This window comes from Parambassis ranga, chromosome 17 (assembly GCF_900634625.1).
Source record: "Parambassis ranga chromosome 17, fParRan2.1, whole genome shotgun sequence".
NCBI classification, from domain to species: domain Eukaryota; kingdom Metazoa; phylum Chordata; class Actinopteri; family Ambassidae; genus Parambassis; species Parambassis ranga.
This window is the reverse complement of record NC_041037.1, coordinates 22,486,540-22,558,628: the sequence shown is the minus strand read 5'-3', so window position 1 is coordinate 22,558,628 and position 72,089 is coordinate 22,486,540. Positions and strand designations below refer to the sequence as shown.

General features: G+C 45.2%; 1 protein-coding gene and 3 gene segments (V, D, J or C); all 4 read left to right on the top strand.

Moving 5' to 3' along the window:
- Positions 1–11,690: 11,690 nt before the first annotated feature.
- On the top strand, positions 11,691–12,458 carry LOC114450390 (T cell receptor alpha variable 18-like; the record flags this gene model as incomplete). The annotated part of the segment is given in 2 exon segments: positions 11,691–11,866; positions 12,151–12,458. Coding segments are annotated over 2 exon segments (351 nt in total), but the record flags the coding sequence as incomplete, so codon positions are not given.
- A 4,310-nt stretch (positions 12,459–16,768) lies between these two features.
- On the top strand, positions 16,769–35,106 carry LOC114449790 (uncharacterized). The gene is made up of 7 exons (XM_028427618.1): positions 16,769–16,903; positions 21,250–21,575; positions 22,507–22,549; positions 22,828–23,074; positions 28,603–28,619; positions 28,706–28,987; positions 35,096–35,106. Exons 1-7 carry the CDS (start codon positions 16,849–16,851, stop codon positions 35,104–35,106), a joined length of 981 nt encoding a protein of 326 aa, XP_028283419.1. The 5' UTR covers positions 16,769–16,848.
- A 9,598-nt stretch (positions 35,107–44,704) lies between these two features.
- On the top strand, positions 44,705–45,240 carry LOC114450383 (T cell receptor alpha variable 18-like; the record flags this gene model as incomplete). The annotated part of the segment is given in 2 exon segments: positions 44,705–44,835; positions 44,918–45,240. Coding segments are annotated over 2 exon segments (369 nt in total), but the record flags the coding sequence as incomplete, so codon positions are not given.
- A 10,770-nt stretch (positions 45,241–56,010) lies between these two features.
- Positions 56,011–56,775, top strand: LOC114450393 (T cell receptor alpha variable 18-like; the record flags this gene model as incomplete). The annotated part of the segment is given in 2 exon segments: positions 56,011–56,186; positions 56,471–56,775. Coding segments are annotated over 2 exon segments (348 nt in total), but the record flags the coding sequence as incomplete, so codon positions are not given.
- Positions 56,776–72,089: the final 15,314 nt, after the last annotated feature.

Below are 72,089 nucleotides of genomic sequence, written 5' to 3'. Positions count from 1 at the left end.
GAGTGAAGAGCTGCTGTGTTCTCTCTGTTGTTCATTCAGCACAGCTGGAAATAATGCTCCTGCTTTTCATCTGGATGATGATGGTCTCCTTTCAAACTGGTAAGTCATCCAAAGATGGATCCAGATGGAAAAGGAGCCGATAGACATGACAACATTCTGATGTTGTTTGAACTGATGAACTCTGAAACTCCTGAACTAAGTTAAAGATCCAGAATCCAATCCAAATGTCATGCTGAATATATCTTTGTTGTTTTCAGGCTCCTCTGAGGATTTACTGACACCATTTAAAGATGAAGTGACGGCTTTGGAAGGAGACACTCTGACTCTCTCCTGCAAATATTCAGGATCTGTTCAGAACCTCTACTGGTACCAACAGAAGTCCAGTTCATCTCCACAGTTTCTCATTATGGAATATTCAGAGCAAACAGGAAGGCTGTCTGTGAGACATGACACAAACACAAAGGACTTTCATCTGCAGATGTCCTCTGCTGCAGTGACAGCAGAGCCTGGCCCTTCATAGAGCCAGGCTGCACAATCATTTCCAGAGATTGTGCACAAGTGAATCCTCTCTTCATTTTGCTTTCTGCTCTTCTCACCATCAAAATGGCCACAAGGTCACATGTAAGACCACTTGCCTTTTTGTTTTGTTTAGTCTGCACTTGTAGACATCAAAGGGCCACACATGCATAGCAACACTTTCTTTTTGTTTACTATGAAGACTCTGTGGTTGTGTGTACTCACAGACAACAAGATCAGTGTGCAAATGGCTCTCTTCCTCCCTAACATACACACACAGTGTGTAGACACACAATTATGTGCTAAAATACTCCCTATAACTCCATATACAAGCCAGAAACTACACTACATCAGCACAGGCCTGCAGGTAAAGGGTTAATATGGTCATTAAGTTGTTAACTGTAAAAATCACAAATGTTACCTCCTACCAACAGGGTAAACCACCAACAATCAAGAATGCATGATTATGTAGTGCCATGGCTGTGCAGTCAAAAAAAGGGTGTTTATAATGTAAGTCTATGGGACAAAATGGGAGAAAAAAAGAAAATCCAGTGCTGTGCAAAAACTAATAATGCAATAAAGTCAATTTTTTTACTGATGTTTGACATGACCAAGACTGTAATAAAGGTTAAAAAGAATCCAGTCCACATTCACATTTTCTATTAAAAATGAGCCATATTGTGTGTTTTTTTTTTCAATTTTCAGCACCACCCCTTATAAAATTGGTGATTAAAGGGTTAAAATCTTGGGGGAAAATGATTTTTTCACTACTGTTGATTAGAACTGAAGTTAATTAAAAGGTCTATGCAAAAAAAATTCAAAAAAATATTTATCTAATATATTTTTAAAACCGTTAAAGTTAGTGGACGTTTTTGTCCCCGAACAACACATTAGGGTAGTGTTTGCGAACAATCCATGAGGGTCCATGAGTGACTGCAGACAGTGTTGTTAGATTTGTTTATGTTTTACGAGTGTTCACAAAGTGAGAGAAACATGTAATAGCATGTTGCTAACAGACGCTAATTCCATGTTGTCTGTGTTACCTTAAAGCTAGACTCATAACCAGAGAGTACATACGCTTCTATCAAGTTATGAGGTTAAGTTGGTTATATGTGTGACTGTAAAATGGAAATGCATTTGTTTATTTCTGAATGGAATGTTATTTTATATTATATTAGTGCAGCATTTTCAGCTAAACCTTTATTTTACTGATTTGAACACATTATTTTGAAGACTAACCTGTTTAGGACAGATGAAGATGAAGCCGAACGTGTGTATATGTACATATTATGTACTTCCAGCACTTGTACCTCTGTACATAATTATTTTTGCTGAATTCTGCATAAAGCTGCCAGACAGGAAGAATCGCGTGTCAGTGTTATTATTGACAGCTCTTCCCTTTTCAGGCATAACATAGACAGCATTGATTTAACCAGTTGTAACTTTGTAACATTTGTGAGTTTGGCAGCTACCTCAGTTTTTAAAGACCTGTGTACATACAAAACTGTGTCATCAGCATACATCTGAATATTAACATCCTGACATATTAATGGCAGGTCATTAACATACATGCAAATAAAGACCGGGGCTAATATGGAGCCCTGCGGCAGGCCAGTCCAGCGGGTCAGACTGACTATTAGCATGTGTGGACCGTTTGTGAGCGCTGGGAAAGATAAGAGTGAATCCATGTTATTGTCTGAGAGATTAACGGTGGATCATTTGGCCAGTAGGATCTGGTGGTTTACTGCATCAAATGCCTTTCTAAGATCAAGAAAGACTGCCCCCACAGTGTTAATGTCATCAAGTAGTGACTGGATTTTGTCAATTAGCTGACTCAGTTGAGTGGTTGGATCAGAATCCATATTGAAGTGGATGAAGGTGAAAGGAGCGATTGGTTAAGTGGTCTTTGATTTGTTCACATCTCAAGAAGCTTAGACATTAGAGGCAGAACAGGTCTGTAATTACAGATAGATTGTGGGTTTCCTGATTTAAAATAGGTGATACAATGGCTGTTTTCCATGTGGTTGGTGTCGTGACCTTCCCTGGTCACCCCGGATTGTCAGATTCCGTCTCCTGTATTCAGAACATTGAGTGAAAGAAAATACCCTGGGTTTTGTAGTTTCGCCTTTTGCAAAAGGGAGAACACAGTGAACGCAGGCCTTTCAGTCTGCTTCACTCCCGTCCATACGTGTTCTGCCCCTCCCCTGGACACAGGCTTGTTTTATTGAAAGTTGAGGTACATTTGCATAACAGATAAACAATTTGTCAAGACCCTCGTAGGTATTCGCATATTGGGACATGTTGCCCTTTTATCTCCACCTACTAATTATCATAATTGGTCTAACATATTTATGACTGTGAAACACTTTGTCCCTTCTATGTTGGATGATTTATCTTACGTCCATGCCTCCTAGTGCTTCGGCCTTCACCGCATCAAAGAGTTCCTCCCTAACTCTCTGTAAGAGTTATAGATGTGTTTTTCTCTAAGTGTAAGCTTATATAATCAAATACATATGTGGTCTATATCATGTCATTGCGTAAATAACCTTGTATACTTCACATTGGGCACTCTGCTTGGCATATGGATTGGTTCATGATTGTTGTGATGGGACCGATTAGTGCTGAACTGACATTTTTGAGCATAGTTGTGTCCGTCCCATACACATCTCTACTTTTGGACGGTTTAAGTTTTCTTATAATTGATTCAGTGTTTGTTTTGGTTGCATGATTAAAAATAAGACTAGGTTCTATTGATGTAACTTTACAATTCTCAATCATTACTGGAGGGAAGCCCTCGGCAATGGCTGCAACCGAGTCAACATAATACTGGATAAATGTTGCAGCTACTGCAGCTGGATCCCTGATGGGATTTCCATCCACAGTTAGTTCAAGATTTTTTTGGTTTATCCTCAATTATATGACTTTCTGGTCAAAATTGCAGTTTGTCAGCATAGTTTGTACATTTTCATAGAAATCAATATTGGAGTTCTGAGGGCGATTACAATAAGGCTAAATGACATTTGAGGTGATAAAATCAGTTTTAGAGCAATATATTCTAAATCACAGTTTGCAGAGGTTATCAAGGTTGAGAGGAATGGCTCATATGCAGACGACACAGTCCTTCATGTCAGTGTCCTCCTGTGATCTGAGTCCAGTCTGACAGAAGCCACGTGCCAAATGTTGGTGTCATCATGGACTCAACGTCAGCCCAAGACCTGCAGAGACTGGTCCACACACCAACTTCCAGCAGGTTAGATTACTGCAATCTTCTACTCCTGTTTTCATGTGATGTTCCACAGGTTTCAGCCTCAGGGGTTCTTAAATGATGCAGCTCAGTGTGGCAGCTTCACTCTCCAGCTACAGCTTCAAAGTGCACTGATGGAGCCTTCAGGCATGAACATACTGCAGGCTCTCTGCTCCTTTGAAGGACCAACATCACCACATCATCCACACAGTGTGCTCGACAGACTGGAGAAGTGGGTGGGATTTACTGGCACTGCTAAACTGGTTAAAATCTTACTTACATGATAGGGACTACTTTGTGTCAATTGGTAACTATGAGTCTGACCGAACAGATCACATGCAGGGTTCCTAGAGGGTCCATTCTTGGACCACTTCTGTTCAACATCTACATGCTGCCCCTAGCTCAGATCATAGAACATCAGAACATCTCTTATCACACATATACAGACGTCACACAGCTTTATATTTCAGTGTCATCACATGACTACAGTCCCTTACACTCACTAAGTAAGTGTACTCAACAAATCAATGAGTGGATGAGCCAGAACTTTCTCCAGCTCAATGCTGACAAAACAGAGATGATTGTTTATGGTCCCAAAAAATGAAAGAGCTAAGATCAGTGCCTACCTCGACTCCATGTCACTGAAGGTCACAAACCAAGCCAGAAATCTCTCAGACCTGAACTTTAACAGCCATGTAAAATACATTACTAAGTCTGCCTATTACCACTTGAAAAAACATTGCTAGGATCAAGATCTGTCCAAACAAGACACAGAGAATCTTCTTCATCCATTCATTTTCAGTAGGCTAGATTACTGCAACAGCATCCTCACAGGTCTGAGCAAAACATCAGTCAGGCAGCTGCAGCTGGTCCAAAATGCTGCTGCTAGAGTTCTGAGTAACATCAGGAAACTGGACCACATCACACCGGTCCTCAAATCCCTGCACTGGCTTCTTGTGAGTCAAAGGATACATTTCAAAACTTTACTCTTGGTCTACAAAGCGCTGAATGATCTTGTTGGTTCTCTATGAACCATCCAGACCCCTGAGATCATCAGGGACAGGCCTGCTGTGTGTACCCAGGGTCAGGACCACACATAGTGAAGCAGGATTCAGTTATTCTGCCCCTCGCCTGTGGAACAGCCTTCCTGAACACCTGAGGTCACTTTATGTAAGTCAGGCCTGAAAACACTGTTTACTGCAGCATTCTCCTAAATTCTCTAACTGCACTCTGCTCAGTTAATGGTCCTGATTTTATTTGATGTTTTTTATGATTTTATTCTATTTATGATTGTAATTTCCTTCTTAATTGAATGTTTATTTAAATGTTTTTATTCTGTGATTTCATCCTATGTAAAGCCCTCTGAATTTCCTTGTGTATGAATGGTGCTGTATAAATAAAGCTTGCCTTGCCTCCTCTGACCTGACTGGACACTGTGGACTTTGTCCAAAGTTCAACCAGGAAGACCTTCTCTATTCTCTGTCATTACTGAGGCATGTGAGACACCAAGTGGAATGGAGCTATGAATGAAAGGAGTGGACAGCTGGGAGGCAGAGAAACATCACTGTGTAACATCCAGGTCCTCATAGGAGGACAGGAAATAAACCACAGAAGCAGCTGACACAATACAGACTCACACTGACCACCATACAGTAATGAACCGGCTCCAAGAGCAAAGGATTGTGGGGGTTTAAGCTGAGTCAAGAACATGGAGAAACAATACAAGTCGAAGGAACAAGCAGAGCTCCACAACTCAACACAGCAAACAAAGAAGACACCTGGGCTGACACCTGTACACGGGTTCAGGGACTTTAGGCTCAGGCTCAGTTCAGATGTGTTCCTCGTTGTCGTCGTCCTCCTGTCTCTGTGAAGTCTAACCTGGAATCCACGTGAAATCCTTCCAGCTGTGGGGGGCTTCCAGCAGCACTACTGGCGGCGACCTCCTGTCTGCTGGAAGCAGTTCAAGTTGTAGTGGTCTTCTACCAGGACTCGGCCATAAGAACCTCCTACAGAGAGCAAAGGTCAACATCATTCAAGGTGCAGTCTTTGTGTTCACACTGTGCAGGGTTAATAAGATGGTAACATGTGTTCTGCCTTCACATCAACTCACTGTTCTCTAATATGCTCAGTGACCTGAACATAAACAGCCTTTGACTAAAGACGGCTTCCACAAGCTGATGTTTATATCAGCAGCCATCTTTCACAGGTCAGCCTCAACAAGAAGTTCTTTCAGACCACCTCCCCCTTCTCTGACGTCTTTGTACAAACACAACCATGGATTTAGCCTGAGCTAACATGGTTTGAAGCTAGCTCAGAAGCAGTGTGAGTGGAGAACAGTGGTTAAATGCTCTGAATAAATGTCTTTCTTGGTCCTCTGGATCAACACCCTCCTCTGGAACAGGTCTCAGGTCTTAAATGTCAGGCCAAGCCCTCATCTCCAGCCCCATCCTTCACCACCACCACCACCAGGTCTAGAGCCCAGGAGATGTTTGTTCCCTCTCCTCACCTCCTCCCTCAAACCTCACATCACCTGTCATCACATCAGGGTCTAAACACCAAAAACACATTTTCACCTTTGTATTGATCAGTTTTTGTGGGCAGCAGTGGCACAGTGGTATAGCAGGGTTGTCCCGTAACCGAAAGGTTGGTGATCCCAACTCCTCCCTAGTCACTGTTGTGTGTACTTGGGCAAGACACTTTACCCGCATAGCCTCCAGTGTACTCACTGGTGTATGGTGCTCTTTGCTGGGCTGCCTTAAGCAATTTCCCCATTGTGGGACTAATAAAGGTTTCAATTATTATTTTTTTTGCTTCGTGGAGTAGTGCGGACAAAACCACCTGCAGCTGAATGTCACAAAGACAAAAGAGCTGGTGGTGGACTTCAGGAAGCACCAGACGCTCCCAAACCCGGTCAGCATCAAAGGTACCAACGTGGACATTGTGGACAGCTACAAATACCTGGGTGTCCACATTGACCACAAACTGGACTGGTCCACAAATGCAGAGGCAATATACAGGAAGGGACAGAGTCGCCTGTATCTACTGAGGAGACTCAGGTCCTTTAACGTCTGCCAGACCATGCTGCAGATGTTGTACCACTCGGTGATCTCCAGCGTCATCTTCTACACTGTAGTGTGCTGGATGGATGAAGGATGAAGACGGCCGACACCAACAGACTAAACAAGCTCATTAGGAAGGCTGACTCTGTCCTGGGAGTGGAGCTGGAGTCTGTGGTGGAGGTGACAGAGAGGAGGACACTGAGGAAACTCCTCAGTATTCGTAACAACACGTCTCACCCCCTGCACGACACACTGCTGTCCTACAGGAGCACATTCAGCGGTAGACTGAGACTACGAGGAGCAGCACAGAACGCCACAGGAGGTCCTTCCTGCCAGTGGCCATCAGACTGTATAACTCCTCCCCTTTCTGTAGGGAGAGGAGCTAGATAATCATGTCATGCATCACTGTCATTCCCTCCACTGGTCTATATTATGTTTACTTAGCACCTTATATCTCCATATTGTATCCATGTATCATATATGTATCATATATACTGAAGCCCTCTACAAGAAGGGCCAGAGCCGCCTCTATTTTCTGAGGAGGCTCTGGTCCTTTAACATCTGTCAGACTATGCTGAGGATTTTTTATGAGTCTGTGGTTGCCAGTGCCATTTTGTTTGCTGTTGTGTGCTGGGGCAGCAGACTGAAAGCAGCAGACACAAACAGACTCAACAAACTGATCAGAAGGGCCGGGGATGTGGTGGGGGTGGAACTGGACTCCCTGACAGCAGTGTCAGACAGAAGTATGCTGTCTAAGCTGCAGGGGATCCTGGAGAACAGCTTCCATCCTCTACACCACGTGCTGCTGAAGTGCAGGAGTACGTTCAGTGCCAGACTGATCCCTCCTAAATGCACCACTGAGCGCCACAGGAGGTCCTTTCTTCCTGTGGCCATCAAACTGTACAACACCTCCCTCTGAGACCAGAACACACTGTCTTGTAATCTTATCCATATTGGATTTATTCAGACAAGATTTTACTGCACACGGTACAAGTTGTATTATATATGACTTTAGTCTTCACTTGCCAGGATTTGACTTGAATGTTTATTATTGTTTAGAATTTATTAGGTTTTATTCTTATTTTACACTTAGTATTTTACCTTATTTGTATTTCTGTCTTTTTTGAGCATACATGGAGCACCTGGAATGAAAGCAATTTCCCCTGGGATCAATAAAGTATTTCTGATTCTGATTCTGATATTGTGCCCATACTGCGTACTGTACTCTGATTTGGATTATAGTGACACTTATACTCTGTACTTAACTGCATTTAATGTAACTTGATACCTCTGGCACAAGAATTTCCTTCAGGATTATTAAAGTTTTATCTTATCTTATCTTATCTTATCTTATCTTATCTTATCTTATCTTATCTTATCTTATCTTATCTTATCTTATCTTATCTTATCTTATCTTATCTTATCTTATCTTAACAAACAATGTGCACTCACTCCTGAGTTTGTCCTGATTGAACTGCAGGACTTCACTGTTCAAGCTGCCAACATCAACTCTTCCTACTTAAACCAGTTTTACTGCAGCACGGCTGCAGCTTGGTGAACCCCTGTAGGACTCAGGGCCTGTACTGAACAGCTGGCAGAGGTGCACAGACGTCTTTAACAGCTCCCTCACACAGCAAACAGTCCCACACAGCTCTAAGTCTTCTGCTATAGAGCCGCTCCCCAAAGACCCCAAACAGCAGCACAATGAATGAGTTCAGAGCTGCAGCGTCCACAGACAGTCCCTCTGGACTCACACTGCAGTGTACCTGTGTAAATGATAGTTAATACTTAGTCTGAGCTCCCTGGATGATGATGCTGCAGCATCACTGTCATCTCTACAGCTTCCATCAGCCTGAATGGAAACAGAGCACAGCAAGGCGGAGCTACACAGCTGAATATGAAAGGCTGCATGTTGGAGTGAAGAGCTGCTGTGTTCTCTCTGTTGTTCATTCAGCACAGCTGGAAATAATGTTCCTGCTTTTCATCTGGATGATGATGGTCTCCTTTCAAACTGGTAAGTCATCCAAAGATGGATCCAGATGGAAAAGGAGCCGATAGACATGAAAACATTCTGATGTTGTTTGAACTGATGAACTCTGAAACTCCTGAACTAAGTTAAAGATCCAGAATCCAATCCAAATGTCATGCTGAATATATCTTTGTTGTTTTCAGGCTCCTCTGAGGATTTACTGACACCATTTAAAGATAAAGTGACGGCTTTGGAAGGAGACACTCTGACTCTGACCTACACTCTGAACAGAGATGCTGCATTGGATGATTACTTCTTCTGGTATCGACAATATGCAGGAAAACCTCCAGAGTTCCTGATCGTTCATTATGGAACAAAAGAAGAAAATAAGTCCAGATTCTCAGTTAAAGTGAGCAACAAACGCCAAATCCACATGCAGATGTCCTCTGCTGCAGTGACAGACTCTGCTGTGTACTACTGTGCTGTGAGGCCCACAGTGACAGGAAACAGCTCAACTCTGTACAAAAACCTTTGGAGCAAAGACAACACAATACTCCACAACATCCACTAGAGGGACTCACACACTGTTCAACCACTGATGTTTCAGTCATTGGACTGAGGACAAAGACAACAAAGACATGAAGCAGTAAAGATCAGAGACAGAGACAGAGCTGCTGTGGAAGCACTAAAGAATTTCATTGGCTGAGCTGAACTGAAACAATAACAGCAAGAGGTGATTGGCCCCGCCCACTGAACTTCAGCTCATCCAATGACATTCTTTGTGCCTCATTGTAGTGCAGTGGAAGAACATTGTTGATGTGCTGTGTGTCTGCTTTAATAACTCCAAAGACATGTTGCTTCACCTCTTTTTGTTTTCATCTCACTTCATAGGTGAGTTTATGAGCAGCTGGATCAAAGATGTCTGCCTGCTGTTCTACAACTGGACATTTGTCTTTGGCACTTACAAATGTCCATGTTGGACACATGCAATCATCTGTCTTTGTCATCAAGCTGAGCTCTTTGTGTCCACACAGTAACCCAGGAGACATTTTCCACTGTCTTCTCCTTTCAGCATCATGGACAATGTTAGTCTAATGGCTTCATGTTCTCTACTTTTTCCAGGACTGACAGCTGGAGACACAATCTCTGCTGGACAAAGACAAGTCAGCGGGACAGAGGGACAAAACGTCACACTCTCATGTACATATCAGACATCGAGCAGCTGTCCAGACCTTTACTGGTACAGACATCATTCTGACCTTCAGGCTCCTCAGTTCATAGTCTGGAAAGAAGCAAAGGATTGTTCTAGAGAGCAAATTCCAGATAGTCGCCATGAATCCAAAACAACGTCCACATCATCTGAACTGACCATCAGAGGTGTGAGGCTGGCAGACACAGCTCTCTACTACTGTGCTCTAGAAACACAGTGATACAAAGTGTAGAAGAGGCTGTACAAAAACCTGAACACAGATATCTGACTCCTCTTCAAAGAGGAGGGAAGTGGGATTCAAACCACAGACCTTCATATCAGATGGATTCTGATGGTTCCTGTTTGATCAGAGTCACTGTGGTTACAGCTGCTCCTCTTCTTCAGAGCACTTTGTCTGATCACAGCTCTAAGTACACACTGAGTTCATCACACCAACAAGGAGGCTGAAAGAACAGGGGTCAAAGGTCACCTCTCAGCTGTCTTCAGTATGTCCTCAGAACTAATCCAACATGATGTCTTCAATGAACCCCCCCCCCCCCCCCCCCCCCACACACACACACACACACACACACAAAGCTTTTCCACCAACATGGTCAGCACTGATCAATTAAGTGCAAGTTACCAGTGACTGCTAGAGTTGACACCAACAGGGCAGAGGAGTTAACACCCGGCCTCCACCGAGCTCTGAACCACCTTGAACTCACAGACATCTATGTGTGGATGCTGTTTGTAGACTGGAGTTCAGCATGTAACACCATCATCCGGACATGTGCAAAAACTGGACAGATCTGGACTTTCAACCATCATACCTGCATGGATCAAGGACTTTCTCACAAACTGTGACATTAGGCCAACACTGATCTTCCACCCACATCCAGTTAGAACTGATGAAGCTGCTTGGATGAGCAGCGAAACATCTTCAAGAAAACTCTACAAGTCCAGACACCTTGCTTCAATCTTCTCTACATATGATGACCTGGATGACTGAGAATCTTCATCAACATGTTGAACCCGTCAGTGTGCCTGTTGTCCATGGGGTGGTAAGTTGTATTCCTACACTTTTTCACCCCGTCATCTTCTTCTGAGAGGGTGTAACACCATCCTCCATCACAAGGTCAGCCTCCATGAAGGAAGCAATGGTATAGACCTCATCTGGGTCAGTTGACACCCCATTCTCATCAATCACTTGACCCAGAAATCAGACACTCCTACTAAGAAGGAAACATTTCTTGGGGCCAACTTTAACCCATGTGCTCAAAGCCTACTGAAGACACAATCCGACAACAGGTGGGCATCCTTGACCGTGCGTGCATTCAACCAGCAGTAATCCACACAAATTCTGAGTTCCCCACTCTTTGTCCACACAAACACAAGCAGAGAGGTCCACTCATGGAGCACACCGACGACAAACCATAAGGTCTTTCTTATAGATGATAGCTTTGGGCGGCTCCACCAAAACAACACTGCCTTTTGAAATGGGCGAACCTGTGGGCAACTGACCCCAGACCAAGAGTCACCGCTTGTTTAAGCTTGGCAGTACCAATGACATCAGGCATAGTTTCACCTCTGCATCTGGTAGGAGGTGTGTGTCTGCACAAACACACAGAAGGACACAGTGAGCAGCTGCTGGAAGCCTTTTCTCCACACTGTTGAAGTGCACTTTGTAGCTCCACTAGAGGGCCACATGATCCAGGAGGCGGTGCACTCCTTGTGCGCTGTGTTGCAGCATTCTGTCAGTAAGAAGTGCTGCTGTGAAGAGAACAGCTGTCAGACTGAATGTGGAACATCAGCTGCTCCTCCTGTTGATTGAAACCTTGTTGTACAGATGGAACATTGGCTGTGGATTCTTCTTGCTGCTCTTTTCTTTGGTAAGATAGAAAGCTGCACATGTTTCCTCTTCAAACACTTGAAGACATTACTGAGCTCTACATGAAGAGCTCTGAATGTTCATTCTACGATCACTCACAGCACATCATCTCTGCTGCCATCTGTTACCTTGGAAAACACCTTATATGCTTCAAAGTGACAATGATCCCTGAAAATGACATCTGTTCTACATGTGAGAGAACTCTTTAAAGCTGCTGATTGTTCTGCTTTCATCAATCATCTTTATTGATCCATCTCTTCCTCTGCATCTTCTCTTCTTCCCCAGAGTCTAAAGGACAAGACTCAGTGACCCAGCAAGAGGGAGATGTCACTGCTGCTGAAGGAGACACCGTCACACTTGGATGCTCCTTTAAGACCACCAGTGCAGGTCGCACTTTGTTCTGGTACAAACAAGAAGTGAACGACTTTCCAAAGTCTATAGTGATGCGAGTGGCTGGAGTCAAAGATCCAGGAGACTCCAAGGAATCAAGATTTGATGCTGAACTCAAAGACACATCAGTTCCTCTGAAGATCCAGAAGCTTCAGCTGTCTGACTCTGCTGTGTACTACTGTGCTCTGCAGCCCACAGTGACAGGAAACAGCTCAACTCAGTACAAAAACCTTTGGAGCAAAGACAACACAATACTCCACAACATCCACTAGAGGGACTCACACACTGTCACAGCTGTATAGACTGTCAGGATTCAGTCTGCTGTGGACTCTTCAGATTGTTTGTAGAGGAGATGAAACATCATCATCAGTTATGATCCTGTTAGCTGACCTGCTCCATGTCTGTCACATTAAAAGACAAAGACAGGAAACAGTGGGACCACATGACAGGACTGAACCACCTCAACATGCTCCTCTCAGTGTGGAGGAGCAGCAGGTCTACACTGAGACTCTCCTGGGTGGATGACCTCCTGACATGGTCTTAGAGCTAGAGAACTACAGAGAAACCTGCTTTTCCTTGTCCTTGACCCACTGGTCACCACATATGACCTCCCCACCACGGGCACACCTCACCATCCATGGAAGTCATGAACAAGACCAGAGACAAGGTGCAGCCCTGGTGGAGCTCCACATCCACCTTAAACAGGTCTGACTTCATACCAAGCACGAGCAGACTGGGGGTCTGCTAGAGTCACATCAAATTAATTAAGAAACCTTTATTAGTCCCACAATGGGAAAATTGCTTAAGGCAGCCCAGGAAAGAGCGCCATACACCAGTGAGTACACTGGAGGCTATGCAGGTAAAGTGCCTTGCCCAAGGACACACAACAATGAGGAGTTGGGATTGAACCACCAACCTTCCGGTTATTGGACAACCCTGCTATACCACTGAGCCACTGCTCAGAGAACTCCACAGAACATTTAACTGACTGAACATCAGAGGTCAGATTGTACAGCAGGATTAAACAAACATGTCAGGGCCCCAGAAGCGGCACACAATGTCAGAAAACAGGCTAGCTGGGTCGGTACACAGGAAAGCAATCCACGAGGCACCAGAACAGTTCAGGCTTGACCAAAGCAACAACATAGTCCATGCTAGAAGTCCAGTAGCCGTGAGACAGTCCGTGAGGCAAGGGTAACAAAAGGGGGCAGGCAGGAGAAATCACCAGTCCAAAACAAGGCCAGAAAAACCAGAAGGTAGTCCACAGGCAGAGGTACCGACAGGGAGCGACCAAAGGGAACAGAGTCTGAGACAAAGGTGAAACACACCATAGGCAGTCCGAGAGAAACAAGGCTGGAACGCAAGGCATAACCACAACACGATCTGGCAACGAAAACCAGGAAGAGGGCAGGCTAAGTAGGCCACGGGTCCCAGGGGATCAGGGGAGAAGTGGAACATGGCCAGGCCCTGACCTGAAGCAGATGTTCCTGCAGCTCCCGGTTGGTCAGTGGGTGGAGTCCTAACACCATGATGTCAACCTGCTGCACTTTGTCTTGTTTATCCTCTGATGTGTCTGTGATCATCTTCAGATGTTCTATCGGCTCTTTGAAGGAATTTCATCCACTGATTGAAGTTTTCACTAAATATGTTGAACTACATCATTACTGTGTGTGTGTCAGCTGGTTTATGACATGTAAGGTCCTCACAGAGAGTCAGAGTGCTGCTAGCAGTCTGTTAACCAGGAGGAAGAGGAACTAGACAAGAGACAGAACAAAGAGGAGACGGAGACACTGAGGGAGGAGCTGAGCTGGGACTGATCTATAGAAGAGAGAGAAACTTCCAGATTCAGCAGAGTTCAATCCACAAAGCAGAAACATTCTCTTTCTTCAACATGCTGTCATTGGACTGTTTTCTACTTTCTCTGCTGTTGCTGTCTGTTCTCAGAGGTACGTAAGATTCAGCAGAAACACTTCAGTTCTAATGTTCTCTGAAGGGGCTTCTGATTTTGACAACATATTATCTCTTCCTTTAGGTGTCAGCTGTCAACAACTCACTGCAGTCCAGACTCAGCAGTCCACTTTAGAAGGCAGCACTCTGACTCTGACCTACACTTATGACAGAGATGCTGGTAGTGATGAGTTTTACTGGTATCGACAATATGCAGGAAAACCTCCAGAGTTCCTGATCTCTCATTTGGGATCTGGTGAAAAGTTAAAGGATCCAGTTCCTGGACTGTCAATTACAGTGAGCAACAAACGCCAAATCCACATGCAGATGTCCTCTGCTGCAGTGACAGACTCTGCTGTGTACTACTGTGCTGTGAGGCCCACAGTGACAGGAAACAGCTCAACTCTGTACAAAAACCTTTGGAGCAAAGACAACACAATACAACCACAACATCCACTAGAGGGACTCACACACTCTGTCAGTTCTCTGGGTTCTCTGTTATAGTTCCATCACTGTCAGACCTTGTACCTGCTCAGAGAGCTAGCTGTTGTGAGTCTGTCTACAGTCCACCTGATGCTAACATTAGCTCAGCCTTTCAGCACCTATACAGCACTGTAAACACACATCAAACATGCTTAAAGACTGTTTTACCAAGCTTTACTCAGCATGTGAACTGTCCCAGCAGAGGGCGTAACACCCCTGATCATGTGGATTCTAACATAAAGCAGGACTACGGGGCTGTGCCCCCTCAGCATCTTGGCTTCTCAGACCACCTCTTCCTGCTAGTAGTCCCAGCATTCACCCCTCTCAGGAGAAACGGTCTGGCCTGTGGCAGAGCTACGTCCCGATGCTCTTTGTGGATTACAGTTCTGCCTTCAACACAATAATCCCAGACAGACTATGCTCTAAACTGAACACTTGGTCTCCCTCCCCTCACATGTGCCTGGATAAAGGACTTTCTCACAAACCGACCCCAGACTGTGATACTTGGCCCCCACCTCTCCTCCACCCACACACCGTGTGCTGAGCCCCCTCCTGTACTGTCTCTACACCCACGATTACAGCCCGGCACACAATGACAACCTCATTGTCAAGTTTGCTGACGACACCACAGTGGTCGGACTCATCTCCAGAGGTGACGAGGCTGCCTACAGGGAGGAGATCCTGAAGCTGGCAGCCTGGTGTTCTGAGAATAACCTCGCTCTCAACACCAAGAAAACCAGAGAGATTATCATCGACTTCAGGAAGCACAGCACCGATCCAGCCCCCCTTTACATCAACGGAGAGTGTGTGGAGAGGGTCCACACCATCAGGTTTCTTGGCGTCCTCATCTCAGCGGACATCTCCTGGTCAGAGAACATCACCTCAATCATCAAGGAGGCTCAGCAGCAGCTACACTTCCTGAGAGTCCTCAGGAAACACAACCTAAACCCGCCCTGCTGCTGACCTTCTACCGCTCATCCATTGCGAGCCTGCTGACATACTGCATCACAGTTTCGTGCGGCAGCTGCACTGTAGCAGACAGGGAGAGGTTAGAGAGAGTTGTTAAGACAGCACAGAAGATCATCAGCTGCCCTGTCCCCTCCCTGATGGACATTTACACCTCCCGCTGCCGCAGCAGAGCCAAAAACATCATCAAGGACACCTCCCGCCCCGGTTCTGATCTGTGTGCCCTGCTACCCTCTGGGAGGCGCTACAGGTGCATCAGGACCAAAACAAACAGATTCACAAACAGCTTCTTTCCAAAAGCTGCAACCACCCTGAACTCCCACATGCACGGATTTTAATGTACTATATTACATATGCAGATGGACAACACACAACATTTGCAATATTTCTATAAGTTCACAACATATAACATGTGCAATATCCTCATACTGAATACTGTATATAGATCATATCTTATATATTCAGGACTGTGCACCGACTTCTATGTTTTTACATTGTAAATGTCTTTTCTCTTTTTACACTGCAATGGGTGACGGCTTTAATCTCATTGTACATGTGTATAAAAGGCATTTGATTTTATTCTAACAGCCACATCCAGGTCCACCCTGACCACAAACCTGATCACTGAAGTCCTCTTAATGCTCACATCACATGACATTTCCTTCAGGTCAGGAGACAGCTTCCTGAACAGCACTGCAAGAGCTGTCCTAACACGAGACATGACAGATGTCCAACAGGTCTACAAGAGAAGAATCAAGGACCACTTCATGGACAACAGCACTGAACACACGCAGGCTGTCAGACTCTGGCTGTTCATGAGGTGACACCAGTGTTTAGATCAGGGACCTCAAGGAGGCTGCTGGTCCTGACAGAGGACCAGGAAGAGACCTCAAGGATCTGCAAGCACCCAAAGCACCTCCCTTTACCTCCCATCTTTAGTTTGTCAAATAACAGAATACAGTCAACAAGCTGTTTGTGTGTCAGCTGCTTTATGACATGTAAAGTCCAGTGAGAGAGTCAGAGTGCTGCTAGCAGTCTGTTAACCAGGAGGAAGACGAACTGAGAGAAGAGACAGAACAAAGAGGAGACGGAGACACTGAGGGAGGAGCTGAGCTGGGACTGAACTATAGAAGAGAGAGAAACTTCCAGATTCAGCAGAGTTCAATCCACAAAGCAGAAACATTCTCTTTCTTCAACATGCTGTCATTGGACTGTTTTCTACTTTCTCTGCTGTTGCTGTCTGTTCTCAGAGGTACGTAAGATTCAGCAGAAACACTTCAGTTCTAATGTTCTCTGAAGGGGCTTCTGATTCTGACAACATGTTATCTCTTCCTTTAGGTGTCAGCTGTCAACAACTCACTGCAGTCCAGACTCAACAGTCCACTTTAGAAGGCAGCACTCTGACTCTGACCTACACTTATGACAGAGATGCTGCTGGCACTGATTACTTCTTCTGGTATCGACAATATGCAGGAAAACCTCCAGAATTCCTGATCTCTCATTTGGGATCTGGTGAAAAGTTAAAGGATCCAGTTCCTGGACTGTCAATTACAGTGAGCAACAAACGCCAAATCCTCATGCAGATGTCCTCTGCTGCAGTGACAGACTCTGCTGTGTACTACTGTGCTCTGCAGCCCACAGTGACAGGAAACAGCTCAACTCTGTACAAAAACCTTTGGAGCAAAGACAACACAATACTCCACAACATCCACTAGAGGGACTCACACACTGTCACAGCTCCAGCTGCTTCCTCCTTTGTTCAGTGTGACCTTCACCTTCTCTCCTCTGTTATCTGCAGTCAGTGGAGAACTAAAAACAGACAGTTTTAACAAGGTGTGCATTCAAGAAATGAGTTTTAGATACATTCTAGGATCAGTATTTGGAGCAGTAAAACCAACATCATGTCACCAAAACATCTATCCAGATCTTTGAGTCAGAGCTGATCTACACAAAGTGTCCTTGTGTTTCAGAGCAGCCACAGTTGGTCACATCTTTCTTTAAAATCTGATCGGCCTCTGTGGGACTGGACCAGTCTGGTTTCTCTTATATCTGAATCTAAGGGTGTTTTCACACATTCTAAGGCCAGACATCTACTTGAATATCTGGCCTTTCATAGCTGGTCATGGATCAAAGGACGTCTTTGTCCTGACAATGAAGGACACATCATGTGTACTCAGGTTGTCATGTCCTCTGATTCATGGTGTGCTGCTCAGATGTGGATCATTCTTACAGCATCATCCACTAACTGACCCCTAAAAGCCAAAGAGTGCAGTTTGTGAGGTTAAATATCAACTTGAAGTTGTAGCTGACAGCAGCAGCACATCATGATCACCAAGGAGTCTTCTACAAATGAGACTAACTGTTTAAGATGTTGTGACCTCTGACACCAGTAATCATGAAGTGCTTTGAGAGGATCGTCTTAAGCCACATCAAGGACGGCATTCCTGCTACTCTGGACAGACATCAGTTCACCTACAGGGAGAACTGGTCGACAAGCTGACAGTGAAACACATCCCTCATTCATGGGGAGGAGGTGGAGCGGGTGGACAACATCACATTCCTGAGCATCCATCACATCTGACCTGTCTTGGTCCATGCACACGTTCACCCAAAGACTGAGCAATAAACCTCTGCACACAGACAGACTGTACTTTTGAACATTAATACACTGCAGTTTGTACAATATATTCATACTGGTCCCGTTACAAATTTAATTTGCACTGTTTTACTCTTTCTGTTCTTATTGTACTTTATATTTATTTAGGTATATTTTAAGCATGTCTCTTTTTTATTCCATGTCCAATTGTGTGCCTAAGCCAAGAGCTGCTGAAGAAACTTTCATTGTGCCTTCATAGTGACAACAAAGATTCTTGATTCTTCAACATCTCACTGAGCCAGGCTGTTGTCCCCACCTGCTTCAAGGCCACTCACGATCATCCCTGTGCCAAACAAGTCCACACCAGCCTGCTTCAATGACCACGGTCCAGTAGCCCTCACACCCATCATCATGAAGTGCTTTGAACGGTTAGTCATGACACACAAGACGGCCCCCTTCACTTCTCTACCCCCTACAAAAGAACCCTGACAACCCCCAACCCCCCCCAAAAAAAAAAAAAACTAAAAAACTAAAAACACTCTGTGCACCAGCCACTTTACCCCATGCATTCTCTCAGCAGCACAGACACTGTGTCTGTCAGAGATGTGACAGGAAGCAGGAGAGGACTGAGGGAGGAGCTAAACTCTGACTCAAGTCCAGAAAAGAGCCACTTTGACAGAGTTGGATCCAAACAACAGACAGACTGTCTTTAAGATGCTGTCAGTGAGCTTCAGGCTGTCTGTGGCTTTGTTTCTGCTCACAATAAGAGGTAGGTGACATATTGAACATGACAGAGACTCACTGACAACAACTGTTAGACCATCAACTGACAGACTTCTCTCTGCATGTAGCTGGCAGCTGTCATCAACTCACTGACAGTGAAGAGAGCAGCTGCTGATTGTTCTGCTTTCATCAATCATCTTTATTGATCCATCTCTTCCTCTGCATCTTCTCTTCTTCCCCAGAGTGTAAAGGACAAGACTCAGTGACCCAGCAAGAGGGAGATGTCACTGCTGCTGAAGGAGACACTGTCACACTTGGATGCTCCTTTCAGACCAGTTACACAAGTCCCACTTTGTTCTGGTACAAACAAGAAGTGAACAGTTACCCAAAGTACATGCTGAAGAAATATGGAACTGAATCAGCAGATAAAGCTCCAGACTTCCAGGACAACAGATTTCATACAGACATCCAGAATAAGTCAGCTCCTCTGAAGATCCAGAAGCTTCAGCTGTCTGACTCTGCTGTGTACTACTGTGCTCTGCAGCCCACAGTGACAGGAAACAGCTCAACTCTGTACAAAAACCTTAGGAGCAAAGACAACACAATACTCCACAACATCCACTAGAGGGACTCACACACTGTTCAACCACTGATGTTTCAGTCATTGGACTGAGGACAAAGACAACAGAGACATGAAGCAGTAAAGATCAGAGACAGAGACAGAGCTGCTGTGGAAGCACTAAAGAATTTCATTGGCTGAGCTGAACTGAAACAATAACAGCAAGAGGTGATTGGCCCCGCCCACTGAACTTCAGCTCATCCAATTACATTCTTTGTGCCTCATTGTAGTGCAGTGGAAGAACATTGTTGATGTGCTGTGTGTCTGCTTTAATAACTCCAAAGACATGTTGCTTCACCTCTTTTTGTTTTCACCTCACTTCATAGGTGAGTTTATGAGCAGCTGGATCAAAGATGTCTGCCTGCTGTTCTACAACTGGACATTTGTCTTTGGCACTTACAAATGTCCATGTTGGACACATGCAATCATCTGTCTTTGTCATCAAGCTGAGCTCTTTGTGTCCACACAGTAACACAGGAGACATTTTCCACTGTCTTCTCCTCTCAGCCTCATGGACAATGTTAGTCTAATGGCTTCATGTTCTCTACTTTTTCCAGGACTGACAGCTGGAGACACAATCTCTGCTGGACAAAGACAAGTCAGTGGGACAGAGGGACAAAACGTCACACTCTCATGTACATATCAGACAGATGCATCAAGTGCATACCTTTACTGGTACAGACATCATTCTGACCTTCAGGCTCCTCAGTTTATACTCTGGAAAAAAGGCAAAGGCGGCACAGCTGAGCATATTCCAGGTCAAAGATATGGATCCAAAACAACGTCCACATCAACTGAACTGACCATCAGAGGTGTGAGGCTGGCAGACACAGCTCTCTACTACTGTGCTCTAGAAACACAGTGATACAAAGTGTAGAAGAGGCTATACAAAAACCTGAACACAGATATCTGACTCCTCTTCAAAGAGGAGGGAAGTGGGATTCAAACCACAGACCTTCATATCAGATGGATTCTGATGGTTCCTGTTTGATCAGAGTCACTGTGGTTACAGCTGATCAACACTCTGTGGAGGAGTTCAGCTGTGCAGCAAATGATTCAGTGAGTGATAATGTTACATGGTCAAGTAGTGAAAGTTGCTGGTGGATGGGTCAATGTGGGGCGTTACATCTTGTCCATAAGTCCAGTAGCAGAGGGGAATCTGTTCTGCTCACCTCAAAGACAAAGCTCCTTAGTGCCCTTTTTCTATAAGAGTAATGTGAATCAGTCGTAGTCCTAGGAGGAGTTTGCTTTGGGAGACTCAGCCATAGGTACATCTGTATAAGTATATATATATGTATAAAAGTTCTGAAAATATAAGATTCCCTTTAAACGGAGTGAGAATGAGAGAGTCTGATGTGTTTGAGCTGGAAGCAGTGAAACTTAGTGAGGTGTGGTTGATATGAGAGGAGGAGGAGGCTGAAGGAGGAGCAACACTCACAGAGCAGAACAGAAAAGGACTCCCACAGTCAGACCCATTCACATGTAAACCCTCCAGAACAGACAGTGTGTGAAGATGCTGTCACTGCACCACTGTGTCATGTTTCCTCTGCTTCTGATCACACTGACAGGTGGGTTAAAGAAAGGCCTTTAAAGGATGTTTGTAGAACTCAGGCGCTCTGAGGGTCATCTGCTCGTTAACAACATTTATCTCTTCCTCCAGGTGTCAGCTGTCAACAACTCACTGCAGCCAAGTATGAAGAGTCCGGTGTAGAAGGCAGCACTCTGACTCTGACCTACAGTTACTCCAACACTATAACAGCTTCAGATGATTTCTTCTGGTATCGACAATATCCAGGAAAACCTCCAGAGTTCCTCCTGTACATCTCAGGACTCAACCAGTCCAGAGCCGCAGACTCTCTGAAATCAGACACAAGGTTCTCCACTAAACTGTCTGGAGAAAAACATCTGGATCTGCAGATGTCCTCTGCTGCAGTGACAGACTCTGCTGTGTACTACTGTGCTGTGAGGCCCACAGTGACAGGAAACAGCTCAACTCTGTACAAAAACCTTTGGAGCAAAGACCACACAATACTCCACAACATCCACTAGAGGGACTCACACACTGTCACCGAGAGTAACTCATTGAATGAGTTGAATGTGGATTCAGTTTCATTTCCTTCATTTTCAGAGTCCTTGCTTCGTGCTTGTGCTAAAAGGAATGTTATAAAGTCTGGTGATATTGAAATGATACTGGATCAGCTTCTTCGTGAGCATTAAATGTGAATGAATGTGTGCTCACACTATCATTCATGTCTGGCCTTACTACATAATTTATCTCCAGCCGTGGCAGACATGAAGGACAGAACTCCCTTTATTATTAAGGACATGCCACATGCATCGTCCTCTCCCTTTAATTGTGTCAATCACTGTCAATAAGATCATTAATCAATGGTAGAGAGCGATAGCCTCTTGAAGGACTGAATTCTCAAATCAATTACATTAAATGTGAATTGTATTTCAGAGATGCAAACATTTGGTCAAACAGTTTTTCAGTGTCCCTGTACATGGGAGCAGATGCCCAGCTTGAAAGAACATTTAGTTTTACACTCATGTCCACTTTCATGGAACTGAATTTTTTTCATGGCGCCAACGCTTTGATCAGACACCTTCTCCAACCCAGCGACCTAACACAAGGTGGAGGACTTCGAAGTACTAGAGTACTAAGAAGAAAAGCCACAACAGCTTGAAGATGCAGCTGACAGCTGACTGACAGGAAACAATTCAGCTCAGACTCCAGCCCACACACTTTGTTCAGTTGCCTGCAGTGGCCTTACAAGGTTCAAAGTGATAATGAAAACAGCCGATCACGTTAAGACTCAGAATCATTTATTTCAAACATATGATAGAAATTTCAGCAACAAAACAGGGAGACATACAAAGAACTGAACTATTCTCATTTTGACCTCTGCTTTATCAGTCTGTGTGTCACTGTGACGCCGCCCTGCTGGTGGAGTCACATGGTGAGGAGGAGGAGGGCCTTCCTGTAGAGACGGGGGGCCTGGCTGTCAGCACTAGCAGCTCTTTAGGGTGAGTTCAGAGTGAGGATCACTGAACACGATGGTTCTGGTACGAGTTCTGCTCCTCTGGGTGTTCACTGGTAAGTCCTGTTTATATTCATCTCTTTGAGTTCAGTTCAAAGGCTGATCAGTCACATCTGCCAGTTTAATGGCAGCTGCTTCACAGCTGCAGCTACATGGACATGTCTGCACTGACTCATTATTTAACTGCTTTCCTGTAGATGTCAGCTGTGAAGGCCTCCACCCAGTCAACAATGAGCAGTACAGTGTGGTCGGCAGCACAGTTTCTCTGACCTACAATTACCCAGAACTCTCAACGGGAGATTACTTCTTCTGGTATCGACAAAACCCAGGAGAACCACCACAGATCCTCACCTCACACTCATCCTCAGGATCAGGTGGAAATGATCCAGAATCTAGACTGAAGGCCAAAGTCCAGCAGAAACAAATCCAGCTGATCATCTCACAGTCAGTACTGACAGACTCTGCTGTGTACTACTGTGCTGTGAGGCCCACAGTGACAGGAAACAGCTCAACTCTGTACAAAAACCTTTGGAGCAAAGACAACACAATACTCCACAACATCCACTAGAGGGACTCACACACTTTTCAACCACTGATGTTTCAGTCATTGGACTGAGGACAAAGACAACAGAGACATGAAGCAGTAAAGATCAGAGACAGAGACAGAGCTGCCGTGGAAGCACTAAAGAATTTCATTGGCTGAGCTGAACTGAAACAATAACAGCAAGAGGTGATTGGCCCCGCCCACTGAACTTCAGCTCATCCAATGACATTCTTTGTGCCTCATTGTAGTGCAGTGGAAGAACATTGTTGATGTGCTGTGTGTCTGCTTTAATAACTCCAAAGACATGTTCCTTCACCTCTTTTTGTTTTCATCTCACTTCATAGGTGAGTTTATGAGCAGCTGGATCAAAGATGTCTGCCTGCTGTTCTACAACTGGACATTTGTCTTTGGCACTTACAAATGTCCATGTTGGACACATGCAATCATCTGTCTTTGTCATCAAGCTGAGCTCTTTGTGTCCACACAGTAACCCAGGAGACATTTTCCACTGTCTTCTCCTCTCAGCCTCATGGACAATGTTAGTCTAATGGCTTCATGTTCTCTACTTTTTCCAGGACTGACAGCTGGAGACACAATCTCTGCTGGACAAAGACAAGTCAGCGGGACAGAGGGACAAAACGTCACACTCTCATGTACATATCAGACACGTTACAGTAATATTTGGTTGTACTGGTACAGACATCATTCTGACCTTCAGGCTCCTCAGTTTATACTCTACAAAGGAGCCAAGTGGGAAAGTGCTGAGCATATTCCAGATAAAAGATATGGATCCAAAACAAGCGACACATCAACTGAACTGACCATCAGAGGTGTGAGGCTGGCAGACACAGCTCTCTACTACTGTGCTCTAGAAACACAGTGATACAAAGTGTAGAAGAGGCTGTACAAAAACCTGAACACAGATATCTGACTCCTCTTCAAAGAGGAGGGAAGTGGGATTCAAACCACAGACCTTCATATCAGATGGATTCTGATGGTTCCTGTTTGATCAGAGTCACTGTGGTTACAGCTGCTCCTCTTCTTCAGAGCACTTTGTCTGATCACAGCTGTAAGTACACACTGAGTTCATCACACCAACTAGGTGGCTGAAAGAACAGGGGTCAAAGGTCACCTCTCAGCTGTCTTCAGTGTGTCCTCAGAACCAATCCAACATGATGTCTTCAATGAACCCCCCCCCCCCCACATAGCTTTTCCACCAACATGGTCAGCACTGATCAATAAAGTGCAAGTCACCAGTGACTGCTAGAGCTGACGCCAACAGGGCAGAGGAGTTAACACCCGGCCTCCACCGAGCTCTGAACCACCTTGAACTCACAGACATCTATGTGTGGATGCTGTTTGTAGACTGGAATTCAGCATGTAACACCATCATCCGGACATGTGCAAAAACTGGACAGATCTGGATTTTCAGCCATCATACCTGCATGGATCAAGGACTTTCTCACAAACTGTGACATTAGGCCAACACTGATCTTCCACATCCAGTTAGAGCTGATGAAGCTGCTTGGATGAGCAGCGAAACGCCTTCAAAAAAAAACTCTACAAGTCCAGACGCCTCGCTTCAAGCTTCTCTACGTATGATGACCTGGATGACTGAGAATCTTCATGAACATGTTGAACCTGTCAGTGTGCCTGTTGTCCATGGGGTGGTAAGTTGTATACCTACACGTTTTCACCCCGGCAATCTGCAACTAAATCTTCTTAGAGAGAGTGTAACACCATCCTCAATCACAAGGTCAGCCTCCATGAAGGAAGCAATGGCATTGACCTCATCTGGGTCAGTTGACACCCCATTCTCATCAATCACTTGACCCAGAAATCAGACACTCCTACTAAGAAGGTAACATTTCTTGGGGGCCAACTTCAACCCATTTGCTCAAAGCCTACTGAAGACTCAATCCGACTGGTGGGGCAACAGGTGAGCATCCTTGACTGTGGGTGCATTCAACCAGCAGTAATCCACACAAATTCTGAGTTCCCCACTCTTTGTCCACACAAGCACAAGCAGAGAGGCACACCGACAACAAACCATAAGGTCTTTCTTATAGATGATACCTTTAGGCGGCTCCACCAAAACAGCACTGCCTTTTGAAATGGGCAAACCTGCGGGCAACTGACCCCAGACCAAGAGTCACCGCTTGTTTAAGCTTGGCAGTACCAATGACATCAGGCATAGTTTCACCTCTCCATCTGGTAATGTGGACAACATTCTAAGGAACTGCACGATGTCAGGTGTATGTGGACTTAGGGTTGTTCAGTACCCACCAAAAACAAGAGGACTGTGTGAACTGTTTAATAAGATGCTTAACAACATTAGTGCCCAGAAACCACTAAAGCATACGCTCTGAATGTACATCCATACACCTCCATCTGCAGGTCATGAATGCATTTTGGCCTGACCTGAACTTATCTGACTCATTTCAGTGCAGCCTCCTTCATCTTGTTATATATTTTTATACAATGACAATAAAGACTAATTTGAACTAAAAATCAATAAACGAACCACCTGCTTTGTAGCAGGAGGTGTGTCTGCACAAACATACAGAGGGACACAGTGAGCAGCTGCCGGAAGCCTTATCTCCACACTGTTGAAGTGCACTTTGTAGCTCCACTAGAGGGCCACATGATCCAGGAGGCGGTGCACTCCTTGTGCGCTGTGTTGCAGCATTCTGTCAGTAAGAAGTGCTGCTGTGAAGAGAACAGCTGTCAGACTGAATGTGGAACATCAGCTGCTCCTCCTGTTGATTGAAACCTTGTTGTACAGATGGAACATTGGCTGTGGATTCTTCTTGCTGCTCTTTTCTTTGGTAAGATAGAAAGCTGCACATGTTTCCTCTTCAAACACTTGAAGACATTACTGAGCTCTACATGAAGAGCTCTGAATGTTCATTCTACACTCACTCACAGCACATCATCTCTACTGCCATCTGTTACCTTGGAAAACACCTTCTATGCTTCAAAGTGACAATGATCCCTGAAAATGACATCTGTTCTACATGTGAGAGAACTCTTTAAAGCTGCTGATTGTTCTGCTTTCATCAATCATCTTTATTGATCCATCTCTTCCTCTGCATCTTCTCTTCTTCCCCAGAGTGTAAAGGACAAGACTCAGTGACCCAGCAAGAGGGAGATGTCACTGCTGCTGAAGGAGACACTGTCACACTTGGATGCTCCTTTAAGACCAGCAGTACAAGTCGCACTTTGTTCTGGTACAAACAAGAAGTGAACGACTCTCCAAAGATGTTGTTGCAACGTTTCTCTGGAACAAAAAATCAACCATCAGAGGAAGAACGAATTGATGCAACAATCAACAAGACATCAGTTCCTCTGAAGATCCAGAAGCTTCAGCTGTCTGACTCTGCTGTGTACTACTGTGCTCTGCAGCCCACAGTGACAGGAAACAGCTCAACTCTGTACAAAAACCTTGAGCAAAGACAACACAATACTCCACAACATCCACTAGAGGGACTCACACACTGTCACAGCTGTAGACTGTCAGGATTCAGTCTGCTGTGGACTCTTCAGATGGTTTGTAGAGGAGATGAAACATCATCATCAGTTATGATCCTGTTAGCTGAACCTTCATCCAGATGACAGTAAACAGTAAGAAGTCAGAGCTGTAGAGGAATGTTCTGACTGAATGATGATGGACCTTCATGTCATTCAGGTCAAAACAACACTGAGAGCATGTGTCCATCCATTCATCCTCCAAACTCTTTAATCCACCAGGCTCATGAAAACAGCAGGAGGACCACAGACCACCAGACCTCCCTGTCTCCAGCAACCTCCTTCAGCTCCTCCTGGGAGACCCACAGCTGCTCCCAGGGCTGCTGAGAGATGAGATCCCTCCAGCAGGTCCTGGCTCTGCCCCTGGCTCTCTGCTGGCTAAAGACTTAAATGCAGTATCAAAGCTGCTCTTCAGAGCTGTGAGAGCTGCTCATGTTGTGTTTGTATGTTACTGTGTTCCTCTGCTTTGTTTCTACTCTGGGACACATGATCCTGTTTTTACATCTGTTAATAAACACTGAGCTGAGCCAGCCAGAAGCTGTCTTTTGTTCAATAGAACAACACAGAAGAGCGAACACACCATCTAACCAGTAACACCAGGTCCTCCAGAGACAGTGAAGAAGAGAGTTGCCTTGAATCCCCTCCACCACACAGCTACGCCTCAATATCCAGTAAATGAAACTCATGAACAGGAGCAGAGACAAGGTGCAGACCTGCTGCAGTTCAACACCCACCCTGAACAGGTCTGACTTCATACCAAGCATGAACACACAGCTCTCAGTCCATGAGTACAGGGACCTCATGACAAAAGCAGCCCACTGTCGTGACCTTCACTGGTCACCCAGGATTGTCAGATTCCGTCTCCTGTATTCAGAACATTGAGTGAAAGAAAATACCCTGGGTTTTGTAGTTTCGCCTTTTGCAAAAGGGAGAACACAGTGAACACAGGCCTTTCAGTCTGCTTCACTTCCGTCCATACGTGTTCTGCCCTTCCCCTGGACACAGGCTTGTTTTATTGAAAGTGTAGGTACATTTGCATAATAGATAAACAGTTCTTCAAGACCCTCGTTGGTATTCCCATATTGGGACATGTTGCCCCTTTATCTCCACCTACTAATTATCATAATTGGTCTAACATATTTATGACTATGAAACCCTTTGTCCCTTCTATGTTGAATGATTTATCTTAGTCCATGCCTCCTAGTGCTTCGGCCTTCACCGCATCAAAGAGTTCCTCCCTAACTCTCTGTAAGAGTTATAGATGTGTTTTTCTCAAAGTGTAAGCTTATATAATCAAATACATACGTGGTCTGTATCATGTCATTGCGTAAATAACCTTGTATATTTCACACCACACACCAAAGACTCACACACACCCTTCAACTGAATCCCTCATGAGGAGCAGATGTGTAACTTCTGTCAGTCATTACGATCAATGACTGCAGCATGACATGATCTGCTATTGAAAGGGGACTCAGCCTGAACAGAGGATCTCCATGAACTGGATCACAGACTGAGTCTGTGATTGTTTGATCTGATCATCATTAAAGAAGTCTCTGTGCTGTCAGGCTGTGGTGTTCCACAGGGTTCAACCCTCCATCCTCTGACATTCACATTTACATGTTACCATCAACAAGCTGTGTGTGTGTCAGCTGGTTTATGACATGTAAGGTCCTCACAGAGTCAGAGTGCTGCTAGCAGTCTGTTAACCAGGAGGAAGAGGAACTAGACAAGAGACAGAACAAAGAGGAGACGGAGACACTGAGGGAGGAGCTGAGCTGGGAATGAACTATAGAAGAGAGAGAAACTTCCAGATTCAGCAGAGTTCAATCCACAAAGCAGAAACATTCTCTTTCTTCAACATGCTGTCATTGGACTGTTTTCTACTGTCTCTGCTGTTGCTGTCTGTTCTCAGAGGTATGTAAGATTCAGCAGAAACACTTCAGTTCTAATGTTCTCTGAAGGGGCTTCTGTTTTTGACAACATGTTATCTCTTCCTTTAGGTGTCAGCTGTCAACAACTCACTGCAGTCCAGACTCAGCAGTCCACTTTAGAAGGCAGCACTGTTACCCTCAGCTGCACCTTCTCAAAAGGTTCTGCTGATTACTTCTTCTGGTATCGACAATATCCAGGAAAACCTCCAGAGCTCCTGATCTCTCATGTGAAGTCCGGAGACATAGTAGCAGCTCCAGTTCCAGGACTGACAGTTAAAGTGAATGAAACTCAAATGGATCTGCAGATGTCCTCTGCTGCAGTGACTGACTCTGCTGTGTACTACTGTGCTGTGAGGCCCACAGTGACAGGAAACAGCTCAACTCTGTACAAAAACCTTTGGAGCAAAGACAACACAATACTCCACAACATCCACTAGAGGGACTCACACACAGTCACAGCTCCAGCTGCTTCCTCCTTTGTTCAGTGTGACTCACTGATTCAGCTTCTTTACAGTTTTTTCTGATTGCTTAAGCACATTTCTGTAACTATTGGCTATTTGTGCAAAACTCTACACACAAATAAAAAAACCTTACACCAAATCAGCAAAACATTGTAGATCTCTTGCAAAAGCCAATACATCTTGCTTAACTCTTCAAACCTTTGTAAAAATGGTATTTTTGTACCACACAGTTAACACAAACCATCATATTACTAAGCACACAATGTGCCAACTACACACTGATGGTATCAACTGAAAACACATCTGGCTTTTGCTTTCTCTGTGCACAAGGTCTGTCCATGTGAGGTCAAACCTTTGTCATAAATAGTTCTATAAACACACAGGGATTCAAATTTCAAGTATGAATGTTTATTCACACACATCAAAACAAACACAAGAAAACATACAATTTCACTGAAAGAGAGAGAGAGAGACAATCAGTCTCATTGTCTCTCTGGGTCTGGCCACAGAATTTCATCAACATCACATGCAATGTCTTCTAGTCCAAGGCACCGGGGAACATGTCTCCTGGAGTGCCGTATCCAGGCCTGACATGATGCCTGGTCCATATCCTCGCATGCCTCCTTCCAGATGCTGGATGTCTAGTAATTCTGTGGAGTAACAGTTTCAGTTTTACATGTACAGTATTGTTGTTTTTCTCATTAGAGTATGGTACACCTACAAAACTTAGTGTGAGGGAACTGTACTAACCCATTCTCATCAATATGTCCTTATGATGCTTGCTACAGTGTAGCGGCTCAGGCTGAACCCGTTGTCCAGCTTCCCTCAGTGGTTGATCACATGATCCACTATTGTAGCTCTAATGACATCAGTAATTCTATTTCTTCTTACTCTTCCTCCTTCCTCTTCCCCTCCTCGTCCTCTTCCTCTAAATTCACCTCCTAGTCTTCGTCCTCCTCCTCTTCCTCCTGCTTCCTCATGTCCTCATCCTCTTCTAATTCTCACTCTTCTCAGTTTCCTTCTCCCTCCATTGTTCTCCACACTGAAGCTTACCTGTGTCTTATTTACAGATCTCATGCTGATTGCAAAGTGAACTAATGATGTAAAACAGTTCTCACATGTGACAGTGTAGCCAGACAGTTGGCAAAGCAGTGTAAACACCAGCCATACATGTGTGTAGTTTTACTAGGAGTGTGTTGATCATTTGGAAATTGTGTGTAAAGCAGTGAGTTGTGTTTACAGTTCAGCAAAAACAGTGCTGTGAAGTGGATTATATTTATACAATTGCAAATTGTGTGTTACAAAAGTGCAAACTGAGTGTAAAGCAGTTTTTTTGCTTTTAGTTTTGCAAACTCAGTGAGTGATTTTGCTATAACTATTACAGTTTTTTCTGATTGCTTAAGCACATTTCTGTAACTATTGGCTATTTGTGCAAAACTCTACACACAAATAAAAAACCTTACACCAAATCAGCAAAACATTGTAGATCTCTTGCAAAAGCTAATACATCTTGCTTTACTCTTCAAACCTTTGTAAAAATTGTATTTTTGTACCACACGGTTAACACAAACCATCATATTACTAAGCACACAATGTGCCAACTACACACTTATGGTATTAACTGAAAACACATCTGGCTTTTGCTTTCTCTGTGCACAAAGTATGTCCATGTGAGGTCAAACTTTTGTCATAAATAGTTCTATAAACACAGGGATTCAAATTTCAAGTATGAATGTTTATTCACACACATCAAAACAAACACAAGAAAACATACAATTTCACTGAAAGAGAGAGAGAGAGAGAGAGAAAATCATTGTCTCATTGTCTCTCTGGGTCCGGCCACAGAATTTCATCGTCTCATGCAATGTCTTCTAGTCCAAGGCACCGGGGAACATGTCTCCTGGAGTGCCGTATCCAGGCCTGAAATGATGCCTGGTCCATATCCTCGCATGCCTCCTTCCAGATGCTGGATGTCTAGTAATTCTGTGGAGTAACAGTTTCAGTTTTACATGTACAGTATTGTTGTTTTTCTCATTAGAGTATGGTACTACTACAAAACTTAGTGTGAGGGAACTGTACTAACCCATTCTCATCAATATGTCCTTATGATGCTTGCTACAGTGTAGCGGCTCAGGCTGAACCCGTTGTCCAGCTTCCCTCAGGGTCATTCCATGGTTGATCACATGATCCATTATTGTAGCTCCGATGACATCAGTAATTCTATTTCTTCTTACCCTTCCTCCTTCCTCTTCACCTCTTCATCCTCTTCCTCTAAATTCACGTCCTAGTCTTCGTCCTCCTCCTCTTCCTCATGTTCCTCCTCTAATTCTCACTCTTCTCAGTTTCCTTCTCCCTCCATTGTTCTCCACACTGAAGCTTACCTGTGGCTTATTCACAGTGCTCATGCTGATTGCAAAGTGAACTAATGATGTAAAACTGTTCTCACATGTGACAGTGTAGCCAGACAGTTGGCAAAATAGTGTAAATACCAGCCATAAATGTGTGTAGTTTTACTAGGAGTGTGTTGATCATTTGGAAGTTGTGTGTAAAGCAGTGAGTTGTGTTTACAGTTCAGCAAAAAGAGTGCTGTCAAGTGGATTATATTTATACATTTGCAAATTGTGTGTTACAAAAGTGCAAATTGAGTGTAAAGCAGTTGGAGTGCCGTATCCAGGCCTGACATGATGCCTGGTCCATATCCTCGCATGCCTCCTTCCAGATGCTGGATGTCTAGCAATTCTGTGGAGTAACAGTTTCAGTTTTACATGTACAGTATTGATGTTTTTCTCATTAGAGAAAAACTTAGAGTGAAGGAACTGTACTAACCCATTCTCATCAATATGTCCTCATGATGCTTGCTATATTGTAGCGGCTCAGGCTGAACCCGTTGTCCAGCTTCCCTCAGGGTCATTCCATGGCTGATCACATGATCCACTATTGTAGCTCCGATGACATCAGTAATTCTATTTCTTCTTACCCTTCCTCCTTCCTCTTCACCTCCTCGTCCTCTTCCTCTTCCTCCTGCTTCCTCATGTCCTCATCCTCCTCTAATTCTCACTCTTCTCAGTCTCCTTCTCCCTCCATTGTTCTCCACACTGAAGCTTACCTGTGTCTTATTTACAGAGCTCATGCTGATTGCAAAGTGAACTAATGATGTAAAACTGTTCTCACATGTGACAGTGTAGCCAGACAGTTGGCAAAATAGTGTAAATACCAGCCATAAATGTGTGTAGTTTTACTAGGAGTGTGTTGATCATTTGGAAGTTGTGTGTAAAGCAGTGAGTTGTGTTTACAGTTCAGCAAAAAGAGTGCTGTGAAGTTTATTATATTTATACAATTGCAAATTGTGTGTTACAAAAGTGCAAATTGAGTGTAAAGCAGTTTTTTTGCTTTTAGTTTTGCAAACTCAGTGAGTGATTTTGCTATAACTATTAATAGTTTTAGAAATTGTGCTATAAGAATCATTGTTAGTGTTTAAGCAATCAGAAAAAACTGTAATAGTTTTAGAAATTGCGCTATAAGAATCATTGTTAGTGTTTAAGCAATCAGAAAAAACTGTAACTTCATGTTGCAGTCCTGCTCAGACCTTCATGCAGTCCTTCACTTTAGTCAGTGCAGAGTCAGACTGTAGATCTGAATCCATCCACCTGTGCACTCCACCCAAATCCTACATCTATTTTAAAAAGGTTTTTACAGTTTTTTCTGATTGCTTAAGCACATTTCTGTAACTATTGGCTATTTGTGCAAAACTCTACACACAAATAAAAAAACCTTACACCAAATCAGCAAAACATTGTAGATCTTTTGCAAAAGCTAATACATCTTGCTTAACTCTTCAAACCTTTGTAAAAATGGTATTTTTGTACCACACAGTTAACACAAACCACCATATTACTAAGCACACAATGTGCCAACTACACACTGATGGTATTAACTGAAAACACATCTGGCTTTTGCTTTCTCTGTGCACAAGGTCTGTCCATGTGAGGTCAAACTTTTGTCATAAATAGTTCTATAGAAACACAGGGATTCAAATTTCAAGTATGAATGTTTATTCACACACATCAAAACAAACACTAGAAAACATACAATTTCACTGAAAGAGAGAGAGAGAGAGAAAATCAGTCTCATTGTCTCTCTGGGTCCGGCCACAGAATTTCATCAACATCACATGCAATGTCTTCTAGTCCAAGGCACCGGGGAACATGTCTCCTGGAGTGCCGTATCCAGGCCTGACATGATGCCTGGTCCATATCCTCGCATGCCTCCTTCCAGATGCTGGATGTCTAGCAATTCTATGGAGTAACAGTTTCAGTTTTACATGTACAGTATTGATGTTTTTCTCATTAGAGAAAAACTTAGAGTGAAGGAACTGTACTAACCCATTCTCATCAATATGTCCTCATGATGCTTGCTATATTGTAGCGGCTCAGGCTGAACCTGTTGTCCAGCTTCCCTCAGGGTCATTCCATGGTTGATCACATGATCCACTATTGTAGCTCCGATGACATCAGTAATTCTATTTCTTCTTACCCTTCCTCCTTCCTCTTCACCTCCTCGTTCTCTTCCTCTTCCTCCTGCTTCCTCATGTCCTCATCCTCCTCTAATTCTCACTCTTCTCAGTCTCCTTCTCCCTCCATTGTTCTCCACACTGAAGCTTACCTGTGTCTTATTTACAGAGCTCATGCTGATTGCAAAGTGAACTAATGATGTAAAACTGTTCTCACATGTGACAGTGTAGCCAGACAGTTGGCAAAATAGTGTAAATACCAGCCATAAATGTGTGTAGTTTTACTAGGAGTGTGTTGATCATTTGGAAGTTGTGTGTAAAGCAGTGAGTTGTGTTTACAGTTCAGCAAAAAGAGTGCTGTCAAGTGGATTATATTTATACATTTGCAAATTGTGTGTTACAAAAGTGCAAATTGAGTGTAAAGCAGTTTTTTTGCTTTTAGTTTTGCAAACTCAGTGAGTGATTTTGCTATAACTATTAATAGTTTTAGAAATTGTGCTATAAGAATCATTGTTAGTGTTTAAGCAATCAGAAAAAACTGTAATCACTGGTCTCATCACCTTCTGTCCTCTGTGACCTGTTACTGGTCAGTGGAGGTTAAAGCTGCTCTGAGCTCTTACTGAACAGCACATCCTCTTGTTTTCAGCACGTTCAGTCTCTGAATCCTCTTTGTTCAAGGTCTGTTTATTTGCATTTTCCAAGTTACAAAATCAAACAAAAACAGCCATATGGGAAGCTGGTTTACAGTAAATAAAATTAACATTAAAATGAAAGCATCACAAAAATAGAAACACTCAGGCAAAAAAAAAAAAGCCTGAGTCAAACTGATCACCCCCCCCCCCCCCCCCCCCCCCCCGCCAGGCCTGCACCACAAAACAAAAACAAATTCAAGTCACTCCCCAAGCTGAGTAAAAACCAGGATTTACGTAATTTATCTCAATTTCTCTGCTTCAATATTTCCTAAAAAAGTCAGAAAAGGCTGCCAGGTAACGTAAAACTTTTTAATCGAGCCTTGGACAGAGTATCGTATTTTTTCAAGTTTAATATACATCGTAATCTCATTAACCCAGTGTGAAAAAGCTGGGGGTTGAGGGTCTTTCCACTTAGTCAGAATAAGCCGTCTGGCTAAAAGCGTACAGAAGGCTAACATGTTGCCCTGCTGTCTACTAATGTTCGTATTCTGTGGTAGAACCCCAAAAAGTGCAATCAACGGGGAAGGATTAATGTAATAATAATAATATAATATAACATATAGAAAAGGCATCGAAGATTGAATGCCAGAAATTAAATAGTTCAGGACAGTCCCAAAACATGTGGAATAAGTCTGCAGGATCTCGCTTACATCTATCGCATATTGGATGCACATCTGGTCTGATCTTGGATAACTTGACATTTGACCAGTGCAATCTATGAACAATCTTAAATTGAATGACAGTGTGTCGTTGACATATTGATGATGTGTAAATCCTATGAATAATTTTCTGCCAGGTTGCATCTGAGATTCTTTCCTTTAAATCTTCTTCCCACTTAGTTTTAAGTTGCACTAGAGGTTCCGAATCATGTGAGCTGAGGAGTTTGTAAACTTTACCTATAACCTGCTTTGTGGTGGACTTAAATTTAAGTATACTGTCTAGCAAGGATTCAGGGGGGCGGGAGGGAAAGCAAGGGAGTGAGAAGCCACAAAACTTCGTAACTGTAAATATCTAAAAAAGTGGGACCTAGGGATACTGAATCTATTCACAAGTTGCTCAAAGGAAGCATAGTTATTATTCAAATACAAATCCGTCAGTTTGTAAATTCCTCCTTTAGCCCAGACATGAAACGATTCATCAAGGATAGAAGGGGGGAACATATGATTCTTATTGATTGGGGCTAAGAAACAGAGATTACGGATCCCAAATGACCTCCTAAATTGATTCCAAATTTTAACAGAGTTTAACACAACAGGATTACAGGAGTAGTGAGAGATAGGCTTTGGAAAAGGAAGGTCACCACAAAGAAGGGCCGGCAATGAGGTGGAATTACAGGCCACCCTCTCCAAAGTTAACCACAAGGGGGCATCAGGGGAGTTCTCATCCTTCATCCAATAAATCAAAGCTCTAATGTTTGCTGACCAGTAATAGTTTAAGAAATGTGGGAGTGCCAAGCCTCCCTGGAAACGGGGCCTCTTTAGGATGGATAAAGATAAGACAGATAAAGGCTGAAATAAGATTGTCAATAGACTGGAAGAAAAATTTTGTTAAATAAATAGGAATGTTTTGGAGCAAATAGAGGAGCTTAGGTAGAAAAACCATCTTGATGGTGTTAACCCTTCCACTTAAGGAAAGGGGCAGTAAGTCCCAAACTTTGATATCTTTTTTCAAATGATCTATGAGGGGCAAAAACTTGAATTTGAACAAATCCTTATAGTTCGGGGTTATCCAAATGCCCAAATAATTAAACTTCTTAGTATTAATTTTAAAAGGTGTGGAGCTAAAGGAGATATGTCTTGCAGCTAGATTAATTGGCATTAATTCACTGTTTTGCAGATTAATTTTATAACCAGAAATTTTCCCAAAAGTATCCAAAATATGTAATATGTGTGAGAGGCTGCCCAGGAGATTACTGATATAGAGGAGCAAATCATCAGCATAGAGTGAAATTTTACACTCTTGATCGCCCCGAACAATCCCTATTGGTGTCCTGTCGTATAGCAATTGCTAAGGGTTCTATGGCAACAGCAAACAGGAGTGGTGACAATGGACAACCCTGTCTAGTCCCTCTTTGTAAATTAAAAAAAGCAGAAATGTTGCTGTTCATACGTACTGCAGCCTTTGGGGATGAGTATAGAATCTTAATCCAGGATAAAAATTTTGGACCAAAACCAAACTTTTCAAGTGTATCAAATGCTTTTTCCGCATCCAGCGACAGTACAATCTCTGGAATGTCCAATGTGGAGGGATTATAAAAAATATTAAGGAGGCGCCTAATATTAAAAAAAGAGTATCTATTTTTCATAAACCCAGTTTGGTCTGGTGCGATGATCGAGGGCCTGTTCCAAGCGCCGGGCAAGTAATTTCGTAAGAATTTTTATGTCTGTGTTAAGAAGAGAGATAGGCCGATAAGAGCTGCAATGAAGGGGATTTTTGTCAGGTTTTAAAATGAGGGAAATGGTGGCTTCACACATAGTAGGGGGAAGAGAATTTGTCGAAAGGGCCTCATTAAACACTGAAAGTAAGAGTGGGGCAAGTATCCCAGAGAAAGTTTTAAAAAATTCAGCCGGAAAGCCATCTGTGCCCGGCGATTTCCCATTCTGCATATTCTTAATTGCTTCAACCAATTCTCCGGTGGTAATATCACCCTCCAGCCCAGTAGCTAATTCTGGATTTAACTGGGGGATCTCCAAATTATGGAAAAAGGAATCTACCATGGATTTCTCCCTTAATGACTCAGAAGTATATAAGTGCAAATAATAATTGTAAAAACACAAATTAATTTTTGAGTGGTCTGTATGTTTAATGTTTCGTTCATCACTAATTTCTGATATAAATTGGTTAGCAGTCCTCTGGCGTAGCTGATGTGCCAAAATTTTACCAGCTCTGTCTCCATGCTCATAATATTTATGCCTAGATTTCAAGATTAAATTTTCTGCTTGATGGGTTGAGAGGAGGTCAAATTCTATTTTGAGTGTCAGGCGCTGTTTATGCAAGATATCTGAAGGTGAAACACTATACAAATGGTCTAATTTCAGAATATCATCAGCCAGCTGGCTCAAGCGAACTGTACGCTCCCTCCTTCGTTTAGCACAGAATGAGATGACCTGCCCTCTCAAGTAAGCTTTTAGTGACTCCCATATTAATGAATATGAGATACCTGGAGTCTGATTGTGGGCAAGAAAAAACTCAATTTCTGATTTAATAAAAGTTACAAAATTCTCGTCAGAGAGAAGTAAAGGATTAAGTCTCCAAGGCCGGTGACCAGGAGCCACTCCTGGGATGCACATTGTCATGGTTAAAGGGCTGTGATCTGAAATGACAATGGACTGATATTCACAATCTGTTACATTAGGAAGGAGTTTCTTGTCAATAAAAAAATAGTCTATTCTTGAGAATGATTTATGAACTGGAGAAAAGAAGGAGTAGCTTTTAGCTGTAGGATTACGGAAACGCCAGACATCAGCCATGCCTGAAATCTGAAGAAAGGATTTGATTGTCTGAGCTGATTTTGGAACTGCCACTGCCTTGGAGGAACTACGATCCAAGACTGATGAAAGTACACAATTTATATCACCACCCAACACAAGATGATGGGAATCCATATCAGGCAATTGTGAGAAAATTTTGTTAAAGAAGTCAGAGTCATCCCAATTCGGGGCATAAATATTCACTAAGATAACTGGAAGCCCATACAGATGTCCCACTACTATTGCATAGCGTCCTCCCTCTCTCTCTCTCTCTCTTTCTCCTTCATCCTCTCTCTCTCTCTCTCTCTCTCTCTCCCTCATCCTCTCTGACTAGCAGCAGGACTGGTTCCCCCTTAAGTTGACGGGTCCTGCTCAAGGTTTCTTCCTCTTAAAGGGAGTTTTTCCTTGCCACAGTGCTCTTAGGGGGGTTCCTGTGAAGCGCTTTGAGACAATGTCTGATTGTAATATGCGCTATATAAATAAAACTGAATTGAATTGAATTGAATTAAAGGGTCAGATTCTACTTTAGACATTACAAATGGAATCCTTTTATTAATAAGAATCGCTACCCCTCTTGTCTTAGAGTTAAAGCTAGAGTGGTAGGTTTGCCCAATCCAACCTCCCCTCAATCTACACTGGTCAGCAACACGAAGATGAGTTTCCTGAAGGAAAGCTATATCAGCTTTAAGATTGTTAAGGTGTGTAAGTACCCTTTTACGTTTCACTGGGTGATTTAATGATTTAACATTCCAGCTTACATATTTCACCGGACAGCCTATATCCTGGCCTGCAGCATTAACATTAGCCATTTTCGAATACCCAAAGAAAGAGATAGTGCAGACCACTCACAGCTAGGCGGTAGTGCATCTTAAACCAGAAAGATATATCACCCAACGTGCAGGCCCGGCAAGTTTCCCAGTAACCCCTCCCCTGTCATCCGGAAAAACATGATGACAGTACGTCCCATCCTGTAAAGAATCACACATAAAAGTGGATAATGGGGAACTGCTAAGAGAACAGCAGTATAGCTCCAGCCAACTCCTCCTAATATAAAAAATACATTAGTATGGCACACCTGCGGTAAACCGAGATCAAGGGCAGTGCACAACATAATGTCTTGTAAATATAACATAACATAACATGAGCTGTATGTGTCCAATGTTTAAAGTTTTCACCGGTTAACATCTAACAAGGCACCCAGGAACAGAGAAAAGAGAAAGAAAAAAATGAGAAAAAATAAAAATAAAAAAATAAGTCTCTTTTTGCCTAATGTTCTCCTGAAGATTCAGCTGCCCCAACAGTGCTCCTCACGTAGGCCATCGCCTTCTCCGGATCACGAAACTCCTTGGTATCCCCGTTGTAAGAGATGCAGAGACGTGCGGGAAACAGTATTCCATAACGGACATCACTTCTGCCACACAGCAGGCTCCTGACATCGTTGAATGCAGCGCGGGCTTTAGCAACTCTTGCTGTGTAGTCCGGAAAGATGGCGATTGATTGCCCTCTGTATCGCAGTGGCCCCTGCTCTCGTGCACGGTGTAACACATCGACACAGTCTTGGTAGTAATGAAGTTTAGCAATAATGACCCGGGGTTTACCATTCGGCTTCCTCGGAGTAAGGCCTCTGTGGGAGCGATCCACCAGGATGTCTTTCTCCAAGCGCAACACTTCTTTAAGTAGTTTGGAAACTGAGACAGTGGAGCTCGAACCTGGTTCCTCTGCAATACCCATGATACGGATGTTGCACCGTCGCAGTCTCCCCTCTATATCCTCATTTCTCTCCCTCAGCTCTGCAACCTCTGTTTTCAGCTCGGAGACCGTAGTTTGTAATGCAGTGACTTCATCCGACCATGTTGTTAAGCCTTCCTCCACACTAGCAACCGTGGCCTTCACGCAGTCCAAATCAGAGCGGACAGTCGAGCTAAGCTCTTTTAGCTCGTTTCTAACGATGTTGAGTTCATCTGAAAGAACACTTTTCAGCTCAGACCTGATGATTAAGGCAATGTCCGCCCTTAAGGAGGTGAGGACTTCTGCTTTTAAGGCCATAGCATCCATATTTCTCTCCGGAGGAAGGGGAGGTGTCTGGTCCGGACTTTCAGGTGAAGGTTGTGTCGGTGAGTTAGCTTTGTTGCTAGCTGCCGAGCCAGTGTATTTATATTTACGGAGATTACTCGCCATTTACACAACGCTGACGGTTCAAATTTACAATAGCACTGCCAACAAGGATTACAAAGCGGTATATGTGTTAGGTTAACCGCAGAAGTGCACTGAAATGAAGTTTTAAGAGAATTATGGCAGGAGCTCAACACAGTGCGTCCTACTCCATTACTGATTCGCTAGCGCCCCGTCCTCTGAATCCTCTTTGGACCAAACGTTCTACAGAAATCTATTGAAATGTCTTCATTGAAGCTTTAATGGACTCACACATAAGGACCACGAGTAACTGCAGCATTTCTGCATCATATGTCCACAGAGTTCCTTTGGAGTAAACTCAAAGGATCAAACCACATGAATCTAAGACGGGCTCTCATAAGAACACCACCCCTTCCTGCTAGAAACCCTTTCATCAGGTGAAGCAGACAGGGGGTGCTGTGAGGTTGTAGGAGTCTGTTGTAGTTTTCCTCTCTGCACTGATGAATACAGTGTCCTTGTTGTGCTGTCAGTGCAGCCGTTCACTCACACATGTCTTAAAGACCTGATCAGTCCTCTGTGGGACAGTACCAGCCTGGGTTCACTCATATCTGAATGACAGTTCTCTGAGGCCTCAAAGGGCCAGCAGTCAGAGTCCACCTGTGGAATTCCACAGGGATCACACAGACCAGTATTTAGTATGGGACTCCACCACCCAGTGGAGCACAAGCTGGGTGTCATCAGGACCCCACACCACCGGGCTCAGACAATCCCACAAAGACAGGATGACAAACTGAGGAGCAAACACCAATAAACACAGCTCTCAGAACATGTGGATACCCAAACTGGACCCTGCTGAAAGAGGCCAACAGAAAGAAGAGCAGACAGCCCGACCAGAACAGCAGCAGTCACACAGAGAAACATTCATCCATATGTGTCAGGAGCCTCTGAAAAAACTCTGAGGGACTTTCAACACACATCAGATCCCAGTACACTTTAAACCCAGCTCCACCCTGAGACAGAGACTGGTCCACCCCAAGGACCAAACCCCCAGAGAAAGACAATAAACCTGCTGCAATTGATGCAGGATGCAGAGAGAGTGTACATGAGAGCTGCTCTAACAGCAGGTCCTCCTTCAGTCTGAGCTCCCTGGATGATGATGCTGCAGCATCACTGTCATCTCTACAGCTTCCATCAGCCTGAATGGAAACAGAGCACAGCAAGAGGCGGAGCTACACAGCTGAATATGAAAGGCTGCATGTTGGACTGAAGAGCTGCTGTGTTCTCTCTGTTGTTCATTCAGCACAGCTGGAAATAATGTTCCTGCTTTTCATCTGGATGATGATGGTCTCCTTTCAAACTGGTAAGTCATCCAAAGATGGATCCAGATGGAAAAGGAGCCGATAGACATGAAAACATTCTGATGTTGTTTGAACTGATGAACTCTGAAACTCCTGAACTAAGTTAAAGATCCAGAATCCAATCCAAATGTCACGCTGAATATATCTTTGTTGTTTTCAGGCTCCTCTGAGGATTTACTGACACCATTTAAAGATGAAGTGACGGCTTTGGAAGGAGACACTCTGACTCTGACCTACACTCTGAACAGAGATGCTGCATTGGATGATTACTTCTTCTGGTATCGACAATATGCAGGAAAACCTCCAGAGTTCCTGATCTCTCCCTTTGGGACAACAGAAGAAACAAAGTCCAGATTCTCAGTTAAAGTGAGCAACAAACGCCAAATCCACATGCAGATGTCCTCTGCTGCAGTGACAGACTCTGCTGTGTACTACTGTGCTGTGAGGCCCACAGTGACAGGAAACAGCTCAACTCTGTACAAAAACCTTTGGAGCAAAGACAACACAATACTCCACAACATCCACTAGAGGGACTCACACACTGTTCAACCACTGATGTTTCAGTCATTGGACTGAGGACAAAGACCACAGAGACATGAAGTAGTAAAGATCAGAGACAGAGACAGAGCTGCTGTGGAAGCACTAAAGAATTTCATTGGCTGAGCTGAACTGAAACAATAACAGCAAGAGGTGATTGGCCCCGCCCACTGAACTTCAGCTCATCCAATGACATTCTTTGTGCCTCATTGTAGTGCAGTGGAAGAACATTGTTGATGTGCTGTGTGTCTGCTTTAATAACTCCAAAGACATGTTGCTTCACCTCTTTTTGTTTTCATCTCACTTCATAGGTGAGTTTATGAGCAGCTGGATCAAAGATGTCTGCCTGCTGTTCTACAACTGGACATTTGTCTTTGGCACTTACAAATGTCCATGTTGGACACATGCAATCATCTGTCTTTGTCATCAAGCTGAGCTCTTTGTGTCCACACAGTAAGACAGGAGACATTTTCAACTGTCTTCTCCTCTCAGCCTCATGGACAGTGTTAGTCTAATGGCTTCATGTTCTCTACTTTTTCCAGGACTGACAGCTGGAGACACAATCTCTGCTGGACAAAGACAAGTCAGCGGGACAGAGGGACAAAACATCACACTCTCATGTACATATCAGACAGATGCATCGAGTGCATACCTTCACTGGTACAGACATCATTCTGACCTTCAGGCTCCTCAGTTTATACTCTGGAAAAGAGGCAAAGGCGGCACAGATGAGCATATTCCAGATCAAAGATATGGATCCAAAACAACGTTCACATCAACTGAACTGACCATCAGAGGTGTGAGGCTGGCAGACACAGCTCTCTACTACTGTGCTCTAGAAACACAGTGATACAAAGTGTAGAAGAGGCTGTACAAAAACCTGAACACAGATATCGGACTCCTCTTCAAAGAGGAGGGAAGTGGGATTCAAACCACAGACCTTCATATCTGATGGATTCTGATGGTTCCTGTTTGATCAGAGTCACTGTGGTTACAGCTGATCAACACTCTGTGAACAAACAAACAGCTGCATGCTGCATGAATGTCTGTGTGTGGATGTGACTAAAGACAATAACTGAGGAGCAAGTGGTAAGATGGCGGCGCACAGCACGGCAGCGGCTCAGTGCTTTACCAGTTGGTGTTTTCTTTTGTGGTTTGTGTTCATGTTGGAGCTCGTCCTGTGTACATTCAGTCAGACCACAACATCTACAGCCGCACAACCTCAATAGGAGAGGGGTTTGTCACGAGTGGAGCGTTACAGACGAGTTTCTCTGCTCCCACAAGATCCTGGTGGACATAGCAAGGATACCCGGCTCCCCGTGGATTACCATCCCTGCAGGGAGGAGGAAGCAGAAGCGAGGCTTCATGGCCGGCGTGCTAGCTAGGCTACAGAAACCGCCATTCAAACCACCGCTTCCCAGCCTTTTTCTGATAAAATGATAGAACCAAGGCAATCAGTCTGTGGCTCTAGCTCAGGAAAAAGGATAGTGTGACTTGTGCCTTCTCATCCACCAGTTAGCCTGGCACATTTTAACCTCCTAGATAATCCAGCGCTGACAGGAACTGTAAACAGTTAAAACCCACAACATGCTCCCTTGATAATCTGCCTGCACATTTTCTTAAAGACGTTTTTAACTGCATGTCGTCAGATGTGTTGCAGATAGTTAACAGTTCTTTTCAGTCAGGGCAGTTTCCCCGAGCCCTGAAACCTGCAGTAATCAAACCGCTGGATCTGGATGCTTCAGCAATAAGTAACTACAGGCCAATATCTAACCTTCCTTTTCTGGGGAAGGTCATTGAAAAGGCTGTTTCAACAAATTCATGCATTTTTAGTGCAAAGCCATCTTTTTAATGAATTTCAGTCTGGATTTGGAGCACACAGCACTGAGACTGCACTTATTAAGGTCTTAAAGGACATACGTCTGAATAATGATGGTTTCAAAGTCTCCGTCTTAGTGCTGCTGGACCTTAGTGCTGCATTCGATACAGCTGATATCAGTCGTCCACTCTCCCACTCCGAGAAAGCTTTGGTCAAGAATGTCTGGTTTAGATATGAAAGTGTCTTGCAGACATAAAATGTCACACTCTGCCAGCACACTGTCCACAACAGAATGTAGAGCTTTATCCCCTGCACTCTGACCCAGATGAAGGCCATGACAGTTGTACTCAAATTGTCATACCGATGATTTGGTACCAGAAGGCAGACTTACCTTCCATTCCGGCGGCACTGTAGTACTATTACTTTGAAGATACTCAGCAAAGCTTTCTACAGAAAGAGACAAATAGAAGGTCTTCCTGATTTCAAGAGCACTCTGCACTTCATCCCTGCACACAGACTCATCAGCACCTGTTGCAGGTCCAGCCACTGTGCTACCATCCCCATCTTTAATAATGGTGTAAGACTGGTTGGGTGGTCTTACATGAGGGGACTCAACAAACAGCCCTGAGGAGAGCCAGTGCTGGATGTGAGGGTGGAGGAGCAGGAGAAGCCCACCTTCATCATTAGTGGACAATCAGTGAGCAAACCTTTGATCCATGCACCTCCACCCAGGACTGTCTGAGAACAAGACCAGCTTCAGCACCACAAACACCCAAAGCAAACAGCCATGACAACCCTGCAGTGGCTGCAGGACAGACTGTCTGTCCTTCAGTTGTCCAAACAAAGGCCACAAATAACAGCAGAAGAAGGAAGTTCAGATGCCTCCATCCAGTCTGATGCAGCCTGAGAGGATCTGCAGGAATAATGAGACCAAGTGTCCAAATGCAGGTGTGTAAAGTGTGCAGAAAGCAGCTGCAGCAGGAAAGCAGAGCAGCACAAAGAGGTGCTGAGTGTAAAGCTGTCAGTAGGGGGAGTAACAGAGCTGTGAAGGGGCCCTGTCACTGTGATCAGGCTCCTCCTTCTAATCCACCAACTCAGTGCTGATGGAGACTAAACAGAGATCAGAGCCTTCTCTCTACTGGCTGTAGCTCACAGTTAGTCCACACTGCAGATATGAGGCCTCTGTTCATGTCAGTGCTGCTGGCTGCTCTCTGCCTTGGTATGAACACATCTCTGTTTCTCTGATATCACTGACATGATTCTTTCACAGCACACTGAGACTGTTTGTTGCTGTTTCACAGAGTGCAGAGCACAAACAGACAACGTGCTGCAAACAACAGGAGACCTGCGAGCTGCTGAAGGAGGCGCACTGACACTTGGCTGTCTGTACAACAGCAGCAGTCCAACAGGGAATTATCTCTACTGGTACAAACAGGATGGAAACAACAGACCCAGGTTCATCCTGAGTCGACTTTCACTGGATGAAGGGAACACAGCAGACGAGTTCAAGGAGAGATTTTCATCCACACTGAATTCCACCTTCAGATCAGCTCCTCTGAAGATCCAGAAGCTTCAGCTGTCTGACTCTGCTGTGTACTACTGTGCTCTGCAGCCCACAGTGACAGGAAACAGCTCAACTCTGTACAAACACCTTTGGAGCAAAGACAACACAATACTCCAGAACATCCACTAGAGGGACTCACACACTGTCACTCTGCTGTGCTGTGATAGGACACAGTGTAGACTCAGTCTTTCAGAGACAGTATGAGTTTTTAGAAAAAGATAACAATGGAGCATCCAGTAAATAAACTCCATCACACCTTACAGATGAAGTGATTTCAAGGAACAACAAACAGTCCATTCATCACACACAGACTGTTCAGCTGAGTTCCACTGAAGTCTTGGTTCACATGATAAGTGACCAAAACAAGAACTGATGTTTGATGTTTCAACTTATCTTTCCTTCTGGTCTGTTAGATGTCTCAGCTGCAGTCTTTACATGTGACCTAAAATTGAGTTTGGAGTCCAGGTGGATTTGTTTTTGTCTCCTGACAGTATAATGTCTGCGTCTTCAGTTACTTTATGTGATTTAGTGAAAAACATACCTACAGTTATGGAGACATTAAGTTGTAGACAGCATTGATTTAACCAGTTGTAACTTTGTAACATTTGTGAGTTTGGCAGCTACCTCGGTTTTTAAAGACCTGTATACATACAAAACTGTGTCATCAGCATACATCTGAATATTAACATCCTGACATATTAATGGCAGGTCATTAACATACATGCAAATAAGGACCAGGGCTAATATGGAGCCCTGCGGCAGTCAACATAATACTGGTTAAATGTTGCAGCTACTGCAGCTTGATCCATGATGGGATTTCCATCCACAGCTAGTTCAAGAGATTTTCTTGGTTTATCCTCAATTATATGACTTTCTGGTCAAAATTGCAGTTTGTCAGCATAGTTTGTACATTTTCATAGAAATCAATATTGGAGTTCTGGGGGCGATTACAATGAGGCTAAATGACATTTGAGGTGATAAAATTATTTTTCGAGCAATATATTCTAAATCACAGTTTGCAGAGGTTATCAAGGTTGAGAGGAATGGCTCATATGCAGACGACACAGTCCTTCATGTCAGTGTCCTCCTGTGATCTGAGTCCAGTCTGACAGAAGCCACATGCCAAATGTTGGTGTCATCATGGACTCAATGTCAGCCCAAGACCTGCAGAGACTGGTCCACACACCGACTTCCAGCAGGTTAGATTACTGCAATCTTCTGCTCCTGTTTTCATGTGATGTTCCACAGGTTTCAGACTCAGAGGTTCTTAAATGATGCAGCTCAGTGTGGCAGATTCACTCTCCAGCTACAACTTCAAAGTGCACTGATGGAGCCTTCAGGCATGAACATACTGCAGGCTCTCTGCTCCTTTGAAGGACCAACATCACCACATCATCCACACAGTGTGCTCGACAGACTGGAGAAGTGTGTGGGATTTACTGGCACCGTGCTAAACTGGTTCAAATCTTACATGATAGGGACTACTTTGTGTCAATTGGTAACTATGAGTCTGACCGAACTAAGATCAAATGCAGGGTTCCTCAAGGGTCCATTCTTGGACCACTTCTGTTCAACATCTACATGCTGCCCCTAGCTCAGATCATAGAACATCAGAACATCTCTTATCACACATATACAGACGTCACACAGCTTTATATTTCAGTGTCATCACATGACTACAGTCCCTTACACTCACTAAGTAAGTGTACTCAACAAATCAATCAAAATAAGTGGATGAGCCAGAACTTTCTCCAGCTCAATGCTGACAAAACAGAGATGATTGTTTATGGTCCCAAAAAATGAAAGAGCTAAGATCAGTGCCTACCTTGACTCCATTTCACTGAAGGTCACAAACCAAGCCAGAACCCTCTCAGACCTGAACTTTAACAGCCATGTAAAAGCCATTACTAAGTCTGCCTATTACCACCTGAAAAACATTGCTAGGATCAAGATCTGTCCAAACAAGACACAGAGAATCTTCTTCATCCATTCATTTTCAGTAGGCTAGATTACTGCAACGGCATCCTCACAGGTCTGAGCAAAACATCAGTCAGGCAGCAACAGCTGGTCCAAAATGCTGCTGCTAGAGTTCTGAGTAACACCAGGAAACTGGACCACATCACACTGGTCCTCAAATCCCTGCACTGGCTTCCTGTGAGTCAAAGGATCCATTTCAAAACTTTACTCTTGGTCTACAAAGCGCTGAATGATCTTATTGGTTCCCTAAGAACCATCCAGACCCCTGAGATCATCAGGGACAGGCCTGCTGTGTGGACCCAGGGTCAGGACCACACATAGTGAAGCAGGATTCAGTTATTCTGCCCCTCGCCTGTGGAACAGCCTTCCTGAACACCTGAGGTCTGCTCAGACACTTTATGTAAGTCAGGCCCGAAAACACTGTTTACTGCATCGTTCTCTTAAATTCTCTAACTGCACTCTGCTCAGTTAATGGTCCTGATTTTATTCAATGTTTTTTATGATTTTATTCTTCGTGTGATTGTAATTTCCTTCTTAATTTAACGTTTTAAAATGTTTTTATTCTGTGATTTCATCCTATGTCAAGCCCTCTGAATTGCCTTGTGTATGAATTGTGCTATATAAATAAAGCTTGCCTTGCCTCCTCTGACCTCACTGGACACTGTGGACTTTGTTCAAAGCTCAACCAGGAAGACCTTCTCTATTGTGCTGTGAATGAAAGGAGTGGACAGCTGGGAGGCAGAGAAACATCACTGTGTAACATCCAGGTTGTAAACCACAGAAGCAGCTGACACAATACAGACTCACACTGACCACCATACAGTAATGAACCGGCTCCAAGAGCAAAGGATTGTGGGGGTTTAAGCTGAGTCAAGAACATGGAGAAACAATACAAGTCAAAGGAACAAGCAGAGCTCCACAACTCACAACTGGCGCGGCCTCCTGTCTGCTGGAAGCACTTCAAGTTGTAGTGGTCTTCTCCCAGGACTCGACCATAAGAACCTCCTACAGAGTGCAAAGGTCAACATCATTCAAGGTGCAGTCTTTCTGTTCACACTGTGCAGGGTTAATAAGATGGTAACGTGTGTTCTGCCTTCACATCAACTCACTGTTCACTAATATGCTCAGTGACCTGAGCATAAACAGCCTTTGACTAAAGATGGCTTCCACAAGCTGATGTTTATATCAGCAGCCATCTTTCACAGGTCAGCCTTAACAAGAAGTTCTTTCAGACCACCTCCCCCTTCTCTGACGTCTTTGTACAAACACAACCATGGATTTAGCCTGAGCTAACATGGTTTGAAGCTAGCTCAGAAGCAGTGTGAGCGGAGAACAGTGGTTAAATGCTCTGAATAAATGTCCTTCTTGGTCCTCTGGATCAACACGCTCCTCTGGAACAGGTCTCAGGTCGTAAATGTCAGGCCAAGCCCTCATCTCTAGCCCCAACCTTCACCACCACCACCACCACCAGGTTTAGAGCCCAGGAGATGTTTGTTCCTGTTAGTCTCTCCTCACCTCCTCCCTCAAACCTTGATGACATCACATCGGGGCCTAAACCAGAAAACACATTTTCATCTTTGTATTGATCAGTTTAATAAACAATGTGCACTCACTCCTGAGTTTGTCCTGATTGAACAGCAGGACTTCACTGTTCAAGCTGCCAACATCAACTCTTCCTACTGTCGTGACCTTCCCTGGTCACCCCGGATTGTCAGATTCCGTCTGCTGTTATCAGAACATTGAGTGAAATAAAATACCCTGGGTTTTGTAGTTTCGCCTTTGCAAAGGGAGAACACCTAGTGACCACAGGCCTTTCAGTCTGCTTCACTCCCGTCCATAAGTGTTCTGCCCCTCCCTGGACACAGGCTTGTTTTATTGAAAAGTTGAGGTACATTTGCATAACAGATAAACAGTTTGTCAAGACCTTCGTTGGTATTCCCATATTGGGACATGTTGCGCTTTTATCCACACCTACTAATTACACTCAACAAAAATATAAACGCAACACTTTTGTTTTTGCTCCCATGTTTCATGAGATGGACTTGAAGATCTAAACTTCATTCCAGATACACAATATTACCATTCCTCTCAAACATTGTTCACAAATCTGTCTAAATGTGTGATAGTGAGCACTTCTGCTTTGCTGAGATAATCCATCCCACCTCACAGGTGTGCCACATCAAGATGCTGACATCATGATTAGTGCACAGGTGTACCTCAAACTGCCCACAATAAAAGGCCACCCTGAAATGTGCAGTTTTGTCTCACAGCAAAATGCCACAGATGCCACAAGCATTGAGGGAGCGTGCAATTGGCATGCTGACAGCAGGAATGTCAACCAGATCTGTTGCTCGTGCATTGAATGTTCATTTCTCCACCATAAGCCGTCTCCAAAGGCGTTTCAGAGAATATGGCAGTACATCCAACCGGCCTCACAACCGCAGACCACGAGTAACCACACCAGCCCAGGACCTCCACATCCAGCAGGTTCACCTCCGAGATCGTCTGAGACCAGCCACTCAGACAGCTGCTGAAACAATTGGTTTGCATAACCAAACAATTTCTGCACAAACTGTCAGAAACCGTCTCAGGGAAGCTCAACTGCATGCTCGTCGTCCTCATCGGGGTCTTAACCTGACTCCAGATCGTCGCTGTAACAGACTTGAGTGGGCAAATGCTCACATTCGATGGCGTCTAGCACGTTGGAGAGGTGTTCTCTTCACGGATGAATCTCGGTTTACATTGTTCAGGGCAGATGGCAGACAGCGTGTGTGGTGTCGTGTGGGTGAGCGCTTTGCTGATGTCAATGTTGTGGATCGAGTGGCCCATGGTGGTGGTGGGGTCATGGTATGGGCAGGCATCTGTTATGAACGAAGAACACAGGTGCATTTTATTGATGGCATTTTGAATGCACAGAGATACCGTGATGAGATCCTGAGGCCCATTGTTGTGCCATACATCCATGAACATCACCTCATGTTTCAGCAAGATAATGCACGGCCCCATGTTGCAAGGATCTGTACACAATTCTTGGAAGCTGAAAATGTCCCAGTTCTTGCATGGCCGGCATACTCACCGGACATGTCACCCATTGAACATGTTTGGGATGTGCTTGACCGGCGTATACGACAGCGTGCACCAGTTCCCACTAATATCCAGCAACTTCGCACAGCCATTGAAGAGGAGTGGACCAACATTCCACAGGCCACAATAGACAATCTGATAAACTCTATGCGAAGAAGATGTGTTGCACTGCATGAGGCAAATGGTGGTCACACCAGATACTGACTGGTTCTGAGTCCCCAGACCGCCAATAAAGCAGAAACAAAATGCACATTTCAGGGTGGCCTTTTATTGTGGGCAGTTTGAGGTACACCTGTGCACTAATCATGATGTCAGATCAGCATCTTGATGTGGCACACCTGTGAGGTGGGATGGATTATCTCAGCAAAGCAGAAGTGCTCACTATCACACATTTAGACAGATTTGTGAACAATGTTTGAGAGGAATGGTAATATTGTGTATCTGGAATGAAGTTTAGATCTTCAAGTCCATCTCATGAAACATGGGAGCAAAAACAAAAGTGTTGCGTTTATATTTTTGTTGAGTGTATAAAAATGTTATTTATGACTGTGAAACACTCTGTTTCCCTCCTATGTTGGATGATTTATCTTACGTCCACCTTCACCATAACAAAAGGGCTCCAGTAATGTAAACATCCTTCCTAACTCTCTGTAAGAGTTATAGATGTGTTTTTCTCTGAGTGTAAGCATATATAATCAACTACATATGTACTCTATATCTTGTCGGTGCGTAGGTAACCTTTATATACTTCCACACTACTTAAACCAGTTTCACTGCAGCACAGCTGCAGTTTGGTGAACCCCCGTAGGACTCTGGGACCTGGCTGTTAGGCAGCCAGAGTCCTCAGGGCCTGTACTGAACAGCTGGCAGAGGTGCACAGATGTCTTTAACAGCTCCCTCACACAGCAAACAGTCCCACACAGCTCTAAGTCTTCTGCTATAGAGCCGCTCCCCAAAGACCCCAAACAGCAGCACAATGAATGAGTTCAGAGCTGCAACGTCCACAGGCAGTCCCTCTGGACTCACACTGCAGTGTACCTGTGTAAATGATAGTTAATATTTAGTCTGAGCTCCCTGGATGATGATGCTGCAGCATCACTGTCATCTCTACAGCTTCCATCAGCCTGAATGGAAACAGAGCACAGCAAGAGGCGGAGCTACACAGCTGAATATGAAAGGCTGCATGTTGGAGTGAAGAGCTGCTGTGTTCTCTCTGTTGTTCATTCAGCACAGCTGGAAATAATGTTCCTGCTTTTCATCTGGATGATGATGGTCTCCTTTCAAACTGGTAAGTCATCCAAAGATGGATCCAGATGGAAAAGGAGCCGATAGACATGAAACATTCTGATGTTGTTTGAACTGATGAACTCTGAAACTCCTGAACTAAGTTAAAGATCCAGAATCCAATCCAAATGTCATGCTGAATATATCTTTGTTGTTTTCAGGCTCCTCTGAGGATTTACTGACACCATTTAAAGATGAAGTGACGGCTTTGGAAGGAGACACTCTGACTCTGACCTACACTCTGAACAAAGATGCTGCTCATGGTGATTACTTCTTCTGGTATCGACAAAATCCAGGAGAACCACCACAGCTCCTCACCTCACACTCATCCTCAGGGTCAGATGGAAATGATCCAGAAACTAGACTGAAGGCCAAAGTACAACAGAAACAAATCCAGCTGATCATCTCACAGTCAGTACTGACAGACTCTGCTGTGTACTACTGTGCTCTGCAGCCCACAGTGACAGGAAACAGCTCAACTCTGTACAAAAACCTTTGGAGCAAAGACAACACAATACTCCACAACATCCACTAGAGGGACTCACACACTGTTCAACCACTAATGTTTCAGTCTTGTGTCTCTCAGCTGTCAGAGCAGTGTAGAAATGTCAGCCTTCATGTCCTCCAGTGTCTCTTCAATCTGTGCTGCAGTCACTTCAGTAAAATCTTCAACATCCATCAGCTCCTAACCCAAGCAAACATCCAAAAGTGGGCAGGACAGTCCAACAAAACCTTTACATCTGATCAGATCCAAGTCCACAGAGAGAGACACCAGCATCACTCTGGTGAAGGTAACAAGTCCAGAGTCCAACACAAACTGTCCTTCATCCGTCCTTCACACAAACACACAAACAGCAGCTATGCACTGACACAAAGAGACAGAAGAGCTGAAGTCCAAACCAAAAGAAGGAGCTCAGCAGGCTGCTCTGAGGAGGACCTCCCTGCATTGATGTGTCTCCAGGCCCTTTGTGTGGAAGTCAGGTCAGGTTCTAACTTGTTCCTGCAGAGTCTGGAGCAGCACCAGAGGAACAAACAGTTGATGTTTGAGCAGCAGAGCTGAGAGACATGAACTTGTCCACAGCACTGTGGATCCTACAGACACAGCTGTCCTCCACTCTGTGCCCTCACCAAACACCTGCTCACTCTGCTCTGTCTCTTCAGACACACCTCACCTGTGAGGCGGGGAATAAATAAAATAAAAGACAGTCCATCCAGCAGGTCAGCCTCAATCTTCCTCCTCTGAGAGCTGTCACACAGAAGCTTCCTGTGGCCCTTTCTCTGCTGCTGATGCCCCAGCTTCATCCAGCATCAAGTCTTCACACATCCAGTCTGTTCAGGGCTCTTCTTCCAGTCTGTGCTGAGACTTTAGTTCCTGCCTTCATCAGCTGCTCTCACAAGAAAACCAGCTCTTTCTCTGCTCTGAATTCTTCTTCCAGACCAGGAAGGTTTGCAAAGTCAAAGTCATGACGACTCAGAGCGAGTCAGAAAATGTGGAGGAGTAACGATCAATAAGTGACGGAGTCATGATCAGTGTGAAGGGACAGAAGGACAGTGAGACACGTGTCCTCCCCTCTGCTGTCTGACAATAAGACCATAAAGTGTGACTCTGATGGAAGCACAGGGACAAAGTGTGTTAGTGTTGAACATGTGTTCAGTGTGTTTGTGATGGGTGACTGAGCAGCAGCTCAACGTCTACAGACTGAAGTCAGTCTCATGGTCTGTCAGTGTCCATCAGTGCTGCCTTATCAGCTGCTTCTTCCATGATGGACACGATGAAGTGAGCCAAACAGCTCAACTCTGTACAAAAACCTCTGGCGCAAAGACAAAACAATACTCCACAATATCCACTAGAGGGACTCACACACTGTTCAACCACTGATGTTTCAGTCATTGGACTGAGGACAAAGACAACAGAGACATGAAGCAGTAAAGATCAGAGACAGAGCTGCTGTGGAAGCACTAAAGAATTTCATTGGCTGAGCTGAACTGAAACAATAACAGCAAGAGCTGATTGGCCCCGCCCACTGAACTTCAGCTCATCCAATGACATTCTTTGTGCCTCATTGTAGTGCAGTGGAAGAACATTGTTGATGTGCTGTGTGACTGCTTTAATAACTCCAAAGACATGTTGCTTCACCTCTTTTTGTTTTCATCTCACTTCATAGGTGAGTTTATGAGCAGCTGGATCAAAGATGTCTGCCTGCTGTTCTACAACTGGACATTTGTCTTTGGCACTTACAAATGTCCATGTTGGACACATGCAATCATCTGTCTTTGTCATCAAGCTGAGCTCTTTGTGTCCACACAGTAACCCAGGAGACATTTTCCACTGTCTTCTCCTCTCAGCCTCATGGACAATGTTAGTCTAATGGCTTCATGTTCTCTACTTTTTCCAGGACTGACAGCTGGAGACACAATCTCTGCTGGACAAAGACAAGTCAGCGGGACAGAGGGACAAAATGTCACACTCTCATGTACATATCAGACAACATCTGATTACCCTCGCCTCTACTGGTACAGACATCATTCTGACCTTCAGGCTCCTCAGTTTATACTCTGGAAAGGAGCAAAGTCGGAAAGTGGTAGTGAGCATATTCCAGATAAAAGATATGGATCAAAAACAAGCGACACATCAACTTAACTGACCATCAGAGGTGTGAGGCTGGCAGACTCAACTCTCTACTACTGTGCTCTAGAAACACAGTGATACAAAGTGTAGAAGAGGTTGTACAATAACCTGAACACAGATATCTGACTCCTCTTCAAAGAGGAGGGAAGTGGGATTCAAACCACAGACCTTCATATCAGATGGATTCTGATGGTTCCTGTTTGATCAGAGTCACTGTGGTTACAGCTGCTCCTCTTCTTCAGAACACTTTGTCTGATCACAGCTCAAAGTACACACTGAGTTCAACACACCAACAAGGAGGCTGAAAGAACAGGGATCAAAGGTCACCTCTCAGCTGTCTTCAGTATGTCCTCAGAACCAATCCAACATGATGTCTTCCATGAACCCCCCCCCCACATAGCTTTTCTACCAACATGGTCAGCACTGATCAATAAAGTGCAAGTCACCAGTCTGTCACCAGACTGCTAGAGCTGACGCCAACAGGGCAGAGGAGTTAACACCCGGCCTTCACCGAGCTCTGAACCACCTTGAACTCACAGACATCTATGTGTGGATGCTGTTTGTAGACTGGAGTTCAGCATGTAACACCATCATCCGGACATGTGCAAAAACTGGACAGATCTGGACTTTCAGCCATCATACCTGCATGGTTCAAGAACTTTCTCACAAACTGTGACATTAGGCCAACACTGATCTTCCACCCACATCCAGTTAGAGCTGATGAAGCTGCTTGGATGAGCAGCGAAACACCTTCAAGAAAACTCTACAAGTCCAGACGCCTCGCTTCAATCTTTTCTACGTATGATGACCTGGATGACTGAGAATCTTTATCAACATGTTGAACCCGTCAGTGTGCCCGTTGTCCATGGGGTGGTAAGTTGTATACCTACACATTTTCACCCCGTCATCTTCTTCTGAGAGGGTGTAACACCATCCTCCATCACAAGGTCAGCCTCCATGAAGGAAGCAATGGTATTGACCTCATCTGGGTCAGTTGACACCCCATTCTCATCAATCACTTGACCCAGAAATCAGACACTCCTACTAAGAAGGAAACATTTCTTGGGGGCCAACTTAAACCCATGTGCTCAAAGCCTACTGAAGACATAATCCGACTGGTGGGGCAACAGGTGGGCATCCTTGACCGTGCGTGCATTCAACCAGCAGCAATCCACACAAATTCTGAGTTCCCCACTCTTTGTCCAGACAAGCACAAGCAGAGAGGCCCACTCATGGAGCACACCGAAGACAAACCATAAGGTCTTTCTTATAGATGATAGCTTTGGGCGGCTCCACCAAAACAGCACTGCCTTTTGAAATGGGCGAACCTGCGGGCAACTGACCCCAGACCAAGAGTCACCGCTTGTTTAAGCTTGGCAGTACCAATGACATCAGGCATAGTTTCACCTCTCCATCTGGTAATGCGGACAACATTCTAAGGAACTGCACGATGTCAGGTGCATGTGGACTTAGGGTTGTTCAGTATCCATCAAAAACAAGAGGACTGTGTGTACTGTTTAATAAGATGCTTAACAACATTAGTACCCAGAAACCACTAAAGCATGCACACTGAATGTACATCCATACAGCTCCATCTGCAGGTCATGAATGCATTTTGGCCTGACCTGAACTTATCTGACTCATTTCAGTGCAGCCTCCTTCATCTTGTTATATATTTTTATACGATGACATTAAAGACTAATTTGAACTAAAAATCAATAAACGAACCACCTGCTTTGTAGCAGGAGGTGTGTCTGCACAAACATACAGAGGGACACAGTGAGCAGCTGCTGGAAGCCTTTTCTCCACACTGTTGAAGGGCACTTTGTAGCTCCACTAGAGGGCCACATGATCCAGGAGGCGGTGCACTCCTTGTGCGCTGTGTTGCAGCATTCTGTCAGTAAGAAGTGCTGCTGTGAAGAGAACAGCTGTCAGACTGAATGTGGAACATCAGCTGCTCCTCCTGTTGATTGAAACCTTGTTGTACAGATGGAACATTGGCTGTGGATTCTTCTTGCTGCTCTTTTCTTTGGTAAGATAGAAAGCTGCACATGTTTCCTCTTCAAACACTTGAAGACATTACTGAGCTCTACATGAAGAGCTCTGAATGTTCATTCTACACTCACTCACAGCACATCATCTCTGCTGCCATCTGTTACCTTGGAAAACACCTTCTATGCTTCAAAGTGACAATGATCCCTGAAAATGACATCTGTTCTACATGTGAGAGAACTCTTTAAAGCTGCTGATTGTTCTGCTTTCATCAATCATCTTTATTGATCCATCTCTTCCTCTGCATCTTCTCCTCTTCCCCAGAGTGTAAAGGACAAGACTCAGTGACCCAGCAAGAGGGAGATGTCACTGCTGCTGAAGGAGACACTGTCACACTTGGATGCTCCTTTAAGACCAGCAGTGCAAGTCGCAGTTTGTTTTGGTACAAACAAGAAGTGAACGACTCTCCAAAGTCTATAGTGATGCGTGTGGCTGGAGTGAAAGATCCAGAAGACTCCAAGGAATCCAGATTTGATGCTGAACTCAAAGACACATCAGTTCCTCTGAAGATCCAGAAGCTTCAGCTGTCTGACTCTGCTGTGTACTACTGTGCTCTGCAGCCCACAGTGACAGGAAACAGCTCAACTCTGTACAAAAACCTTTGGAGCAAAGACAACACAATACTCCACAACATCCACTAGAGGGACATGATGGACCTTCATGTCAGTCAGGTCAAAACAACACTGAGAGCATGTGTCCATCCATTCATCCTCCAAACTCCTTAATCCATCAGATCATGAAAACAGCAGGAGGACCACAGACCACCAGACCTCCCTGTCTTCAGCAACCTCCTCCAGATTCTCCTAGGAGACTCACAGCTTCTCCCCGGGCTGCTGAGAAATAAGATCCCTCCAGCAGGTCCTGGCTCTGCCCCTGACTCTCTGCTCAGGTGGCCAAACATCTGGAGAAGGAGCCTACAGAGGGTCCTGACCAGGTGTCTGAACCACCTGGTGGTACACTGATCTGCTAAAATGAACCTTATTGTTCTGCTTTTAGATGTTCATATTCAGACATGGTGAACAAGTGACCAGGAAGTGGACTTCCTCACTGGGAGACCTCAGACAGTGTGGGCTGGCAGAAACACATCCAGCACCATCACAATGAACACCAGGACTCCCCAAGGATGTGTGCTGAGCCCCCTCCTCTTCACTCTGCTGACCCATGACTGCACACCAACACACAACAGCAACATCTTTGTAAAGTTTGTGGATGACACTTCAGGGGGGATGAAACAAACTACAGAAATGAGGTGCACCTTCTGGCCACGCAGTGCAGAGACCACAACCTCTCCCTGAACCTGGTGAAGACAAGGGAGACAATTGTGGACTTCAGGAGAGCACTGCACAGGAAACACTGCATCCCTGACCAAGAAGGCGCAGCAGCGCCTCTACTTCCTCTGCAAGCTCAGAAGAGCCAGAGCCCCTCCCTCCATCCTGTGCACCTTCTACAGAGGGGCTGTTGAGAGCATCCTGTCCAGCTGCATCACTGTGTTGTACGGAGCCTGCACCACCACCTGCAGGAAGACGCTTCATTGCATAGTGAGAGCAGTTGAGAGCAGCAGCACAGACACTGTGTCTGTCAGAGATGTGACAGGAAGCAGGAGAGGACTGAGGGAGGAGCTAAACTCTGACTCAAGTTCAGAAAAGAGCCACTTTGACAGAGTTGGATCCAAACAACAGACAGACTGTCTTTAAGATGCTGTCAGTGAGCTTCAGGCTGTCTGTGGCTTTGTTTCTGCTCACAATAAGAGGTAGGTGACATATTGAACATGACAGAGACTCACTGACAACAACTGTTAGACCATCAACTGACAGACTTCTCTCTGCATGTAGCTGGCAGCTGTCATCAACTCACTGACAGTGAAGAGAGCAGCTGCTGATTGTTCTGCTTTCATCAATCATCTTTATTGATCCATCTCTTCCTCTGCATCTTCTCTTCTTCCCCAGAGTGTAAAGGACAAGACTCGGTGACCCAGCAAGAGGGAGATGTCACTGCTGCTGAAGGAGACACTGTCACACTTGGATGCTCCTTTCAGACCGTTGTTATAACTAATGCTTATTTGTTCTGGTACAAACAAGAAGTGAACGACTCTCCAAAGATGTTGTTGCAACGTTTCTCTGGAACAAGAAATAATCCATCAGAGGAAGAACGAATTGATGCAACAATCAACAAGACATCAGTTCCTCTGAAGATCCAGAAGCTTCAGCTGTCTGATTCTGCTGTGTACTACTGTGCTCTGCAGCCCACAGTGACAGGAAACAGCTCAACTCTGTACAAAAACCTTTGGAGCAAAGACAACACAATACTCCACAACATCCACTAGAGGGACTCACACACTCACAGCTGTAGACTGTCAGGATTCAGTCTGCTGTGGACTCTTCAGATGGTTTGTAGAGGAGATGAAACATCATCATCAGTTATGATCCTGTTAGCTGAACCTTCATCCAGATGACAGTAAACAGTAAGAAGTCAGAGCTGTAGAGGAATGAAGTTCTGACTGAATGATGATGGACCTTCATGTCATTCAGGTCAAAACAACACTGAGAGCATGTGTCCATCCATTCATCCTCCAAACTCTTTAATCCACCAGGCTCATGAAAACAGCAGGAGGACCACAGACCACCAGACCTCCCTGTCAGTCATTACGATCAATGACTGCAGCATGACATGATCTGCTATTGAAAGGGGACTCAGCCTGAACAGAGGATCTCCATGAACTGGATCACAGACTCAGTCTGTTGTAGTTTGATCTGATCATCATTAAAGAAGTCTCTGTGCTGTCAGGTTGTGGTGTTCCACAGGTTTCAACCCTCCATCCTCTGAACCTTCATGTGACACCTACCAGTGTATTGCCACATATTTTTATGTTTTAATGGTGTGGGGGGCCGCAGTTATATGTGTATTTTGTATAATTTGACGTTGTATGCAATAACATGCAGTTTCAATATTGTGCCACAAGGGGGAGTGTTGGCCCAGGTAGACGCGTGTTGTGGTAGGTGGGCAGGAGTGTTTCCGCCTTCAGACGGATACAGTCTGCTGACACAGAAACAGCTAATGTCTCCTGTCCATACTTTACCTGCATAAAACAGGTCAGTAATGTATATGTATGTACTGTCAAAACATTTCCAAGGACTCTTGAAACCTAACAGAGCTGGTATTAATGAGGTTTATTGAGGAAACCCATAGTTTTATGGTTAAATCAACTTTGTGACCGACCGTAATGGCGGCTCCCATGTAAACACAATGCGGCCTCCTGGTTAAAATGGCTACCTGCTAGCTCTAGTTAAATGAGTGTATGGAGCAAATGTCTGAGCGGTTTTGCACCAGTTAAACAGAAAGATTTAGTTCTTATTGAGTGTCATTTCAAAAGGTTGTAAATGTGCTGGGACTTGTTATATTAGTATGGTTGAGTATGTGGGCTATTCACAGTGTACAATTCACTGTAATATACTTTTAACTAAATCTGGAACGGTTTATAACAGCAATGTGCAGCAATATTTGACAGCTGAAATGTTTAGTTTTCAAACAGAATCCCAAATCTGGTTATGTGCTGATGCCAGTGGTGTGCACTATGCATTTATGGTGCATTTATTTTGTGATGAGAGTGTTGAATTGTAAGAATGAGTTATGTGTGACTTGAGTTGGAATTGCAAAAGATTTTGCTGAATATTATTTTATGAGAGGAAAAGAGAAACATGGATAGAGAAATAATATTGTCTAATAAAAGACGGATACAGCCTGCTGACACAGAAACAGCTAATGTCTCCTGTGTCCATACTTTACCTGCATAAAACAGGACATCATATCTGCTACAGGCCGCGCTGTATGTGAGGCGTGTAACATTCACATTTACATGTTACCATCAACAAGCTGTGTGTGTGTCAGCTGCTTTATGACATGTAAGGTCCTCACAGAGAGTCAGAGTGCTGCTAGCAGTCTGTTAACCAGGAGGAAGAGGAACTAGACAAGAGACAGAACAAAGAGGAGACGGAGACACTGAGGGAGGAGCTGAGCTGGGACTGAACTATAGAAGAGAGAGAAACTTCCAGATTCAGCAGAGTTCAATCCACAAAGCAGAAACATTCTCTTTCTTCAACATGCTGTCATTGGACTGTTTTCTACTTTCTCTGCTGTTGCTGTCTGTTCTCAGAGGTACGTAAGATTCAGCAGAAACACTTCAGTTCTAATGTTCTCTGAAGGGGCTTCTGTTTTTGACAACATGTTATCTCTTCGTTTAGGTGTCAGCTGTCAACAACTCACTGCAGTCCAGACTCAGCAGTCCACTTTAGAAGGCAGCGCTGTTAACCTCAGCTGCACCTTCTCAAAAGGTTCTGCTGATTACTTCTTCTGGTATCGACAATATCCAGGAAAACCTCCAGAGTTCCTGATCTCTCATGTGATGTCCGGAGACATAGCAGCAGCTCCAGTTCCAGGACTGACAGTTAAAGTGAATGAAACTCAAATGGATCTGCAGATGTCCTCTGATGCAGTGACAGACTCTGCTGTGTACTACTGTGCTGTGAGGCCCACAGTGACAGGAAACAGCTCAACTCTGTACAAAAACCTCTGGAGCAAAGACAACACAATACTCCACAACATCCACTAGAGGGACTCACACACAGCTCCAGCTGCTTCCTCCTTTGTTCAGTGTGACCTTCACCTTCTCTCCTCTGTTATCTGCAGTCAGTGGAGAACTAAAAACAGACAGTTTTAACAAAGTGTGCATTCAAGAAATGAGTTTTAGATACATTCTAGGATCAGTATTTTGAGCAGTAAAACCAACATCATGTCACCAAAACATCCATCCAGAACTTTGAGTCAGAGCTGATCTACACAAAGTGTCCTTGTGTTTCAGTGCAGCCACAGTTGGTCACATCTTTCTTTAAAATCTGATCGGCCTCTGTGGGACTGGACCAGTCTGGTTTCTCTTATATCTGAATCTGAGGGTGTTTTCACACATTCTAAGGCCAGACATCTACTTGAATATCTGGCCTTTCATAGCTGGTCATGGATCAAAGGACGTCTTTGTCCTGACAATGAAGGACACATCATGTGTTCTCAGGTTGTCATGTCCTCTGATTCATGGTGTGCTGCTCAGATATGGATCATTCTTACAGCATCATCCACTCACTGACCCCTAAAAGCCAAAGAGTGCAGTTTGTGGGGTTAAATATCAACTTGAAGTTGTCGCTGACAGCAGCAGCACATCATGATCACCAAGGAGTCTTCTACAAATGAGACTGACTGTTTAAGATGTTGTGACCTTTGACATCTATGAAGCAAAGACATCCAGAGACCACATCCTTTGGAGGATGCAGAGCCTTGGGACACAGCTATTGTTGATTCAGAGTAAAAGTATGAAGGGTGTGATTCTGAGCTTGAACACACTAACATGTTCCTGTTACTCTTTGCTAACCAGAAAGATCATGAAGATCCTTCTGAAGTGTTAGGTGTGTTGTGTTATGGGGGGAGTTTAGACCCAAATGCAGACACTGAGGCTGAGGTGAACTAAAAGAGAGCTTTTAATGAAGCCAAAACGGGTCAAAAAAACATAAAATCCCAGAATGCAAAGTACAAATCAAAGGTGTAAAAAGCAACTAACTAATCCAACAAGGAGAAACAAGTGAAAAACAAATCAAACCTAACAGAGATCCAAAAGGGAGGATGGGAACACACACAGGAACAAGCCATGGATAAACGGACGGACTAACAAGAACAAAGGGGAGCACAGGACTTAAATACAGAAGGGTAACAAGACACAGGTGAGACACATCAGGGTGGGGCAAGCAATCCTAAAGGCGGGAAACACAAGGAAGTAAAACACACAGGAACACAAGGGGAAACATGGACCTTCAAAATAAAACAGGAAACACAAGACACAGCTGCAAACACACAGATCACAGACTCAGGGCAGGAATGAAAACTAAACAGAAAACAAATCAAGAAACACAGAATCCTAACAGTACCCCCCCTTCAAGGGACGGATCCCAGACGTCCCAGGGAAAAAAAAACAAAAGTCACAGCTGAGCCGGGAGGGAGGGGGGAGGTCCGGAGGAGGGATCAAAACAAAACCACAAGGATCAGAGTTCAAACAAAAGGGGACCCAACGGGCAGAAGTTCAGGAAGAGGGAAACGAAGTTCAAAGTGGCCACTGTGAGACCACAGAGTCAAAAAACGGCCAGGGGGCCAAAACAGTCAGGGGCCTGGGACTCTCTGGGTCCCGGCAGAAGCCCAACAGAGGCAGGGAGAAGGACAAAAGTAGAGGCAGAGTCATGGGCCCTCCAGGGTCCGGTCAGAAGACCAGCAGGGACAGGGAGGTGAACCCTCCAGGGTCCGGGCGAAAGACCAGCAGGGACAGAGATCTGAACCCTCCGGGGTCCGGGCGGAAGACCACCAGAGATGGAGACGCGGACCCTCCTGGGTCCGGGCGGAAGACCACCAGCGATGGAGATGCGGACCCTCCTGGGTCCGGGCGGAAGACCACCAGCGATGGAGATGCGGACCTTCCAGGGTCCGGGCGGAAGACCAGCAGGGACAGAGATCTGAACCCTCCGGGGTCCGGGCGGAAGACCACCAGCGACGGAGATGCGGACCCTCCAGGGTCCAGACGGAACACCAGCGAGGGCGAGGCTGCGGACCCTCCAGGGTCCGGGCAGAACACCAGCGAGGACGAGGCAGCAGACCCTCCTGGGTCCGGGCAGAACACCAGCGAGGACGAGGCAGCAGACCCTCCTGGGTCCGGGCAGAACACCAGTGAGGACGAGGCAGCAGACCCTCCTGGGTCCGGGCAGAAGACCAGTGGAGACGAGTCGGCGGACCCACCAGGGTTGGGATGGAAGCTTGGGAGCGGTGGTCCACCAGGGTCAGGACAGAAGGTCGGCAGCGATGAGGCTGAAGACCCACCGGGGTTCGGGCAGGAGACCAGGGCCGAGGACCCTCCGGGGTCCGGACAGGAAACCAGGGCAGAGGGAGGACCACCAGCAACGGCACTGGAGGCCAGAGGCGAAGGGCCACCGGCGTCGGGTCTGCAACTCGGGAGCGGTGAAACACCAGGGTCAGGGCAGGTCTCCAGAACAGAGGATCCATCAGGATTGAAGTGAGAAGGTTTCCCAGAGTCTGAGCAGGCAGCCCATAGTGGCTGTGATGGAGCCCCCCCATAATCCAAACTGGCAACCCCCAGAGTTACAGTCAGAGCCACCACTGTCCCAAGATATACAAACTCCAGTACCTCAGCAGGAACTCCACTCAAGGCAGCACTGGTAGCCTCTGAAACAGGTGGTGCCACGTGGAGTCCAAACAGCATCAGGTTAGCCTCTGGTCCACCAGCTAGCTCAGGAGCAGGAACATATGAGGAAGGGGGTTTAGCTGGCTCCACAGACGATGGGGGGAGAGCCTTAGCGGGCTCAGGGAAAGAGGAGGCGGGGGCCATAGCAGGAACTGGGACAGACAGGGAGGGACGAGCAGGCATCAGACCATCAGCTGGCGCAGGAATACGTGAGGGGAGTCCAGCTGGCTCCGCTGAAGACGAGGGGTGAGCCTCGGCAGGGCAAGGGGATAAGGAGGCAGAGACAGCAGCTGGAGCAGGAACTGGAACAGCTGGCGCGGGCGAGGATGTGAGGCTACCAACCTCTGCAGAAACCCACGAAGGAGGAAGTCCAGTTGGCTCCATAGAGATTGGGGGGCGAGCCCCCGTGGGATCAGGGGATGAGGAGACGGAGACCAAGGCTGGAGATGCAGGAGATGCTGGTAATGGCGAGGATGTCGGATCACCAGTTGACACAGGAACACACAGTGTAGACCCAACCGGCTCCATAGAAGGCTCAGGATCACCGGCTGGCACAGGAACTAACGGGAGGAGTTCAGCTGGCAATGGCGTAGACGTCAGCCCACCAGCTGACACTGGGACAGGCGGGGAAGGGAGTCCAGCTGGCTCCGCTGAAGACGAGGAGGGAGCCTCAACAGGGTCAGGGGAAGAGGTGGCGGAGAATTCAGCTGGAGCAGGAACAGACAGGGAGGAGTGAACTGGTGGACATGAAGATGTCAGACTACCAGCTGCTGCAGAAACCCATGAGGACGGTAATCCAACTGCCTCCGTTGAGGACGAGGGGTAAACCTCGACAGGGTTAGGGGACGAGGAGACGGAGACTGCAGCTGGAGCAGGAGTAGGCAGGGATGGGCCAGCTGGTTTGAGAACAGGCTGGGCGAGCCAGGGGGGAAGCATTGGGGCCACTGGCGTGGGGAACCTCTCCATCTCCTCATACACAGGTAGGAGCAGGTCGATTAGCCAAGGCTGAGCCTCCAAAGTGTCCACTATCTTGGTAGAAAGTCTGTCCTTTTCACTGCATAGGTCCCCCAGCAACTGTAAAACAGAAATCCGGTAGGAGACCCACTGCCGGATCTCCTGATTGTCTTGAGGGGGAGGGATTAAGGAGTCCACCTCGTCCACCTCAGCTTGGAGGAATCTCCATTGTCTCTTAATTGCCTTCCAGGCTGAAACACAGTCTGCTGGGTCCATTTTATGGTTAGTCCGTTCTGTTGTGTTATGGGGGGAGTTTAGACCCAAATGCAGACACTGAGGCTGAGGTGAACTAAAAGAGAGCTTTTAATGAAGCCAAAACGGGTCAAAAAAACATAAAATCCCAGAATGCAAAGTACAAATCAAAGGTGTAAAAAGCAACTAACTAATCCAACAAGGAGAAACAAGTGAAAAACAAATCAAACCTAACAGAGATCCAAAAGGGAGGATGGGAACACACACAGGAACAAGCCATGGATAAACGGACGGACTAACAAGAACAAAGGGGAGCACAGGACTTAAATACAGAAGGGTAACAAGACACAGGTGAGACACATCAGGGTGGGGCAAGCAATCCTAAAGGCGGGAAACACAAGGAAGTAAAACACACAGGAACACAAGGGGAAACATGGTCCTTCAAAATAAAACTGGAAACACAAGACACAGCTGCAAACACACAGATCACAGACTCAGGGCAGGAATGAAAACTAAACAGAAAACAAATCAAGAAACACAGAATCCTAACAAGGTGAAAGATTTTATTTTGCATGATGTTGTTATGTGGTGTGGGTCCACATATCTAGAAGTGTGTCCCTAACAGGAAGTGTTTATTACTGTATGCATATTACTGTAATGTGTTTTATGAGTACTTATCTGTTAAGTAAGTTTTACAGAAGATCAAAGGAAGACAGGCATACTGAATGTATTGAGAAGTGTGTAATTTTCCTACTTCTCATAGACTTTTGTAATTCATTTCCTCTGTTAGCTGTTGTCTGCTCTTTGGAGACAGCTCTGGTTGATATCAAGCTAAGGTTGTAAATCCAGATCTTGATTGAAAGAATGTGTTTATCTCCATGAGCCCATTTTACGACCCGTCCTTCCTGTGATTCCTGTGTTTGTCTTCCTGGTCACCTCCAGATCTGACCCACAGCCTATGAGATGTTAGGACTTAAAGTGAAGTTACATGGGGGAAGAGGTGTAAGCTTTTATGGGGCGTCATAAAGTTGCTCGTGTGGGATAGTGATCATTGTTGTTGAGAACTTAACTTCAACTTAGGTTTACGATTGACAAAAGGGGACCCCCTGCTATTTCCTTTCTGTTTTATCCTGACTCTAAGGTTTAACTATTACCAAATAAGGTAAACTAAATATCAGTTGAGCTGACCCCATTGGTGCAGAGTTAGGGAAGGACATGATTTTATGGGATCTCAAGATAGGATAAAAGGTGTTTGCAAAAGAATGCCATGTTGTTCTCTGGCTGTGAGGCCAGGCAACCACAGAGGCCTCTGTTTGTGTGACTCAGAATTTGCTTCTTTACTGTTAGAATAAATTGTAATTTTGAGACCAGATATTGTCCACTTCTTCTTAATCAAAGAACCAGGGAAGATGAACGAAAGGATCCAGGAGATTTTTATTTCCCCAACAGAAGCAGAGACGTTCACATGTGTCAGCAGCTCATGATCTGCTGTGGCTCTCTGTGTTCCGGGACAATAAACATGTTGTAACAGCAGCTCCAGCCCAAACGTCTGAGCTGTGGATTCTCCATCACTGGCTACAAAGACAGGAGCAGAGGTCGCCTGTGCCACATGGCATTCCAGGATGGCTCCTCAAAGCACTGACCAGCTCTCAGAGGTCCTCACTGACATCTTCACCCCTCCCTGCTACAGAAGCTGCTCTGCAGCAGACCACAGGTCTCTAACAAGTGCTGAAGACAGTAGAGCACATCACTGGCTCTCACCTGCCTTCCCTGCAAACCACCTTCATCACTCATCACTCAGAAAACACAGAACACCCTCAGAGACCCCACACACCTCAGCTACACACTCTTTTCACTGCAGGATCTACCAAAGCATCCGCACAGCTTCTTGTCTTCAGCCATCAGACTCTTGAACCAGCAGATCCACCACACACATCTCCCTGTCAGAGGAACACAGAGCACAGAAGCTCACAGAGAACCACAGACAGGCAGGGAAACCACACAAGACACAGGCCAGACTGAAAAAGAGGAACACGAGACTCACACACACCAGGATAACAACACACAGCTGATCACAACCAGGGTGGGGCAAGCCTTCCAAATAAAACTGGAACCCTAACCAAAACCAGGAAAACACACCAGAATGCCTACAAACACACTGGAAGCTCAGGCATGTAACCAAAGCATGAAAATACAAATGTGCTCCAATAACCAGAGAGAGTGAGGATTGAACAGAACACAAGAACAACAGAACACAGGAGCACAACATCTGAAGCTGCCTGTCAGCCATGTTACAAACACTTCATGACTCTGATGATGTTCATGCTTCTCATATGACAATAAACCTCTGTGAACTGTACATGAGAGCTGCAGTAGGGAACAACTGATTGCGCTGCGTAGCGCTGTAGTGTTCCCCAGGGACCCCCGGAACTGGTTCGGAAGTCCCGCCGTGGTTGCAGTGCCGGGAAGAAACGTCGGGATAAGAAGAGATGCTTCAGACCGGCTCTCCCCACCGTCACTATGGGATATGTGAGATCTCTTCCCAATAAGATGGATGACCTAGCGGCACTAACTCGCCATCAGCGTGAGTACATGGAGAGCAGCGTCCTTCTGTTCTCCGAGACCTGGCTCACACAGAACATCCTGGATTCTACTCTTCTGCTGGAAAACTTTCATCTGCTGCGGGCGGACAGAACGGCGGACAGCCGTAAGGGAAAAGGAGGGGGGCTGGCTGTGTATGTGAACGTGAGGTGGTGCAAACCGGGACACTGCACTATTAAAGAAAAACTGTGCAACAGGGACATCGAACTGTTAGCAGTTAGCATGAGGCCTTTCTATCTACCACGGGAGTTCTCACATGTGATTGTAACGGTGGTGTACGTCCCTCCCTCTGCTAATGCGGACACAGCTTGTGACACCCTGCTCTCAGTCACCAGCGGGCTGCAGACGGCACCCACAGGCCCTCTTCCTCATCTCTGGAGACTTTAACCACGCGTCTCCCTCATCTGTTCTGCCCACATTCACTCAGTATGTCACCTGCCCCACTAGAGACAATAGAACACTGGACTTGCTTTATGCCAACACCAAGGAGGCATATTCTGCATCCCCCCTCCCTCCCCTGGGAAGAGCTGACCATAACATAGTCCATCTGCAGACTGTGTACACTCCTGGCAACCGGCGGTCTCACGCAGAATGAAGAGATGGACCGAGGAGAGTGAGGCTGCTCTCATGGACTGCTTCAACACCACTGTGTGGACAGAGCTTTATGACCCACATGGGGAGGACATCAACACAATAACAGACTGCATAACGGACTATATTAACTTCTGCGTTGAGAACACTGTTCCTTCCAAGAAGGTACGGTGTTTCTCCAACAACAACAAGGTCAGGGAATAAGGATGAGCTGAGGGCTGCACAGAGGGAGCTGAGGAAGATCAGAGAGGGAAAAGCCAGCTACAGGAAGAAGATGGAGGAGCAGCTGCAGCAGCAGAACGTCAGCGGGGTGTGGAGAAGCCTGAAAACCATCTCTGGCTACAACACACCCCACTCGCAGGCTGAAGGGGATCAGAAGTGGGTCAACGACCTAAACCTACACTTCAATAGGTTTGATGTAGCACCCACTCCTCCCCCCTTGCAGTCGCACCTCTACTCTCTGACTCCTGACCTTTGTTCCTCTCCCACAGCCCCCCACACTCTTAGCTCATCACAACATTAAACCATTTCACACCCACACAGAGACACTCATCCCCCATCCCCACCCCTGTCCTTCACAGCAGCTCAGGTGAGAACAGAACTCAGGAAGACAAAGACAAGGAAGGCAGCTGGACCAACTGTGTGGAGTTATGGAGCACGTCTTCAATCTGAGCCTCAAGCTGGGGGTGGTACCACAGCTCTGGAAGACCTCCTGTGTGGTACCTGTGCCTAAAACACCGCACCCCAAAGACCTCAGCAGCTACAGACCAGTGGCTCTGACATCCCGCCTCATGAAGACACTGGAGAGACTGGTCCTGAGACGCCTCCGCTCCACAGTGGGCTCCTCCATGGATCTGCTGCAGTTTGCCTACAGGCCTAACGTTGGAGTGGAGGATGCTGTCACCTTCCTGCTACACCGAGCTCTTTCTCACCTGGAGAGGCCCGGAAGCACTTCTACTTCTCCTTTGATTTTTCCAGTGCTTTCAACACCATCCAGCCGGCGATCCTGAAGGACAAACTGGAGCAGACAGGGGTAGACCACCTGCTGTCAGAGTGGATCAGGGACTACCTCACAAACCGACCACAGTTTGTGAGAGCCCAGAACTGTGTGTCTGACCTGCTCACCTGTAGCACGGGTGCCCCTCAGGGGACTGTCCTGGCCCCCTTCCTCTTCACCCTCTACACGTCGGACTTCAGACACAACACTGACAGCTGTGTGCTTCAGAAGTTCTCTGACGACACTGCGATTGTTGGTCTCATCAGTGATGACGACGACGCGGAGTACAGAGGACTGACGCAGAACTTTGTGGACTGGTGTCAGCGAAACCACCTCCTGATCAATGCAGGGAAAACCAAGGAGATGGTGGTGGACCCCCCTCACCGGTGAACATCCAGGGAATGGACACTGAGCAGGTGGACTCTTACAAATACCTGGGTGTTCAACTCGACAACAAACTGGACTGGACTCACAACACAGACGCACTGTACAGGAAGGGCCAGGGCAGGCTCTACCTGCTGAGGAGACTGCGGTCTTTTGGAGTGAAAGGGGCACTCCTGAAGACTTTTTATGACTCTGTGGTGGCATCGGTCATCCTGTACGGTGTGGTCTGCTGGAACAGCAGCATCACTGAGAGGGAGAGGAAGAAGCTGGACAGAGTCATCAGGAAGTCCAGCTCTGTCCTGGGCTGCTCTCTGGACTCAGTGCAGGAGGTGGGTGACAGGAGGGTCCTGGCAAAACTGACATCCATGCTGGACAATGAGTCCCACCCCCTGCAGGACACCCTGTCAGCCCTGCAGAGCAGCTTCAGTGGCAGACTGCTCCACCCTCAGTGTGTGTACAGTTTATACACCACTTCTACCTCCACTCACCTGTGCAATAACTGTTAATATGTAAACTGTTTATAATGTATATATCTTTTTATTGGTAGTCTATTTTATAATGTATATATCTTTTTCTTAACTTATCCCTTGCTGTCTGTATGCTGTTGCAAAAATGCAATTTCCCCATTGTGGGACTAATAAAGGTTTCTTAATCTTAATCTAACAGCAGGTCCTCCTTCAGTCTGAGCTCCCTGGATGATGATGCTGCAGCATCACTGTCATCTCTACAGCTTCCATCAGCCTGAATGGAAACAGAGCACAGCAAGAGGCGGAGCTACACAGCTGAATATGAAAGGCTGCATGTTGGAGTGAAGAGCTGCTGTGTTCTCTCTGTTGTTCATTCAGCACAGCTGGAAATAATGTTCCTGCTTTTCATCTGGATGATGATGGTCTCCTTTCAAACTGGTAAGTCATCCAAAGATGGATCCAGATGGAAAAGGAGCCGATAGACATGAAAACATTCTGATGTTGTTTGAACTGATGAACTCTGAAACTCCTGAACTAAGTTAAAGATCCAGAATCCAATCCAAATGTCATGCTGAATATATCTTTGTTGTTTTCAGGCTCCTCTGAGGATTTACTGACACCATTTAAAGATGAAGTGACGGCTTTGGAAGGAGACACTCTGACTCTGACCTACACTCTGAACAGAGATGCTGCCAGCAATGATTACTTCTTCTGGTATCGACAATATGCAGGAAAACCTCCAGAGTTCCTGATCTTTCATTATGGAACAAAAGAAGAAAATAAGTCAAGATTCTCAGTTAAAGTGAGCAACAAACGCCAAATCCACATGCAGATGTCCTCTGCTGCAGTGACAGACTCTGCTGTGTACTACTGTGCTGTGAGGCCCACAGTGACAGGAAACAGCTCAACTCTGTACAAAAACCTTTGGAGCAAATACACAATACTCCAGAACATCCACTAGAGGGACTCACACACTGTTCAACCACTGATGTTTCAGTCATTGGACTGAGGACAAAGACAACAGAGACATGAAGCAGTAAAGATCAGAGACAGAGACAGAGCTGCTGTGGAAGCACTAAAGAATTTCATTGGCTGAGCTGAACTGAAACAATAACAGCAAGAGGTGATTGGCCCCGCCCACTGAACTTCAGCTCATCCAATGACATTCTTTGTGCCTCATTGTAGTGCAGTGGAAGAACATTGTTGATGTGCTGTGTGTCTGCTTTAATAGCTCCAAAGACATGTTGCTTCACCTCTTTTTGTTTTCATCTCACTTCATAGGTGAGTTTATGAGCAGCTGGATCAAAGATGTCTGCCTGCTGTTCTACAACTGGACATTTGTCTTTGGCACTTACAAATGTCCATGTTGGACACATGCAATCATCTGTCTTTGTCATCAAGCTGAGCTCTTTGTGTCCACACAGTAACACAGGAGACATTTTCCACTGTCTTCTCCTCTCAGCCTCATGGACAATGTTAGTCTAATGGCTTCATGTTCTCTACTTTTTCCAGGACTGACAGCTGGAGACACAATCTCTGCTGGACAAAGACAAGTCAGCGGGACAGAGGGACAAAACGTCACACTCTCATGTACATATCAGACTAGTGCTTATGGTGTTAACCTTTACTGGTACAGACATCATTCTGACCTTCAGGCTCCTCAGTTTATACTCTGGAAAGGAGCAAAGGGATGGAGTGGTAGTGAGCATATTCCAGATAAAAGATATGGATCAAAAACAAGCGACACATCAACTGAAGTGACCATCAGAGGTGTGAGGCTGGCAGACACAGCTCTCTACTACTGTGCTCTAGAAACACAGTGATACAAAGTGTAGAAGAGGCTGTACAAAAACCTGAACACAGATATCTGACTCCTCTTCAAAGAGGAGGGAAGTGGGATTCAAACCACAGACCTTCATATCAGATGGATTCTGATGGTTCCTGTTTGATCAAAGTCACTGTGGTTACAGCTGCTCCTCTTCAGTCTGATCATGTTTGTACCAGGCAGTTAGCAGGCTAACCTAGCAACAATGACAGCAGCAGAGTTCATTTCATCAAAGTGCACGGAGGCTTCACCTGCAACCTCTGGTCTTTCCAGCAGGAAGCACCCTCCATGAAGAGGAGGTCAAAGAGCTGAACACTATTCTCCAAAAACAACAGGCTCTGTTCTGTTCAGTGTTTACAACGCTGTGAAGGAGTACTGTGTGGAAAAAAGGTTCCCATAGGAACAGTCCTCTCAGTAAGAACTGTGGGGCACCAGCTACGACCAGACGTCACTCAGGAGTTATTGCTCACTGCAAAGTGGACCCGGACTTTCATACATTTCTCAGCCATCATTGCATGGTCCATGTG

Coding starts and splice junctions, on each gene's coding strand:
- LOC114449790 (XM_028427618.1), top strand. CDS start 16,849: ATGCTGTCATTGGACTGTTTTCTACTTTCTCTGCTGTTGCTGTCTGTT. Junction 21,576..22,506: donor GGCCCACAGTGACAGGAAAC/AGCTCAACTCTG, acceptor CTGCTTTATCAG/TCTGTGTGTCACTGTGACGC. Junction 22,550..22,827: donor CCTGCTGGTGGAGTCACATG/GTGAGGAGGAGG, acceptor GCTTTCCTGTAG/ATGTCAGCTGTGAAGGCCTC.